Source organism: Mustela lutreola, chromosome 3 (assembly GCF_030435805.1).
Source record: "Mustela lutreola isolate mMusLut2 chromosome 3, mMusLut2.pri, whole genome shotgun sequence".
NCBI classification, from domain to species: Eukaryota; Metazoa; Chordata; class Mammalia; order Carnivora; family Mustelidae; genus Mustela; species Mustela lutreola.
In genome coordinates, this window is record NC_081292.1 from 167,719,901 (window position 1) to 167,791,989 (window position 72,089).

Genomic DNA, 72,089 nt, shown 5'->3' on the forward strand with positions numbered 1-72,089 from the left:
AGATGGCTCTGTCACCCCTTAAAGGGACCCCAGGTCAGTGTTTCAGGCCAAGTGGCTCACTGCCACCTCTCCCATGTTCCCTAACTGCCCTACCACAGTCCCCCTTCTAGAGGCTGTGGCTCTGACTTTGAGGGTGTCTGTTGTCCTCCATGGAGGCTGAGGTAAGAAACACAATGCTTCTCCAGGTGTTTCTCCTCTGTTGGCCAGCCAGAGCCCCAAAGGGTCTGCCCACCAAGCACCACACTGAGCCCTGATGCACTTCCACAAATTGTCCCATGGCCTCACACCCTCGGGGCCCTAGCCCGTGAAGCCTGGGTCTTGGGGTCTCCACCTGCTTCCCCAGAGAGATTTTCCAGTACACAGAAACTCTACCAGAATGTACCTCCTTCAATCCGACCCACTACTCTGTATGTTTCAGAAATTTCCAGACACACCAGGGTATTTTCCTTACTTGTCTGTTTGTTGGATTAGAGTCCAGTCAACACACTATGTTACATTAGTTTCAATTTCCCGAAGTTTCTTGCCTGTATCAGCCTTCCTCATGTTCCAGTGTTGACTCACTTCTCTGGACTATTTTGACATTTGTTCCATCATTTTCCATGGGAATTTTTAAAAAATCTTTTATTTATTTATTTGACAGAGAGAGAGAGAAGAGAAAGTGCGTAACCAGATGGAGAGGGAGAAGAAGACTCCCGGTGAACAGTTAGCCCAACTCGGAGTTCGATCCCAGGATGCTGGGATCATTACCTGAGTTAAGGGCAGATGTGTCACCGACTGAGCCCCCCCAGGGGTCGCTTCCATGGGAATTCTTGAGAGAAATCAGAAGTAGGGGCTTGACATCTAGAACCACAGACTGGAGATTTTCCAGGGTGCAGATATGGGTAGAGTGAGTTGCTGGAGGACAAGGAGGGGGAGAGGGGCTGGGGAGCTGCCTGGTCTTGCTGACCTCACCCGTCCTTACCCCTGGCTGCAGAGCAGTGCTTCCCTCTGGGGGGCTGTGAGGACCTAGAGGTGACGGTCTCCGTGTATGCCCACAGCCGGAACTCCGGGACTTGGGACGATGTTTGCGGGTACACAGATGTAAACTACTGAGTGTTCTCTGTCCTGAAGATGCACTCTGCTCACCCACAACTCAGGGCCACTGGCCAGAAGCAGTTCCCTCCTACCAAGAAGGAGAAGACATGTGGGAACAGGAGTCACTGACTGTGACGTTGGGGAGGGCTATGGCCCCAAGGTTCCAGCAAGGGTCCCTGAGCCCTTCCTCCCATGCAACTGGCTGCATCGGAACCCATGTGTCAGGATACCCACAGGTGAAGCAACATCAGAGGAACAGCAGTCAAGGTTCTTAGGAATGAGTGTGACATCATGGGGAACCGTGGTCTGCTCTGAGAGGTCCCAGTGAAAATGAGACCAGGGTCCCAGTCTCAATGTTTACACCAGCTAACCCACTCTACCCTATGCCCTCAGGCTGCATCCTGACCCACGGCCACACTCCACTGTTCTAAATATCTGCAACCTCTCCCACCCTCGGTTCCTCAGCCACACCAGGAGACCCCACAGTGACTGGGGCTGGCTCAGAGAGGCTGTGGTGTATCTGGTCTCCAGAGCTCTTTGGTTCAATGCACAGTTAGGCTGACCGCAGGTTTTGCTGGGATCATTTTGGTCCAATGGCTGGTCTGTAGTCCATGAAGCTGGTCCTGTGCTCCCTGGCCCTGTTCTCAGAACTTGGAATCCTAGAACCTACACAGGGGATCCGGAAGGCTGGGGTCCCTCTGGCGGGACATTTGTTGGGCACCAGACCCTACACAACAGGCTCCTCCCCAGTCTACTCTGATCAGCTTCCCAGACCTTAGACCTGCTCCAACCTTGTCCTGAAGCCCAGTGCCCAGATCTCTTATGCCCATCCCCCAGTCCAAGGCCTGCTTTTCATGGTGTCCTTGGTCATCCACAATCGGCAATAATTTCACCTTGTGTGTCTGCCTGGCCTCTCAAACTGGATCTCCCCTGCTTTTTGCAAACAGACAGTATTATTTGGGAGAAGGAGGAGGGGAAGCATTTCTCAATGGGAGGTCACAAGGCCCACTTTCTTCAGGGACTAGGTCTCTGGAGGCAGCAAGTGAAGCAGGCCCTGACCTTGAGGCTCTGACCTTGTCCCTGAAGTGGACACTCTCCCTCGTGCCAATTTCCACCACACAGGAATGTTGGCCCAGGGATGCCAGATGCCCAGATTTTTCTCAGGAGAAGTGAGAAATTTGAAATTTTTATGTGAAATCTCTCACTTTTTAGATGTTAATTCATTAGTGTTTTAAAACACTGTGAGAAGCAAGCCTGCTGACCAGAAATGGCTCACAGACAGTGGCTCTGTTACAAATAAAGCTATTTACTTAATAATAATAATAATGATAACAATACTGATGATAAAAGGTACTGAGTGCTCACCACCTGTAAGGTGTTATTCCAAGGGTCATATGTAGGCATTTTCCTTCATCCTCACTACAGTTTTACAAGGCAAGAACTATCATCATCTTCTGGTTTTATTCAGATAACCAGAGACAACCTCAAAAAGATGAAGGAATGCCCCAAAGTCATACACCCAGAGAGTATCAGCCCCAGAGCCCATGCCCAAACCACCTGCCTTCACAAGCAAGGAAGGGCTAGGGAGGGGTTTCTGAGCACTATGTTTTTCTAAAACACAGGTATAAGATACACAAAAATGCAAACTAGCTAGAGATGGAGGATTATAAGTAACTTCTTATTTTTTTTCTGGGTTTCCCAAATATTACTTTATATATTTTTAAACAAATTTAGTGGAGTTATTAGCAAAGACTTGCAGGAGTTCCAGTCTGTATCTGTGTGCCAACCCCACCCCATGCCTAGGGAAGGCCCATTGCCTTCTCAGTGGAGATTTCCCCAATGCCCTGGTGATGCATCTTCATGGTAGAGGAATGAGAACCATGGCTGTTAGTCCCAGTGACTGTGTGCATTTGTGTACGTGTGTGTGTGTGTGTGTGTGTGTGTGTGTGTGTGTGTCTAAGCATATTGGCATAAGAGCTGAACATGCAGACATGTATTTTGGAAAGATTTTTCCAGATGATTCTGCCAGCCACATCCCCTTCTGTTTGAGAATGATTCTTTTTATCATTAGAAATAGTCTTCGGGGCATCTGGGTGGCTCAGTGGGTTAAAGCATCTGTCTTCGGGGCGCCTGGGTGGCTCAGTGGGTTAAGCCGCTGCCTTCGGCTCAGGTCATGATCTCAGGGTCCTGGGATCTAGTCCCGCATCGGGCTCTCTGCTCGGCAGGGAGCCTGCTTCCCTCCCTCTCTCTCTCTGCCTGCCTCTCCATCTACTTGTGATTTCTCTCTGTCAAATAAATAAATAAAATCTTTAAAAAAAAAAAAAAGAAAAAAAAAAGCATCTGCCTTCGGCTCTGGTCTTGATCCCAGGGTCTTGGGATCAAGCCCCGCATCAGGCTCTCTGCTAGAGCCTGCTTTCCTTTCTCTCTCTCTGCCTGCCTCTCTGCCTACCTGTGATCTATGTCTGTCAAATAAATAAATAAAATCTTTTTTTTTAAAAAAGGGGGAAATATAAATAATCTTTGATATCAATAGAACTAAATCTACTAGCTGAGTCTACCCACTTATCCTCACTAGAAATGAAAAACCTTATTTTCTCCGCCCTGTTAAAATAAATTTTGCTGATTCAAGAAGATTTACAAAATACAAAAAAGTAGAGACAAAGAAAAATACACGAAGTACCATAACATAATCACTCTTTGACTCTGGCATATTTCCTCTCGGTCTTTTAAATATACATAAGTAACTGTGTGTGTGTGTGTGTGTGTGCGCGCGCGCGCACGCACCAAAGGTGCAACCAAGCCAATATCTTTCTTTTTAAGCTTAATGTTATGTCATAAGTCTTGTCCATGTTTCTAATATATTTATTGGGAAAGTTGCTCACTATTCCACAAGAGTTTATAAAGTACATTTATAATCATTTTTCACCTTTCTTATGATTGAATATTTCAAGTTTTTTCTCGTTTACTACTGTGAAAGTGCCAAAATGAATCTCTTTTCCTTTTTTCTTTAATATTTATTTATCTTTTCCCCAGAATAGATTCCCAGAGAGGAAATTAAGAAGTAAAAGAATATCAACATATTTCATCTTATAAAATGTATTATTGCAAAATTCATTTTGGAAAATTTTGAAATAATTTATTTCCCCCCAACAGTGTATTAAAGTATCTATTTTCATACATCTCCTCTGACTTTGGGCAATCAAAGCACAGGGGAAAAACAGCAACAACTTGTTATCTTAAAAACAAGTGCAGGGCGCCTGGGTGGCTCAGTGGGTTAAGCTGCTGCCTTCGGCTCAGGTCATGATCTCAGGGTCCTGGGATCGAGTCCCACATTGGGCTCTCTGCTCAGCAGGGGGCCTGCTTCCCTTCCTCTCTATCTGCCTGCCTCTGTCTACTTGTGTTCTCTGTCTGTCAAATAAATAAATAAAATCTTAAAAAAAAAAAAAACCAAGTGCACACCATGGGTAGGAATATCTGACACATATTGCAACAGGAAATCTCTTTCCCAAGCCAGAGGCTTATAGTATTCCAGTCAGGGGAACTGAAGTATATTGAGAATAACAAAACCCCAAAAACTAAGGTTGGACTAGTATTTGAGCAATCCAAAATCCTACTGATGAAAAGTTTTCCCTCAGCATGATACATCCTTTCTCTTGCTGAGAGGTGCGTCTGAGAGATGGTGCTGAGCTACAAAGCACAGGGCTGGACAGATCTGCCAGGCCCTCAGACCCTGAGCCTGACATTGGGGGGAATGCCAGCCAGCCAGCCTCTCCACCAGCCTGGAGGACTGAAGGTGCTCCCCAGCTTGCTTAGGAACTGTATCAGACTCGTTAAACATATTGTGTACTCTGAACATGCAATGCAAGAAGGGAGAACAGAGAAGTAAGGGATATAGAAGTATTGAATTCTGGCTTTCAATGTCTGGCAGTAAAACATAGCTTCAGTAAAGGAAATAGAGACTGTCTTACTCCCCCCTACCCTGCACACAGAATGTGAGGGGAATCCAAAATGGAACATTGAAACAAATGAACCTAAATGACAAATGAAAGAGCCGAGAAGCAGTGACAGCCAGGTAGTGGTGAGCACCCCTCGTGTCCAGATCTTGACTTCTAAGCAACATTCTCTTCTGAAAGGGAGCAGGGCTCCCCAGAGAAACAGATGACATTAGAGCTGGCCCAGGGAATGTACAGGATCAGCCAGGAACATTTTGTGGTGCTGGAAAATAAGACGGTGATCCAAAAATGATGGGATCATGCCAAAACAGGAGCCAACTTGAAGGCTCTCCCAATGACTACATCTGGGACAAGCTGAGCAACGAAATATATAATGCTAGTAATGAATTATAATGCCCAGAATCGGCTACATACCCACAAGTCCATACTAATACTAATCCATAATTGAGTAAATAAATAGGAGAGAGAGCACAGCTCTTACTCAGAGTAAAATTCCAGTTTGTACATATAGAAATGATGGAAATAAAAAGTAATTACTTGGTTAACATATACTAATAATTGTTGTAGGCAAAAATCACCATAGATGGTAAAATTAGTGAATAACAGTCTGATGAGAAATGGGATAGTTACATAGTCTCAAAGTATCTCCCCATTAGATACTTATATTTATTTTTATTTATTTATTTATTTATTTATTTGAGAGAGAGACAGTGAGAGAGAACATGAGCGAGGAGAAGGTCAGAGAGAGAAGCAGACTCCCCATGGAGTTGGGAGCCTGATGCGGGACTCGATCCCGGGACTCCGGGATCATGACCTGAGCCGAAGGCAGTCATCCAACCAACTGAGCCACCCAAGCATCCCCCCATTAGATACTTATTAATTAAGAAGGGAAATATGCTAACTTGACAGTGGAGAAACCTGGCAGATACAACTTTCACCAAATCATCAAAGTGACCATCACTAGTAACCAGATTTCGGGTAGCCCATGCTACGAGGCACGGGAGACTCAGCATTGTTCCTGGGGCATCCCTGGCAAAAATGTGTAACCTCAGTCTCTTCATGAGAGAATATGAAATACAAATTAAGAGACCTGCTGTAAAATAATGGTGGAGGCTTCTCACTCACATCGAAGTCATAAAAGAAAAGAATACAGTCTGTATATTAGTGTTGTGTCAACATTAATCTCCTGGTGTGGATAATCATACTATTGGTTCTATTAAATGGTAACATTTGGGGAAATGAGAGATGAGATAGTAGTATTTTTTTAAACTATTTTTCCAGTTTATTGTAAGCTTGAAATTATTTCAAAATTTAAAAAGCAAAAGAGTGGGGCGCCTGGGTGGCTCAGTGGGCTAAAGCCTCTGCCTTCTGCTCAGGTCATGATCCCAGGGTCCTGGGATCGAGCCCTGCGTCCAGCTCTCTGCTCAGTGGGGAACCTGCTTCCTCCTTTCTCTCTCTCTGCCTGTCTCTCTGCCTACTAGTGATCTCTGTCTGTTAAATAAATAAATAAATAACCTTAAAATTAAAAAAAAAAAAAGCAAAAGAGTGATGGCATGATTTTATAGGGCTTCAAAATTTCTCACTGGGAATTCTATTTATTAACAACATAGAGAAAAGTCTATATTTGAACAATACTGAACAATCCTTTACATCACATGGCTTGATTTCTTCTTTAAAAACAAACTACAACACAGAGTTTATTTAAAAATCTTCAAAGTAAAATTAGCCACAAAAGAGACTGTATTTTATGGTGAGCTGTAGAGCCAACAGTCATTCAAAATCAACAGTGTTGACTAGTAAGAGTTCAAGTGGAACCAGTTATACAAATCTTTGACATGCTGTCTTGATTAAAAAAGAAACTAGCATTTATGGCACTTAACAAAGACGGAGAGTCTCACAAAAGTATATATGTAATCAAGGCATTTGCAGACACACCTTGGAGTCCCTGCTGCTGAATTAAGAAGCAGGTCAATTAGCTCTTCCAGCTGAAGGCCAGCTTAAGTTTCATGGATAATTAAGCCAAGGCTGTTGGATCCTTGAGTAAGATGCAAATTACTGACAATTTCAGGATAAGCTAATAAAGGAGGCCCTCCAACTGCCTAGGGTTTTACTAGAAAACGAAGAAATAGTCAAAAGTCCAAATATCAAGTTGGATTTTAATCACACATGATCCCTAACCTCTGAATTTATTATTTGGAATGCATTTAAAACTACAGATGATTTCCATCGTAGAGCTTCCTTTAAAGGTTCTCATTTGGATGACATGCCAAACTTTTTTTTTTTAAGATTTTATTTATTTATTTATTTGACACAGATCACAAGTAGGCAGAGATGCAGGCAGAGAGAAAGGGGAAAGCAGGCTATCTGCTGAGCAGAGAGCCCAATGTGGGCCTCCATCCCAGGACCTTGGGATCATGACCTGAGCTGAAGGCAGAGGCTTAACCCACTGAGCCACCCAGGCGTCCTGATATGCCAACATTTTGTAGTTTTTATATTCTTTACATTCCCAAATCCCCACTAAAATGACCTAACAATGTAATAGAAGAAATTCTCCATAATCATTGGGAACTAGGAAAAGGCACCATCCAAATTCCTAAATCCCTGATGATTTGCAGTAAGAAATGGTACCAGAAAAAAATGAGGTAAGGGAAGGTGAACCATCCCACCACTTAACGTCTTCCAGAGTGGGCTACAGATCATGGCAGTTCAGTTAGTAGGGAATGGATGCCAGTCCTGCTGCAGGTCCACACTGGGGAAAACCTTGCCCTACAGTGACTGTCTAGAGACCATGGTGGGGAGGGCATAGAATAGGCTATCCTGCTGTGTCAGTTCCCAATGAAGTTGGTCATCTGGTCACAGGAGACAATAGCTCAGTGTCTCCAGCTGGCCAGAGCAGATGGTCCAGGGGAGATGAGGTGTTCTACCACAAGACTTCCCCAAGTCCATGCCACCTCCTGCTAATTGCAGTTCCTACCTTGCACATCAAATTACATTAATCCACCAAAAATGTCAAGAATTCCCAAGTTTTTCCGTTCTTTTTATCTGGGACAGATTTCCTTCTGAAGGCTAAAAAAGCACTGATAACTCACTAGTTTGTGTGGATGAAAAGTTGGAGACCAGTTGGCCCATTCAGGGAACTTGGACCTCCACAAAACAGAGAAAGTATTTTAAGAAGAATGGGGAAAAAAAGAAACAAACTTAAAAGACAAAACCAAACCAAAGTGATGAGATTTGACATATATATTCTAAATGATATTTGAGGAGATATTCTTTCTTCATGATTGTTTCACTGGTTCAATTTGAGAAAAAGAAGAATTCTCAAAGTATCATGTACCTAGCTAAACTACCAATAAAGGATGAAGGTAAAATAAAGTCCTATTAACTGTGAAGAAATGAGAACATTGCTTTCTATATATCCTTCCAGGGATCAGGAAAATGAGCTCAGGAATGAAATTCAGCAAAATAAAAAGGAATCTAAGGAAAAGGAAACATGGGGTACAAAAATCAATGGAAATAAACTAGAAGTACAATGAAAAGGAAGATCAGGATACTAACATTAGGATAGATGGCCTATGGGGAGTGAAAAGAGAACCCACAGAATGGGAGAAGAGATTGGCATGCATCTATCTGACAAAAGGATCATCTTTAGAACATGTGTAGAACTCCTAAAAATCAATCGTGGTAAAATAGTAAAACGAATCCAACAGTAAGATGAGCGAAAGACTTTGCAAAAATGAAATCCAATGACCAATAAACCTATGAACAGCTGCTTGATTTCATGGGTCATTGGAGTACAAATTAAAACCACACACAGTAGAATGACCAAAATAATACATGTTTAAAAACAAACAATACTAAGTGTTGGCAAGGATGCAGAACATCCGTACTTTCACACATGGCTCCAGGGAGCGCAAATCGGTACAGTCACTTTGGAAAACTGTGAGTCGGACAGAAACCCTTGGATCAGGGATTTGGAGTCACAGATCTGGGCTTTTTCTGCTTTTCACTAGCTTGGGGCTCTGTGCTCTTCGTACCACTCTTTACGAAGATTGGGCTCACGCCAGCGGGAAACAGATGGTGCTCTTAGGCAGGGTCTTGTAGGAGGGTTTAATAAAGGGACAGTGAAGAGCACAGGGCCCTGTCACCCAGGCCACCACATGTGGGCTCAGCCTATAGCTGAAATGGGTTCAGGTCCTGAGCAGGACTGCTCATCCTCACCCCCCAGGGAATTTGCAGTGGCCATTACCTAGACCTGCAACTTCAGGCACCTAGCGGTGCTTCCACTAGAGGGCACTGCAAGGGTCAAGGGTCCCTCTGAAGTGGAGGCCACCACCATCCTGGACTCTTCCTGCCACTGCAACAGCAGGCAGAGAATGGTATGTCTCTTAACAACATTTTGAAGTAGGTTATTCTCCGTGGTGGGGGCTGTCCTGCGACTATAAGTAGCTCATCAGTATCTCTGGCCTCCGCACCCTCTACCACCAACCGTGAAGACCATAAAAAATCCAGACATTGCCAAATGAACCTTGAGGGACACAACTGCTCCTGGCTGAGGACCAGAATGATTTAGGGTATCGTCCCAAGGGTTTGAAAAAGTAACCCTAAGTTCCAACAGTTCCAAGATTTCATTGGATTTCCTCTGTCGTGAGGGAGGGCTTTCCTGCTGAGCAGGTGACCCAGCTGAGGGTGGGGTTCCAGGTCAAACATAAGTGTCGCCATTTTCCACGGCTTTCCCAGACAATATCGGGCCCTTCCCCAACCCCGAAGGTGGTTTGTCCCATAAAATACTTGAAGAACATGAAGCCTAAGCTTTCTAATACCTTTACAAATATTTGAGATGCCTTGGTACGGAGAAAACAGAATGGGCTAGAACCAAAGAGGGAAATTAGAGCCCTGGCTGCACCACTCCTCCTCCCCTCACCACTGCGCAGGGTCAGGTTTCCCTGGGGGTGGGGGGCAGCGTCCTCAAACTTGTGAAAAGACACCTGCCCCACGGGGTTAGTGGGTATCAAGGGGTAAATGAGGGATAGCACACTCCTAAAGCAGGCAGTGATGCCCTCACCTAAGGCTCCTGTCCTGTCTGAGGCTGGCTGGGTGTCCAGTGAGCCGCTCTCCTCTTTCTCCGCCTGACCCTAGTGGATAAGGAGCATCAGCAAACGATGGTGAGCTTCCCCTGCTGCTGTGCACAGCCTTGGCTGTCCCCGTGAACCCGGCATCAACAACTGAAAATAGAACTCGGGACTTTTGTAAACATCTCCTGAATTGACACGGCATGACCCCCAAATAAATACATAGGTGTGGTGCTCTGAAAAAGAAGGCTTTGTCCAGTTTCAGGATCCACCCTGCTGGGCCTGGGAGAGGAGGCAGAGGGGGCAGGGGGAGGAGGGTGGAGGTGGGGACAGCTGAACAGGGCAGGGGCTGACCAATCCTGTGGGACCCAGCTACCTGCATCAGGTGTTAATCCAAGCTCTAGTTCCCAGAAAGCATTTTGGGGAGAAGGAAAGGGGAGGAGGGAATAAAGGCAAGCTTGTGTGCGCATGCGCAGATCTAACACGGGCTTACACGCATGCACACACATGTATGCATGCTCAGCTTCTCAAACACTTACACACAAGCTTGCACGCACGCACACAGACTCAAACCGTCCCCGTCTGTCACCCGCCCCCCCCCCCCCCCGGGAACGTGCCAGCTCCTGCATCCCTCTATGACTCAGGGTTCCCAGAAGGAAGACTGCACCACATGATGGGTTTGGCACAGGGTCTCCCCATCTTCCAGCTGCCTCTTTCACGATGAGTCACAGGCCTCTTGTTTATTTGACCACTTCAAGAAGCTGGGTTTCTGCCAGGTGTTTTCTTGGGCAGTGGGGACACGAGGCGGGGCAGGGGTGGGAAAGACGGACAGGGGCATCCTTGCCCAGAGACTCAGGAGGAGGAGGGGTGGGAGGGGGACTTCCTCTAGAAACCAGCCTGTGATGTTTGCCTGTGGCCACCAGGCATCCCTAGCCCCAGGATGCGGAGGCCCTAGAATTGGGCACCCCCAGCCCGCGTAGGGTGCTGCAAAGCCCCCCACCCCCCCGCCTCTCAACTCCCCCAGTCCCAAGCCCAGAACCCAGAGGGCTGCAGAAATGTTCTGTTTTCAGCTCCTGTGGACGTCACCAAAGCCCAGGAAACAGGATACTAGCAAATCAGGAGGCCTCCGGAAACCTCTGGAGGGCCTCTATCTGAGGCAGCGTGGATAAGGGCCAGGGGGACTGGCTCAGTAACAGCATTGCTTTTCATATTCGCTTCTCCGGGTGTTTGTCAGTGTTTCTGAAGGCCAGGAGGAAAGCAGAGTGTGTGAGCTGCTACATGTGTAGGAAACTAGACTTGTTTTAACTGCTTCTCAGAGGGGCTTACAGCCACGGATTTGCACAGGCCCTGATGCCACTCACTCTCTCCCATTTCCTTCCAAGCATGATGCTGCCCCCCCCACTTTGAGGTTTTCTGATTAAATTTGGGAGGCATCCCTTGCCCTCTTGCTGACCTACAGGGAACACAGGTCCAAAGGGACAAGGCCATCCCAAGGAGTGCAGTAACCCACTGCACATCCTTACTCTTCTTCCAGAAGTTACAAACAAATCTTTCAATTGGTCAGAAGTGCAAGTCTATGGTAGGGGGACCCAGCCCCCAGCTCCCCTCACTTGAATGTGACACCGGTTGGTCACTCCTGAGCTCTCATCACTGACCCAAGGACAACAGGCTATCTAAGGAAGCAAGCGGCACGTGTGTGAACACTTCTGCTTCCTTTTTATTAGCAGCTGGAGACAGTGGTTTCAGGGAAAGTGGCTTTTAGACCGAATTCTACAATATTTGGTTTCAGCTCAAGAGCAAAGAAAGAAAGAAAAAGAACAGGAATAGAGAGGAGATATGAGGTTGAAGCTAGAAACTGAGTTTCAAAGAGAGAGAGAGGGGGACACAAAGAGGGGGAGTGGAGGGGCGCCTGGGTGGTTCAGTGGGTTAAAGCCTCTGCCTTTGGCTTAGGTCATGGTCTTGGGGTCCTGGGATCGAGTCATGTGTCAGGTTCTCTGCTCGTCAGGGAGCCTGATTCCTCCTCTCTCTCTCTCTCTCTGCCTGCCTCTCTGCCTACTTGTGATCTCTGTCTGCCAAATAAACAAATAAAATATTTTTTTAAAAAAGGCAGGGAGTGGGGGGGCAGGAGGGGAACCAAGGGGAGGGGGGTTTCCGAGGGATGGTGCTGGCAATGGTGGCCCTCATGGGACCTTGGGCTGAGACTTCATATTGGGGAAGACCTGAAGACCAGGAACAGGTGCAGCCCTATAGTTGGTGGGGTACAGGGAACCCAGGATTTCCTGGGCCAGTCTTGGTCTCCCCCAGTAGAGAGGACTGGGGGGTGGGGGTCCAGACTGGCCTGGGACCACACCTGTGTTCCCTTAAGACATGGAGGGAAGTCTCATGTCCTGCTCCATCATTGCACACAATGGTGTGGCCTTCATAGACCCTGCAGTCCATGTGTAGACCCTGGTTCAAAGTCCAGGTCCACACAGGAACTCTTTATCAGCCCAAAAGTGAAGTTGAGGCCTGGAGCTCTTAGGTGGGGCTAAGAGGGAAACTGAGTGGGTTGGTCTGGGTTGGGACCCTGAGGCCGGGCTTCAGACCCCCGATGCTGATCCAGCACCCCGCCCTCAGATCGGGCAGACAGAAGGAATGCATGGGAAAGGAAGAGAATCTGTTGGGAGAGGAAGACAAGGGAGAGATTTCCATGATTTCCACCATGCATTTGTTCGTAATCTTGTGCGTGTATGGCTGTGCTCATATGTGTGTAAGGGGACCCATGCGTGAATGTGTTCCTCTGGAGTAGGGGCACATCTTGAACTTGGATGACACCAGAGAAGCTCTACGTTCATAGCAAACCTGAGGGAAACAGAATCCTCTTACTGGTAGAAAACTTTAGTCAATTAGACAAAAAATACAAGTTCTATCCTTTTCTTGAAATGCTGAGAAAGCACATTTCTAGGCTTGAGCGTTTTCAATTCTCAACTTTTGAAGGGCTTCAAATTCCTTCACAGGGGCTGACATGAAGGATTTGTAAATGTGTTAGAAGTCAGAGTCTTATTACGATGTTAGAAAACAGACAGAGCATTTAGTGCCCCTCCCAATTTTTGTCTAGACTGAACTAGACACAGAAAATGACAACAAAAGAATTGATTAATTTTTCCAATGCTATTGAAAAATGGAAAGCTTTCAGTTTTTTTGTGCTTTTAATTACACAGTGTGTTTGTAAATGCCAACGTTTCTAAATCTATTTTGAAGTTAACTGAATGACCACTCTCTCTGAGGAAACATTTGTTGTCCCACCAAGAGAGAGGCACAGAGATGGTGAGGAGCTCGGTGGTGACAGTCACTCATGTCCGTGAATGGTCCTTGTCCTCACTATCCCTTGGTTTTGGCTCCTCTAGTAAATGAAGGATCAGCAGGTCACAGAGACAAAGAGAGGGAGGGTGCAGAGTGGGGTGGGGGGGTGGGGAATAAATTAAGGTTGGTTTTAGCCAAGCTCCTCTGGAGGAGGCTCTGTTGGAGAAAGGGAAGCGGGTGTGGGACTCTCTGAAAAATCGGTTCACCGTACCAGCTCTATTTTGCAGTGCTGTGTCTCCAAACAAACATGCATCAGAATCCTCTGACTTAGATGGAAAAGTATCTGCTCTGCTCCAAGCAGGTCCTCCTGTCTCCCCTGTGCTCTGGGACGAGAGCAGGCTTTCCTGTCTCCACTGTGCTCTGGGACAGGAAGCTGTCTGGGCTCAGACAAGGGCATCTGGGCTGCCCCTCACCTGTAGGCCCACCGGGGAAAGATGACAGAGCAGCCCCAAGAAAGCCTTCAACATGTAGAGCAGAAGTTTAGGGGTCTCTCTCAGCAGAAGAGAGGTTGTCCCTAAATGCAATATTTCAGCTGAATGCATTAAAGCAAACCACATGTGCCCTTGAGAGAGAAGGTAGACCGTGTTAAGCTGCCAGCGGCTTCCCAGTGCTTCCCAGCTCTGGGTTTCTGACACACCTCTGGGGGCATTGGGGGAAGGATGGCAAGAATATTCCAGTTTTCTGTGCATGAATTGGCCTGTGAGGGTGCAGGGTCGTCTGAGCGGGGCTGAAGCCTGGCCTGTCAGACATAACAGTGAGAATGTAGAACAGCTTGTGGGGCTGGGCCTGGTGTCCTGGGATGGGCTGCTATTTAAACTCCAGTTTCCCAGATCTTGTGAGGTACACGTAGGCAGCCAAAAGACCTTTCCGGGATTTCAAGAAAATGTCCCTTGCTTCAGCATCAGGCGTGCTCTGCACAGCATTTTTCTGCTGTTCTTCTTGAACTCTTAACAAAATGTTATTAGGATGTGTAGACCGGTCCCTGCTATGCCATGGAGGATCAGGGAGAAGGGGAAAGGGGGAGACCAGGGCCCTCTGCTAAGGTCAGGGTAATGGCAGCAGAAATGTCCCCGAGGGAAGAGAGCTTCCCAACAGAGCACAATTCCAGGGTCGGGAGGCCCGAGCAGTGGGGGTGCATGAGGGTGCCTGGTGAGGCCTCCTGGTCCTGGCTGGAGGGCACCGAGGCAGGCTAACTTGGAGCAGTGATGGTAGTTCTGAACATCTTTTCTTCCCTAACCATCTTTTCTACCACTCCAAGCAGAGCCTTAAGTGCCAAAGAATGAATTCAATTAGAGAAGTACAGCATCAAAGTGTGTTTGCCTCGTTTCAGACGTCTGGAACTTGTTGGGGGATCAAGACTCCAGGGGAGCTGTGAACAGAAAAGCATGAGGAGTCTTCGGGTTCCAAGGCTGTTTTTCTAAAACTGTGAAACCCTGTGTTCCCAAAGCTAGTTTTGGAGTTGGAGTTAAAACTAGCCAATGGCTATTGGAAGTCATGTTTTGGGGACTAGAAAAGGCTGTGAGACTTCTGAATCATCTCCTACATAGGGAAGGAGAATACCAATTTTCAAGTCGGACATGATTGTGCTTGACCACTGAGAGACCTGGGTCCCCACACCTAAAAGCCAGCCCTTCCTGGGTGCAACCAGCACTGGGCAAGAAGGGGAGTTTCTTCCACACCTGGGAGCTCTCCTGCAGCGATGACCGATGAGCACAGAGGTGCCCTTTGGAACTCTGGGGCTATTAGATCCTCTTGGCCTTTGCTCATTGTGCTCACCCCAAGGCCCTGCTCCGAAGGAAGAAGAGCCTACCCCGTCCAGCACCACTCGGCAGAACCTCAGCACAAGTGTGAGGATGGAGATCTTTGCTTGAGCACCACCTACCAACATATTTCGTCCGTTGCCATGTCATTTTCATTTTCTAACTGATACTCTTGTTCCAAAATCTTTAGGCACATCCCAGATGACTTCCTTAGAAAAAATGATGAGGAGAAACACGGCCGGGTCAAGCAGAAAAGAGATTTTTGATGTATTTGCATGTGCTGTTTTATCTGGATGTTTGATACTTAGGATTTCAAGATGTCTCAGTTTTCTCTCAGAACTTCCTGTCTAATCCATCTTCATTATCTGGGGCCCCAGAAGGACTCTAGTAAATTATTTCATCACTTTCCTCTGTGTCAGGCTGGCGTGGCTTGCGGGTCCCTTCAGTCTGCTGAGTGGACTTGGGTGAGCTGAAGCTATAACTTTTACTGTGTACAAAATGGAGACACAGAGGTCAGCCCCCTCGTCTTGTGGGGATGAAATAAGGTATTATTGAAAACACGGTGGTTTGCTAAACTAAAAAACACTAAATACACAGGCAAAAATCAACATGAGTTCTGAGAGTTGGAGTCTGTCTTCCCCTGCTGAAGACAGAAGGATAGTGATCACAAGCACAGTTTTTGCTGGCTCCCAGGAGCGGCTGCCGTGGTGGGCATGACGGCCAAAGGCTGGGTCAAGAAGTCAGGTAAACAGTTCTTTAAAAAAACTCATGAAGGCTTCCCTTATCAGCTGAGGAAACATCACCACCAGAAAAGACTATTAATTTTCATTAATGAAATAAAATTATTAATGCATTTTCCCACTTGTTCTAGAAAAAGATATGGAGGGTATTTACAGAAATTCATTCAGAATAAAGATAATTAGGTTTTAAAAAAGGGTGTGTGGGCAGGAAATAGAGGGGAAGTAAGAGGTGGCAAATTTAAGAAGAGAAACAATGTTGCATGCACAAGGACAGTTGTGGGCTGGCAGCTCTGAGCTCCCTAGGGCCAAGGCAAAATGGCGGAGACCATGGTTAGATGATGTTCAGGATCCATAAGTCACTCTTTGACATGGAGACCTGAGAGGAATTTCTCACAGCTGCAGGTCTCATGTAGGGATGGTGTTTGGTGATTGGGGGTGGGGTGCAGCCTTCTCTATATTTCAGCAGCAAGCATGGGGGTGGGGGGCAGCCTTAAGATGCCTTCTCAGAACGTCTTCTCAGGAGCAGAGCCCAGAACAAGCAAACCGCCCTGGACTGGGACTCCCGGGCAATGCCCACCTGTGGCTCACGGAACACACTTTGAGAATAGGGCTTCAGCAAACTCTCCATGAATATGCTTTTCCATAACTGAGTCTTTGATAAAACCTGGATAGCAGAGCACTCAGAGTTAATTTCCTGATGAGAGCTGGGTGTCTTTCTATTCTGTGTTGCAATCAAAGGCAGGGCCACACACTTTGAATGGGCAAGGCCATGCTGCCTGTCCCTGGTGGTGCTGCCCAGGACAGGAGCCAAGGCTATCATACTTCTCCATGGAGGGGCTATGCCATGAATCAGCCTCCAGCTGGAGTTTCAGGATGCTGACTCTGCAGACTCTCTCATTCTCAGCAAATGGCCAGGAGAATTTGATTAGACTTTTGTCTATTTTATTTTTTTTAATTTAGCATACATTTGGATTTGGTCTTCTAAACTGATGAATTACAAGGGTGTGACAACCCCCCGGCCCCCACCCCCCACCCTGAAAATTACACTTTGGCTTGAACTTTTAATTTCTTTCTCCAACTATTAGGAATTCAGCTCCAAATTCACCACAGATTTTTCTATCTTACAAGTCTTAGTAAACTCATCCATTCCTCTCTTATGACTAAAGGACTGGCATCTCAAGGACCAATAAAAAAAAAATTAAAAATCAAGAAAACAAAGCTTCTCTTGCGAAGTATCTAATAAGCAATGGCACTTTCCCCAGCCTTTACGAAGATGTATTTCTCTGCAGGGACTGTGTCATTAGCCCCAGTGATAATGACATGATATTCAACGAAAGGAGTGGTAAGAATGACCAAACACCAAGTGGGTTATGGTAGCATATTTCAAACAAGTAGAAAAAAAATCAAGTGACAGGGGAGGGTAAGAATCAAACAGATGTCTGGCTAAACCATTTGTTTTAGATAGCTCAAGTAAAGAGGGTTCCAAAACCTAGTGTTAAGCCTGCATGTTTGGTTTTCCTTGTTGGAGCCTCTGCTAGCTTGAGGGAGGGTAGAGCCACCCAGCACAGATTGGCAAATCTAAAGCAGCTTCTCTGATCACACAGAAGACATCAGACACAGCATCAAAACAAATGGTTATAAAATTTACATGGAACCAGAAAAGACCTCAAATAGCTAGAGGAATATTGAAAAAGAAAGCCAAGGTTGGTGGCATCACAATTCCAGACTTTAAGCTCTATTACAAAGCTGTCATCATCAAGAAAGTATGGTACTGGCACAAAAACAGACATATAGACCAATGGAAAAGAATAGAGAGCCCAGAAATAGACCCTCAACTCTATGGCAAAGTAATCTTCCACAAAGCAGGAAAGAATGTTCAATGGAAAAAAGACAGCCTCTTCAACAAATGGTGTTGGGGAAATTGGACAGTCACATGCAGAAAAATAAAACTGGACCATTTCCTTACAGCACACATGAATATAGACTCAAAATGGATGAAGGACCTCAATGTGAGAAAGGAATCCATCAAAATCCTGGAGGAAAACACAGGCAGCAACCTCTTTGACCTCAGCTGCAGCAATTTCTTCCTAGGAACATCGCCAAAGGCAAGGGAAGCAAGGGCAAAATGAACTATTGGGACTTCATCAAGATCAAAAGCTTTTGCACAGCAAAGGAAACAGTTAACAAAACCAAAAGACAACTGACAGAACGAGAGGAGATATTTGCAAACGATATAGCAGATAAAGGGCTAGCATCCAAAATCTATAAAGAGCTTATCAAACTCAACACCCAAAGAACAAATAATCCAATTATGATATGGGCAGAGGACATGAACAGACATTTCTGCAAAGAAGACATCCAGATGGCCAACAGACACATGAAAAAGTGCTCCACATCACTCGGCATCAGGGAAATACAAATCAAAACCACAATGAGATACCACCTCACACCAGTCAGAATGGCTAAAATTAACAAGTCAGGAAATGACAGATGCTGGCAAGGATGTGGAGAAAGGGGAACCCTCCTACACTGTTGGGAATGCAAGCTGGTGCAACCACTCTGGAAAACATCATGGAGATTCCTCAAAAAGTTGAAAATAGAGCTATCCTTCGACCCAGTAATAGCACTACTGGGTATTTATCCTAAAGATACAAATGTAGTGATCTGAAGGGGCACATGCACCCCAATGTTTATAGCAGCAATGTCCACAATAGCCAAACTATGGAAAGAACCTAAATGTCCATCAACAGATGAATGGATAAAGAAGAAGTGGTATATATATACAATGGAATACTATACAGCTATCAAAAGAAATGAAATCTTGCCATTTGCAATGACGTGGATGGAACTAGAGGGTATTATGCTTAGCAAAATAAGTCAGTCGGAGAAAGACAACTATCATATGATCTCCCTGATATGAGGAAGTGAAGATGCAACGTGGGGCGCTTAGGGGGTAGGAAAAGAATAAATGAAAACAAGATGGGATCAGGAGGGAGACAAAACATAACAGAATCTTAATCTCACTAAACAAACTGAGGGTGATGGGGTTATGGACACTGGGGAGGGTATGTGCTATGGTGAGTGCTGTGAAGTGTGTAAACCTGGTGACTCACAGACCTGTACCCCTGGGGCTAATAATACATTATATGTTTATAAAACATTTTTTTAAAATATTAAAAAAAAAACCCAAATGGTTAGCCAAGACAATGTCGATAATGTAAGACAGTGGTTAAAACTTAGAGCCTCCTCATCTTTTGAAATCGGTTCACATTAAAGTGCCTCAGCAAAACTGAAGCAGCTGAAGACACATTCCCATATTTCCATCCACATTCTTTGTGTTTATGGGGAAATGGGCTCAAAACCCTGGGTAGCAGTCTGTTAGAAATCTAGATTTTAAGGGAAGGTATCCAACAGCTTAAGGCTCCCAGATGGAATTGGAATTTCTTGGACCATTCTCCTTTGACATCCTTCAGTGCCAACTTCACAACCAAACTAATCCCATTTTTTAAAATTATGTTACTTAATTCACAGGGGATACCTGCAAATGGGTTTTTATCTCTGTATGAGTTATTATGCACAGATCATTTTGCTGGCTGTCCTGAGTTGCTCTTCTTAGAGACTAGACACAGGCATACAATGAGGAGAATGTTATTAAATCAAAATGGTTTTTTGGCGATTTCCCCCATCATGAGACTCACAAGTGGAAAATGGTCTGGTTCTTCTTTTATTCAGAATGAAATCTTTTCCTACGACTCCACCCAGGAGAAAAATCATGATTCATATCCAAGATGCACAGGCTCTGGTCAGGTGGGTGCACACAGCGTGATCATCAAGTTCATTTGTTTCTTAAAAATCTGTCTGAAGAACTCCTGGTTTCTCACTGTCTCAAATGGCCCAGGAGTCTCTGCCAATCATTGAAATCAAGAAAATTTCCACGTTGGTTTTAGCTTGTCTTTTTATATTTAGATAAAACTGCCCTGTTTTTTCCACCTTGGTGTGAAAGCTTACTTTACTCTGAGAAACAACAAAATCAGAGGAAAGTTATTAACTTTAATAGTTAACAAAAAAAAAAAAAAAAAAGAAAGAAAGAAAGAAAGAAAAAAAAAAAAGGAGGGGGATCAGATTAGCAATAATCATAGTTACTAACTCCATCAAAACCGGAAACTTCATCTTGCTCACACTGTGGTGTTTTCAGTGGTTCTCAAGGAAGAGGAGAGCTAAGCATAGCGCTTGCTAGCAAGGGGCACCTACTCCAACATATAAGCTGCCCAGCCAAGGGCCCAGAGCTGCCTTTGCTCCCCTGCTTCTCCATGCAGTCTAACCGTAGGCTGTTTAAAAATCCCTAAACACACAGAAAGCAAGGAGACTCCAGGAAAACTGCTAATCTCTCCCAGAGGTTCTATCAGCCCTGGCTGCTGTAATCTGGGTGGATGGGGGTGGAAGGGATGTATACTGTCAGGTGGAGATGAGGTAAGGGGGAGGGGAGACCGGGAAACCATCCCCAACATAATCAGTGCATGTACATTCCTCCCCATGTCCCTGATGGGGGTTAATCAGCTTAGTTTCCATCATATCTGACTGGTAGGACTCATCCCTGTCTCTGAGAGGATCCCGACCCCTGCTGTCCAATCAATACTCCCCAGTCACACATGGCCAGTGAGCACTAGAAGGTGCCTAGTTCAAACCGAGTTACACTCTAAGGGTAAAATCCATCTGGGGTTGCAAGACTTAGTTAGCATGGAAGAATGCAAAATATCTCATTTGTATTTTTGATACTGATGACACGTTGAACTGATAATACTTTGGATTGGGCTGAATAAGCTGTGTTGTTAAAATTAATGTCATCTGTTTTCCTTTTTCACTTTTTTTTATTGCAGCTACTGGGAAAATTTAAAGTCACATATATGACTCACCTTCTACTTCTATTGGACAGTGCTGGTCCAGATAGAAAACTCTTCTTTGTGTTGAGTCAAATCTAGCCTTTCCTAACCTTTTTCTGATTTTGTGTTGGGAATGCACAAGCAATACTCATCCATATGACAGTCCAGTATCTGAAGATACCATCCTCACCCCATCTTTTCTCCTCATGCTAGATAGCGTTACTTCCAGGACATGTCAAAGATTACTTAGCCAAAACATGACAAAGAGATTGCTGCTGTGTTGCTGGACAATTTCTCTCATAAGCCCAGGTGACCCTACTGGGCTCTCCAGGGAATACAACTTTGATTTTACAGGGCTGTAAGACCTCTGTCCACTTATCAGTGGTGGGTCATTATTCAGAGTTTAACCTGCAGAAACTAAAGAACGAGTAATGTCCTTTATAATCTTAGGTGAAGTTCCATAAGTACATCTCTTGGAGTTGGAGTAAGGACTTCTGACCATGCTTTGTCCTTAGGCTCCTTCCCTCCAGCTTCTGGAGACACAGCCTCATATTAGCTGTGGTTTGGTTCAGTGAATACTCTGAGTCTTGGAAGGAAACATCCTACTCACCAAGCAGCTGTCATGAAGCTGGCATGTCCCCTGGGCCTTGAACAAGACATTCCACTGTTCCATTGGTTAGATACTTTGGGTAAGGATTTAGAATCAATGAAATAACTTAAATGAATGAATTACATGGTCATGAACCCATTGCCACATCTTCTCCTTTTTTGTAGAATGGGTCCCTTATACTAGACAGGCAATGTTCTGTATGATTCATGGTCAGTAGGTATTTTATATGTTCTTTGAAGGTAGTGCTAGAAAAGACTTCATACAGATGGAAGGCAAACCCACACTTAAGTAGATGTCATTTCCAGGAAGCCTGCAAGGTGGAAAGGGCCAAGGTAATCAGCTTGCTACCAACTGGTAATCTGATTTCTTTCAGGAATGATGCCATTAGTGATGCCTCAATGTCACTTTCTGCCAGTGCCAGGACAGCAAACAGTGGGATCTATGTCGGTGACAGGGAACCCCTGCCACCCAACTCAGGCATGTCCTCCATCCTTGCCACAAAGGTCACTCCATTTATGGGTCCATTGTGCCAGCACTGGGGTGACTGAAGAGAGCCTGGCAGATATCCAAAAGAAAAACGATCTTGTCCACTTGGTATTAGGGATTATCCTCTCTGTTGGGTGCTTTCTGGTGGGCATTAATGTATACATTTGCTATGCATTCCCTCCCTTAAATCCAGCCATGTATCACTTTCTGACTTCATCTCCAGCTTCCCAATTTTGCTCCTTTTGGGCCCCACATCACCAGCCTAGCCACGTGTCACTGTCGTAGTCTTTGCTGCAGGCTTCTTCTTTCCAAGTCAGTGGCCAAATGCAGTGCTCAAAAATTGGCCTGCTGGGAGAATTTCCGCCAATGGCTATCTTTTATGACCACAACTAAGGGGTCAGAAATGTAGCTGTGCAGTTCTGGCATCAACATGGCAGGGTGACCTATTTGTGAGGTAGGCTTGGGTTTTTGCCTCCTCCGGCAGCTGATCAGAAGACACCTCCCATAAAACTATAGACATGAATTGAGGGAGAGGTGTTGGTACAATAGAGATAGGAGATACGTAAGTCTGGGTCACCTGTTTAATTTCCTTGGACCTGTCTGGATAGGATATCAAATTTCCCATTTTCATTGAGTGACAAATTACTGTTGTACCCACAATTCTTCTGATCTGAGGGAAGTGAGTTATAGACCATCCACTAAGATTTGAATTTTAATGACTATACTTTTCTTTTTTGAGAGATTCTTGTTCTTTTTCATATATGCCAGTTATTTTCTTATGTCTCTTCTTCATTCTTCATACTTTTAATACCTTGATTTCCTTAAGTATATTTTAAAAATATATTTGAAATATAAAATAAAATATATTAAAATATATTTAAAATATATTTTATTTAATTTAAATTGTTTAATAAAATAGCCATATCTTAACACACTGAACATAGTTGAACATCTAAAACTTTTAAAATTTTATGACAATTTAGATACCTAATGCCTTTGGGGGTTTAGTACACAGTTTTTAGTTTATGCTGATTCTTGCTCATAATGGCATATTTACGGTGTGTGTTTTAGTTTTTGATTGTGAATTTATCTTTCTTAGAACCTTATCTGTGGCAAGTCATTCAGGTCTTGAGCTGAATTTATTTGCGCCAGTATTTGCTGTTTCTTCTGCACAGTTTCTGGGAGGAACTATTGAATGCCCTTTAGACAGACTTGGGCACTCACACTCCCTATTCTTACCTGCTCCCCAGCAGCAGCTCCTTCTGTAATAGGATTTTTCTGGAGTCTGTCCTTTGAGGGTGCTGTCTTTAAAGCGTCCTACTTTATGTGTGTTTGCTGTGCTTGCTTATCTAATCAAACATTGGTTTTTTTGTCCTGCTTCCTTCACATCAGTGGCACAAAATAACTTGGCTTCCGGGCCATCAAGTTTGGCAGATGCCTCCAGAGCAAATGAAGGCTCCAGAGCAGGAGACTAGTTGTTTCCAGCCTTTGGCCATGTCCCTTCTCCTCCACCAGCTCATCACTGTATATTAAAAAGCAATTGTAATGCTCTACACAGCATTTTATTTGTTCTAGGCTGAGAGGTTTTCCCCGTTTAGTTATGCATGTGGTGGAAATAGATAGTTCACACTAAATTTTAATATGAGCTTTTAACTTAAAGTCTACAATCCATCTGTATCTTTCTTCCTTCTTGAACAACTCAATGATTTAGGATTATCACAGTGGGTGATAATAATTCCTAAGTCTGGAGGCATTTCATTTTTAGATGGCTCTAACTTAAACAATTCCCAATTAGAGAAAGGGCGTATCAGGATCTTCAGGAGACTTTTCAAGAACCACTAATACACAGATAATTAAGTGCACACACAGATACATCTCCTAGTTCCAGCCAAGATAGCATGGATCAAGAATACCCCCACAGCAAAGTGCACAAGCAGCCCCCACCATTGCTTCTAGAAACATTCTCCACTAAAGGATGTAGGGACTTCAACTGTCATGTGCCTGATACAAAACTGAAGACAGCATGTCACTTCTGTGATATTCATGTCAAAATGTATACACTGGGGTGCCTGGGTCACTCAGTCGCTTAAGTGTCTGACTCAGTTTCTGTTCAAGTCACAATCTCAGCATCATGAGTTCAAGGGCCACATTAGGCTCCATCAGTGGGGAGTCTGCTTGAGATTCTCTCCCTCTCCCTCTGCCCCCATATACACATTCTCTAAGATAAGTAAAATGTATATTTAAAAAATGTATATCCTGGGAGCAGCTGGGGGGCTCAGTCGGTTTAGCATCTGCCTTCAGCTCATATCATGAGCTGAAGCCCCGCACTGAGCTCCTTGCCCGGCAGGGTGTCGTCTTCTCTCTCCCCCACTTCCTATGCTTGTGTTCTTCCTGTCACTATCTCTGTCAAATGAATAAAATCTTAAAAACAAAAAGTATATCCTGAATATAAAAATGAAGCAACAGAAGAAACCCAAAAGAGGGACATCTAAAAAAATAATTGGCTTGCTCTCAGGAATACCAAATTCCCAAAAAACAAAGAAACTTGAAAAAGTTATGCAATGAATGCATTCCATATATTAATAGTATGGGGGCAAAAACAATTTTGAGAATCTGGGGTTCTCATTGATGAAATCATCTTATAAAAATAGCTCTAATACTAGTGAAAAGTACATACATATGTAGTGTAAATAATGTTTATACATATTTTCTGTTCTAAATAAGTTTATTTTCTGAAAACAAGGACGTCTTCTTCCATAACTATAACCATTTGATGATTTTTGAAATCAACAAAATCAAAGAAATTAATGTTGAAACAAAGTTATCTAATATAAAAGTTGGCAAATTTTCTATAAAGGGTCAGACAATATTTTACCCTTTGCAGGTCAGTCTCTGTCCCAACTACTCAGTTTTGCTTTGTGGTGTGGAAGCAGCTATAGACAATACATAAATACACGGGCATGGCTGCATTTCCATAAAACTCTCTTTACAAAAAAAGCCAGTAGCCTGGTCTCAGCCAACAGGCTGCAGTTTGCCAACCACTGATGTAATTGATACAGTTTATTCAGATTTCATCAATTCCCAATGGTGTCTTATAATCTACTTTTATTACAGGCACTGCACTGAGCTGTTGTGCCTCTTTAATGTCCTTTGAACTGGGACAATATTTTAAGCTTTTTCTTTCATCAAATTGACAGGGTTGCCCAAACCTTCAATTTGTAAATAAAATAAAATAATAAAAAAATAAAAGCGCCTGGGTGGCTCAGTCAGTTAAGTGTCTGCCTTTGGCTCAGGTCATGCTCTGAGAGTCCTGGGATCAAGCTCCACATCAGGGTCCTTGCTCAGTGCTTCTCCCTCTGCCTGCCACTCCCCCTGATTGTGCTCTGACAAAGAAATAAAATCTTAAAAAAAAAAAAAAAAAAAAAGCAACACCTGGTATGTGTAATAGGATGAGGTGTGCCTGTAGTGGTAGCTCCTTCTCAGACAGTGGAACATATTTACAATATGTTTATCCATTTGTTCAATCCTAGAACGCTCACAAAGTCTTTTCAGAATTGCTAACCTTTATTTTTGCAAAAAAAGAAAACCAGTTGCTGGAGTTCAGTATATGTTTAAAGTTATTTTCGTCTTGAACTTCAGGACAGTCTAAACAGTGTTGTTCAAAACTTACCTTAGTTACATCCCTTACCTTCAGGGAAGTTATGTATTGAAAACAGAGTTTGGTTCATTCCCCCTTCCCACAGTCATCATTTTATTTCTTCTTTGAGTACATGAAGCAGTCACATAATCCCCCAAGTCAGAACTGTACTAAAGGGAAGTGACAGCCCCCAGCCCCAGGATTTGTTCTATCCTCCCCATCTCATTCCCTCCTATACACTGAAAGCAAGTGATTTCATTATTCTGATTTCCCTTCTGGTCCTTTTCCCCCCAGTGATGAGCAAATACATGCATATTTTTTCTCTTACTCAAAAAATAGCATACTCCAGGCATTTTTATGTACCCCCGCCATAGTGTGTCCTGGAAATTGGTCTGTATAAGGACCTGCATTATTCTTTTATAGATGTGTAGGACTCCCTCACATGGATGTACATCATTTATTCACCCATTTCCTTGTGTATAAGCATTTGGGTTATTCCCAGTATTTGCCAATAAAGAATCAGGCTGTAATAAATAACCTTGTATGTGTGCACTTTTTTTGTGTGTGTGTGTGTGGTTGAATCTTCAGAATAAACTCCTAACAGCTGGCTTGTGGGGGAATACAAAGCATACATGTTACGTGGTATATGTCATTCTTAGATGCTGCCAAACTCCTCTCTACAAGGATGTCCCAACTTGCACTCCCACCCACAAAGCACAGCAGAATCAATTTCCTGAGTCTGGCAACAAGAAACATTGTACACTCTTGAGGTCCTGCCACTTCCACGGCTCACAAGAACAAATTCAGTGTTATTTTAAATTCCCACTTCTCTTATTATAACTGAAGTTGAACATCTTTTCATGTTTAAAAGCCACTTTGTAATTTTTGTGAATTATCTGTTCATGTCCTTTGTCATTTTTTTTCTATTTTTTTTAATCCCCTCAATTATTTTTTAAGATACTTTGAGAGAGAGTGACAGTGAGTGAGCGAGTATGAGCACAAGCTGGGGAGAGGAACAGCGGGAGAGGGAGATGCAGATTCCCTGCTGAGCAGAGAGCCTGATGTGGGACTCAATCTCAGGACCCTGAGATCACAACCTGAGCCTAAGGGCAGACACTTAACCACTGAGCCACCCAGGTGGCCCTAGTTCCCTCAGTCTTTAAGAATTCTTTATATATGAATAATATTACCAGCCCTTTGTGTTGTAATTATTTTGTAGCTGTCAGAGGTCTTTTTAAAAAATGTTGATTGAGGTACAGAGGACACGCAGTGCTGTGTTTCAATGTGTACAACACAGTGACCTGACAGTTCCATACACGACATGGTGCTCACCGGGATGAGCATGGCCCCCATCTGTCTCCACACGTCATTACTGCAATATTATTGACTATATTACTACGCTGTACTCATCATCTCCAGGATTTATTTATAACTAGAAGTTTGCATTTTGTTGGGGGGGGGTGAGAAAGAGAAAAACAGAGAGCATGTGCACTGGAGAGTGGTGGTGGTGGGAGAGACGGAGAATCTTAAGTAGGCTCTGTGACCAGCACAGAGCCCGACACAGGGCTTGATCTTACAACCCCAAGATCATGATCTGAGCCAAAATCAAGAGTCAGACACCACCCAGGCTTCTCTGGAAGTTTACACTTCTTAGTTCCCCTCAGCTCTCGCACCCATCCCCTATCCCCATACCCTTTCCTTCTGGCAACCCGTTTGTTCTCTGTATTTACCTTCATTTTCTGTTTCTATTCAGGTGTCTTTATAATTTGCAGCACTTCTAAGTTGTCAAATTGGACACTTCAATAGCCTGAATTCTGAGACACAGAAGCTTTCCTTTGCTGAAGTTCTACTACCAGCCTGGTTTCATTCTTTTACATTAAGATCCCTGATCTACCTGGATGTTATTCTAATGATTTATTTTTCCAAAGGCTAACCAGCTTTCCCAGAGCCATTTGTCTGAAAGTCCACCTTTCTCTCAGTGACCTGAGATGCCATCTTTATCATACGGTAGGTAACGTTTCTGTATGTATTCGAGTCTCTCATCTCTCCAGATTATTCTGCATCCGCTGTTCATGCTCTGGTGTCATGATGTTTTAACAAGAGGCTTTAGATTATGTTTCAACGTCTGATAGGGCTAGTGCCACCTCCTACCATCCCAACGCCCTCACTGTAGGTGACTCTCAGTTGTTAACTTTCATTGCCTTTCATTTACAATTTATAGATTTAGAATTACATACTCCTGTTGCCTCCTGCAGTGGGAAGAGTAATGGTTCCCAAAGATGCAGATGTCTGAATCTCCGGAACCCGTGAATACGTTGTCACATGAACAGGAAAATAAGATCATCAGCATATCTTAAAATAGGGATCCTGGATTCCCAGGTGGGTCCAACATAATCACAGGTGTCTTCCATGTGCAAGGAGGCAGCGGTGAGCCCCGAAGAGGGGACAGTGTGAAAGAACCTGGCACAAAGCTGCTGGTTTTGAAAATGGAGGCAAGGTCAGGAGCCAAAGTGTGCAGGTGGCCTGTGGAAGCTGGATGGGACAAAGACCTAAGCCTCCACAAGGGAAGGCAGCAGTCCTGCTGACATCTGCCAGCCAGACCCAGCTCAGATGCCTCGACTATGAACCGCCAGTGTTGTTGGAAGCCATTATGTTAGTGGTAACTCAGGGCAGCAATAGGAAACCTTGTCCATAAAATGTGCTTCTTGCCTTCAAGTCCACTGTGTGGCATCAACAGAGTGGAACCTGCTTGCTTTTGGATGCTGTTTGCACCTATGTACCTTCTCCAACTTTTCAACTTACCACAGGAAGGCTGAAAGAGTGAGTGTGTCTTATAAATGTCAGTCAGGATTTTTTTTTTTCTTTCAACACTTAAAAAATGCCATTTTGTTATCCTCTGGCTTTACCGTTGCTTCTCTGAAGCCCCCACCCCCCACCCACTACTCCACCCCCCACCACCACCCTCCTTCATGCTTTTAATATGCTCGCTTTCATTTTCAGTAGTTTCCTAGGCAGTGTCAGGGTGTGGGAGGTTTGTTTTGTATTCATCCTGTGGGGAGCTTTCTGAACCTGTGGCTTGATTTCTTCCATCAGTCTTAGAAAGTTCTTGGCCAGTCCTTCCAAGTATTGTTTTCCTGCTTTACTTTCTATTCCTTGGATTTCTACCACACACCTCGTAGACTTCTTTGCTGTTTTGTCTCCAACACTGTTTCCAGTAAGTTCCACTGTTTCCTTTCTGTTTCTGCTAGAACATATTCTGCTGACCTGTCCTCCAGGAGCTTAACTGTTCTACTCAGGTTTCTGCTGACAGGCACCACCACCCCCTCCCACCCTGTGTGTTAACTAGAGCCCAGCACAGCAAGACGGAAGGAAAACTAAGCTGTTTCCCAAAGGTTTTTTCTTTTGACTTGGCCTCATTTCTTCCTACCTAAAGCAGCCTAAAAGTTCACCAGATGCTTTGAAGGCTAAGTAGCTGTGCGGGTCAGTCCTTTCAAATGCTCAAGTGCCCCAGGTGGTTGGCCCACAGCAAGGTACCCAGCCCCAATCAGCAACCACCTCCTGAAGCTGCTGCACAAGGCCCCGCGTTCTTTGCTCACTCAAACACATGGCCCTCTGGCCTCCACTCTTGAGCTCCTTGACGCCTGTAAGCAGATTTCTTCCCACGCGGCCACTTGTTTGTAGTCCTTGGTACAACTGGCATCGGCCTCAGAGTACTTCTGCCCAGGAGCAAAGATCTTCCTGTGCTCACTGCCAACTCTACCGCCCTCAGACTCTTCTCAGCCCATTTATTCTGGAAGGAAACTCACTTTTTTGTCCTGTCAAAATCCCCCACATCCTAGGTCTGACTGACTGCTTGTTGGTGGGGCTTTTAACTTGTTCACCAAATACCCACATTTCATGGAAATGGGCAGTTTAATCTACAACCTTGGTTAAAGTCCCGTTCATTTTGGGGGAGGGGTTTGTTTTGACAAAAATCTTTGAGGTGGAAGCTACATGCTTACCATGCCATCCTGGCAAGCTCACTTGTCCCACTGTGAGTGATGTTAAGGACAGATGGATTCAGGTGCTTTCAGCTTACATGTAGATGGGCCATGTCTCTCAATCCCAGGAACACAGAGTGGCACTGGGAAGAGAGAAACAAGGAAAGAAGAACTAGCAATCCATGCCACTGCAGACTAGTCACAGTGGGCAACCACAGCTCAGTCTCACTGGGATCTTTATTTAGGAGTCAGGAAACCATCTTCCCAAGCCATGGAAGGCAGTGTTAATCCCTGGATCAGGCTACTCTCTGTTGAAGAGCTGCTCGGGGCTGGCTCCCCTTACCCAGGTTTGTGTGGGCAATCCCTGTGGCATGGAAAGCATAAGCACCACAGCAAACACGGCAGACATATTCAGTGCATCTAAAGCAGGGTGCCGTCAGGCTACACCCGTGTGCAACTGGCAGTCTAGGCAGGAGTCAGGGCACAGAGACAGGCTGATTTGATGCTCACTCTTGTTTTCTCAGCCCGTGGTCTCAGCAGTCATTGATTCTTTCCTAGATCCTCGAGGAAATGTACTACAAAGTACAGATTTTCTATTTGTAGTAGGTAGAATCCTTCGAGAAAGAATTTTCTACCATCAGTTGTTTGATTACTTTTCATGTTCAATTTTGTTATTTTGGACATCACTAGGACAGGATTCATTTATTCTGAAGACTGATAAGTAAATATGGAGGAGATGGAATCAAGCACATCCTGAATTTCCTGTACAATGATGAGGTTATCTTAGTATTATAATTATGATCTTGGGGTTAGAAATATAAACACATAGACAGCCTTCTCATAAAATTTGTCTCATGTTTGACCGATGGGCGTTCCTTCAAGTTGGCTTCTATGAACTTCTGAAAGAACCCTATGAGACTGAAACATTCCTGAACCTGGGACATCTTGTACTGGGGATCAACCTGTACAATTATTTCCTCAGACTAGCACCTACTTTGAAAATAAGTTCTGATTCTGCTTAGTGAAGTTGGAGTTCAGAGAACACAGTCTGGGCATTATTCATTCTCACTAGTGCTGGGTTGTAATTATTCTAGGCCTTTTTAGTTGGATAGAACCAGGAACTATTTATACTTTAGAAAGAAAAATAAATCATTTAAGGCTTCTATGTGAAATTTAAGATTACATGGTTCTAGTAAGATTACCTCATTTCTAAACTGTTTTATCCTAAAATATACTTTTAATAATAGTGATGATATCAAAGCATTTTTTTCAAATTAGCCATGAAACCATATTCAGTCAGCTGAGGTCTTTGTGTCCTCAGTATATATCCCAGTGACAATGCAAAATCAAAATACTGCAATCAAGTCTCTTGAAATAATTACTGTTTCACTATGTGAAGTTTACTGACTGCCTCCTCCTTCCCCATAAAGAACGATTTTTGCTAGTTTTTGGTTGATACTTCAACGGTTTTCCTGAAACACTCTCAAGTATGTGTATCCACGGAACCCTTTTTCCCCCTCGAAGCAACAGTCTAAACTGCTTCTGCTTCCTCTGGTTTCCCTGTGGAGATCACTGTCTCCATCCAGAGACCTGTCTCATACTCACACCTCCAGGAGCTGCACGGCACTGCACACTACCCACCATGTCGTCACCTTGTCCCCTATTAATGAACATCTGAATTGATTTCAACCATGGATACAACCTGTACTTAATACCTGGAAGTTCAGTAACTGGCATCATCACTTTCTAGCTACTGATCCTCTTGCTTCTTGAATTTCCATTTCCTCCACTGTAAAACAAGGGAGTTTTAACACTGTGACTTATACAATGGAGTTCAATAAAATGTCAATTTAAAAGATATTTCCACAACTGTTAACAATAACTGAAAAATGTACTTAAAATGAGCGAAAATATGAATCATGTAATCACCATCATATACATCATTTCTATTTAATTAGGTAATTCATAGCTCGAGGGACAATGACAAACTAGAATATATCCACAGAAAGACTAGGAGTGTGAAGAAATGTCTAGAAACTATTGCAGATGAAACAGCTGATGCAATTAAATATTTATTGAACAAATGCAGAATAAATGAAACAAGGGGGGCTTTTAACCTGAAGATATAATGAACACCTCCCAATATTTAGAGGGCATCACACGACAACTGAAAGACTTGTTCAGTATTTCTCCAAAAGGCAGAACTTACACCAAAGGATAAACAGAAGCAATCAGTAGGCCGCAGGATAGTTGAACAAAGTGGATCACTTACTGTAATAGCTTCTTTGCCGGTAGAATGCATTCCACCCTAGGTTTCCCTTCTTCTGAAGGGAACATTATTACATTGAATACATCACCTGAAGGTCTTAAATAGTTGCCTTTTCATGGCAAGCCCTCCACTGTCAGCAATGGATGTACTCCCACTATCAGGAAGAAATCTGCAGTTCACAAACAGGTTTACTGAGAAAATGGTCTTTGGTTCCTCAGCTACGCTTCAGCCTTCTATAGGAGTGATGTGTAGGAGGTGAGGAGAAAGGAGAGCATCTTCTCTGAAGGGGGTGCCTCAGAGTCCCCAGCAGCTCAGAGACTGCCTCTGGGGACTGTCCTTCTCAAACCCCAGTGAACCGCTGTAAGGAGTTATGGGTGCAGAGGGGAGTGTGTGGTGCGCTGGGGCAGAGGGACAAACAGTTGACAACCACTGACTACACGAAGCAGGAGAGCTGTACTTTGTAAGTCACTAGGAAATATAAACTGCATAATACTGACGGGCTCCATCCAAACTGTCCAATATTACAAAAGGAGAATTGCTTCAACAACTATTCCGCATAGTGTTTAAGGACAAAATATATATAATATACTTTATATACTTTATCACATACTCAGTAAGGAATGCTGAGGTGCTTCATCCGTCCAAGAAATTGAAAATAAAAATTTTACATTTCTCTATCTGTCAGTATACAGGATTCCGAAGGTGGATCTTGAACTCAGAATGATGTATCAGTTTTCGAGGAAAGCCACATAATCGGTCAGTCTGGCTAACTGCTGCTCGTTGGGGATCGGGGGCACTGGGGCAGGCTCTGCGTGTGACATGGAGAAAGAGACTAAAGTCAGACCCCTGGGGAATGGTGCATTAGCCCTGCCACCCTCACCCTCCAATGCCTGTTCATTTAACAAAAAGGAAACCTTCTTATTGACTTGGGACATTTTTGAAAAATAAGCAGAGAAGTCTCAACTTTGATGAGTTTTCCTAAAACTGGGAGGAAAGGCATGTCTGGCTTGGCCTAAGTTTCCACATTAACTGCAAAATCTCTCTTGAGAGAGCACAGCTCTTGTTGGCAGGACACCTACCCACCTACCCATGTGACATGGAACTCAGGGAAGAATCACCCAGTACTGACCATGTGCCAGGCACTGCTCTGTTAAACTGTCAGTGAACAAAAGGCCCCACAAAGAACCCCATCACCAAGGAATTTAGTTCTAGCTTTTAAATTAGCATATGTCAGCCCAGGGATGCCTTCTGAGTTACTGCTGGTGGGAAGGCCTATCACAGCTTTGCTACACGACACCAACAAGGCTCTGTGGCTGGGCCAGAAGGTGCCACGGCCTCAAGGGAAGCTCAGAGGGGAACCCACAAGCTCTCCCTTTGTAACCAAAAAGGTTATAAATAGCCAAGTACAGAATTTAACCTCTTCGTTGACAAGGTTAGAGCTAAGAAAAACCAAAATACACGACAAAAAAGAAATAAAGAACAATGAAACACGTCTTGAACGAACATTTAAAAATACATACCTGATAAGGGAATAAACCGGTTAAAAAATGCATCCAGGGCCCCTGCAACTAAGTAAAATTAACAGCACAAGTTATAGGAGTCATACTGAAGAACTTTCACACAGAACACATCATTTTTAACACAGTGGCACTTATGACCTTTTACTACTTCTCAAACAGTTAGCAATTATTCTCTATTATGACTACATGAGTTTTCTTATTACAGCAGTTTTCTCTTAGCAGCTAAACTCACTGGGACCATGTCTAACCACTTCCTGTACCTTCACAGGACAAAGCCCATCGAAATTTAAGTAATTCTTCACTGTGGGGTCAACAATGTCTAAACAACAGGAATTCAGAGCAGAATGAATTGTAGGAGGAGAGCTGACAGGTGTGGGCATTAAGCTCAGCTCAAAAGACCTGGCAAAAAAGGACATTCTTGCCAAGCAGGAGAAGAGACCTCCAAGCAGGAATGAGCATGGCTCACTTCAGGAGGACTGAGGGACTGGGAATTCAGATGGACAGGAGGACAGGTCAAATGATTTAAGTCAAAGAGCTTAATTTTGTGCAAGCTAAAGCCACTTTAGAGATCGTATGTCAGAAAAGAGTGTACACATTTATAGTACAATGAGAAAAGGGGAGTATGTGAATAAAATTTATTTTTTAAAGGTAACAGTTTAGGTATTACAGTAAACATGCTTAGAAATGGCTCCATAAATAAAAGGGTGGGAGACTGAGGCTTAGTAAAAATTAAGTTATAGTAAGGATTATGAAAAACCCACATAAAATAGGTTTTTACATAAGAATAATGAAAAACCCATATAAAGGAAAAAACCACAATAAAGATTATGAAAAACCCATATAAAATAGTTTCCTACACAAGAAATACATTAAAAAAAAATTAAGGTACTACTAGGTGATCTTTAAAATCCTTTCTACTGTGTCTATCATTCCATGTCTATATTTACCCTAAGTAACTCAATTTGCTAGTACAGCAGAACCTTATCAAAGACTCAAAGGCATGCAGAAGAGCCTGAAGCGGGCTTAAGAGGTCAGTGTGCATTCGTGGACGAAGAGCTCCACCTACCTGGCTTTTTGGGCATAACCATTCTTGTGGTGGAGTCGGCTTGCCATCCTTGTTCTAATATACCTAAAAAACATGTAGTTTACACACAAATGAGAAATAACCAAAAAACTCCTATAGTTTTCATTTACAAGAGCCACAATCTGTCAATGACACTATTTGTATGGAAGATCTGACAAGTGCAGGTTATCCTACAATGTATATTTTTTCCTAGAAAAGTAGATTATAGATAGCACTCTCAGGTGAACTTACTTTTGAAACATTTCTGAAACACGTATCAAAGCCATTTTTCTCTCTCAGGCTGAAAGAACCCCTAGCAGATGAGCAGTCTTCTGTAAAGTGTACCTTACGGTATTAATCTAGTTAGTATGACTAAAACAACACCCATGTCCCTAAGGAGGACATACATAACACTGCCTGCACTTGCACTATCAGTATTGACAGAGCTGATCTCACTGACAAGAACCACTCACACATGCAGAGTCCTGGCCAGCAGGCATCGTTCCACGGCGATCATTTCAGGGCACCATCACACTACTCTATAAAGGACACAGGACCATCACCTAACTGATGTGGAAAATGGAGTTTGGAGAATTCCAGTGGCATGTCCTCAATCATGAAGTTAGCGTGTGGGTTGGATAGAGGAGTTCCACCCAGGTAGTCATTTAAGAATATAGCTCAGAGGATGTTATCCATTATGTAATAAACTGTGGATTAATGTCAAGATGATTTAAAACAAATGTCTGTTGAGTAACCAACAGTACTGATTTACTCCAGGAATTTTCATTAACCTGCTTACTATGCATCTAAAATTGTGGTAGGCTTGGGAAACTGAGGAACAAGATGTGGTCTTTACAGGGCTCCTATTTTAGTCAGAGAATAAAAAATGCTAATGATGTTATAACACTGCTACGAGGCACAGATGATGTTCTATAGCAATTAACTGAGGGGAGAAGTTAGTCTGGGCATCACCTGAGGAATGACAATGCAAAAGCATGAGTGGAGACCAATGGGTAAGAAGAATTACTGGTAAGAGAAGTTACTTCTGTTAACAAGAAAACCACAGGTCCCAATATCAAGAATATCAAGGAAAACACACGGGCTGAAAAGGGACAGGGGAGGAGACTGCCTTTACCAAGTATGGGGGAAAGGAGGATTTCCACATGTGAGGCATGAGGTCAATTAAGATTTTCTTAAAAAAATACATTTATCAATATGTTGATTTTCAGAAGAAAAGGTCTAATTTAAAAAAGTTATGAAGTCTAAACTCCCAGCCATGAATATAATGCCACTCACCTGGCATACTTACAAAAGCAACTAATTTGTATATCCTTTACTTCCTGCTGCTTGCATTTCCCACCACTCCTAAGACCGGGTGTAGTCAGAGCTGCATGGGGCTGTCTCAAGGACCTTCCTCTGCCCCCCCAGTGTCCCTGACTTTCAGTAACTCTGTTCCCACCACATCCCTCCCTGCCCCACCCACTCCCAGTCAACAGCAGCTCTGAGTTCCCTTGCAGGGCATCATGCTGGGAAGGCACCCCACCATTTCACAGGCCCACCATTAACTTAAGTCTTCATCAGAGTTCTTAGAAGTAAAAATAGAAAATACTCAGGGATCAGGCCTGGGAACAGGATAAAAAATGACTACAGGAACATCAAAGAGGTTCCAATAAAGAAAGAGCTAGAATGATCACATGCGACAAGGGTACACCTCACAGACCTAGCCAAATGTTAACTTCATAAAAACGGCTAAGTACTCCTTTGCAAAACTCATGTTGTAAGATATCATTAACTGCCTCTGGCAAAAAGCAGTTGTGAGGCCCTGTTAGGTGTGGATCGGATGTCTCCTCATACCATTGGGCGGACACTCATATCGGCTGCTGCAGAGCAACTGCTGGGCCTGAGAACAGCCTGGTTCCCGGCCCAGCCCTGCCGGGGGTATGGTGCCAGGCAGGTTTCATATCCCCTTTCCAGGGAACACTGCCTGAATTCCCAAACCAACCTGTTCCAACAACGTACACTCCCACTTTTGTTGACAGTAAACAGCGAGCCCAAATTACCTTTCACAGCCTCTTCCACAGGGAGCCCGACAAAGGCTGCGAAGTCATCAGCGATGATGGAGGTGTAGGCTTGTGAGACCAGGGCGAAGGCTCTTCTCCTCGTTGCGTCTGTGGTGGGAGTGGAGGGGTGGCAGACAATGAACCAAGAGAGCTGGCATTTTTAACACATAATTAAGTTACATGGTTGTCCTTGTCCAAATTTTGTAAGACTAGGTCGACCCACAGGTTTCTATGCTCACAGATACAGACACACCTGCCTGGCGTGAAAGAGGTGCTCAGATATTGCCGAATAAGCAATCAGTTCCTTGTACTTCCTCTCAGACAGCAAGTCTCTCATGGGGGACAATGAAATATACAAAGAAGGAGAACAAGTTAATTTACGTAAGATCCAAACTCTAAGAAAATTTCATGTACATAAATGTATTTATGTATTTATGCATATAAATACATAAATGTATTTATGCACTTGGTATATAATTTTTTGAATTTCTTTTTTAATCCAACTTACAAACACTGGACTGAACAGAGCAGAAATGATCTACTTCGGTAATCAGTTGTCCTTTCTGAGGAGTGTCTCTAATCTAAGTTCACACCTAGGAACTGCAGAACAAACCTTGTAACTAGAGCACTCTTCTGTTAAAACCACAGGTCCCAAATATCAAGTCAGCAAACTGGGAATTAAACATAACACAGTTTCAACCTCCCCTAGAAAATACAGTCTTAAGAGGTCAGTCAGGAATCTCCTGATCCAGAAGGGGTAATCTGTCACCTGGGCCCTCTTCCATCCCCCCGCAAAAGGAGAAGACTCCCCACTCTACCTTTAAGGGAAGGTGACCTGGCCTGAAACATTTCTTCCTTTTCTTTTGCAATAACAACCCTGCCCCACATTCATTCCTATGATAACCTGACATTATGTACAACTCCTCAGAGCTCCCATCTACTTGCTGGATGCGATGCTGCCCAATTCATGGACTGCTTAATAAAGCTAATTAATTCTCCAAGTTTACTCAGTTGAAGTTTTGTTAACACTAACTTTTGAAGCTGCTCTGACCTCTTGTCTTAATTTGGGTTCAAATCCCAAGGTCAAATCCTGAATGAGCCTAATTGGGCGGAGGGGTGCTGCAAACAATTCCAGCAACAAAACCTCCCTAGAGATGACATGTGGGATTTGCCCAGGCTTACATTCCCACACTGACTATTCCAGAAATGAGGGAGAGATAGTAAGTCAAGGGTAGGAACTGAGGTCCAGCTAGCCTGTCTTCCTGCCCACTACTTTTTCAGGAACATAAGGGCTCCTTCATCTGGCTATCAGCATGCTTAAAAATATTCTGAATTTTACTTTCCACATTCAATACAGCCCCATGCTGAAAACCCTCTCTGCATTCCTGGGACCGCCTGACAACTGCACCCAGCTCCTTAGGCACCCTTTCCTCCCAGTTAGGCCCCTGGCCCTCAGACAAGCCTCACTCACACCTTCTCATCTCTGGGCTTTGCATTTATGCTGTTGTATGGTGTCTGCTCTCTACGACTCCGAGGTCTGTTTACAAACTCCTCCTGCAGAATAGAGGCTCACTGCCATCTCTGGCCTTCTCTAAATTCACAGCACTGTTTACACTACCTGTTGAACAAGCATGCTTCCACCACCTACAGCACACTGCCCCACCCCGCCCCACTCCCCTCACCTCAATGATCCCTAAACTTCTCTACAGGAGAAAGACTGTCCTCTCTATCTTTATAGCCCCACCCCTACAAAGAGCCCAGCCTCTCTAAGGAAGTATGTGCTGAAGACATGCTTGTTGACAATATCACAGGACACAGCCTTTGGCTTTGTTCCCTCATATTTCTTAAAGATCACTAACATTCCACTGCATTTCTCCACTGCTCACAGAGCCTGATGTCCTCGCCACCTTCCGCTCAGCCAGCACTGCTCCTCCTCCGCAGCGCTCAGGCAACTCCTTCCTTCTTCCTAAGGACTGCTCAGCACATGACTTTACATTGGACTTGAAAACATCTTAGCGGTAAGGGAACTTTCCCCTACTGAAAGCCATGGGCACTCAATGAGAAAGAACCAAGAGCAACAACGGAAAAGGGAAATCCAAGTGTGCACCAACAACTATACCCATTTGGAAAACCTATCATATTTTAAAAATATTAACTAGAGTTCAAGCACTTTGGTCCGATTTTCAGAATTGAGAGGAGATGGGGAGTAGCAGAAGAGGATGAAAGCAATGAACGGAAGAGACACACAGATGAGCAGAGAGAGGCAGAGAGGCAGGCCTGGCACACGGAATAGAAGCAAGCACACAGGGAGACAGAAGTGGGTGGGCAGAGGAAGCAAAAACACAGGTCGAGAGTGTTCCAAAGGGTCAGTGAGAGGCCACGAAACTGAGGCTGCTTTTAATCACTCAGGGACATTCTAGTCACTTTGTTACCCGTAAGATCTCTGAAATGTGTCAGTTCATGAGGGCATGCATTAGGATGGCAAGCTGGAAAGGGGAATCAACTGAGCCAGCACTGGTATCTGTGGAAATTCATCACGGGACAAAGTCCTGGGGAGATCCGACAAGAATGCTCACTCTGTTGTGTAAGAAATATCTAACCATGCTTGCTGTCTACCAGGAGCTGCCAGTGCTAGTGCTGCAGACAGAGAGCAGGTGAGCTGGCTGCCACGCACTTTCTAACCCACCTCTGCCCTTCTACTCCAGGGAGTCTGGACCCCACCACCCATGGCACCTGCACCTTCCTGCCTGGTGAGTGGGTCCACCGGTCCTGTGAATGCACTTCCTCTGCGCCCTCCCTGCCTGGCTCTAGATGATCCACAGCTCCTGGGGGCAGTCCCTTATGTGACCGTGTTAGCGTGGGTCCCTCGCCTCCTCCCTTTGGGCCTTGAATGAGAACCGCTACTGTCCAGTCAGCCCCTGAGTGCTGTTGGGCCCTGCCGGCTGCCTTTAGAAGCAGCTCTTTCACTAGCCTCTCTTCACTTAAGCCATTTACAATTTTCTGGTAGGACTGTGACTAATTCAGAAAAGAAAAGGAAAAGATCTAAGAATGTGATTGTTCTTAAGACAGTCTAGAAAACTAAAAACTTGTAATACATCAAAAGGGAAAGTATCAAATTGAGCAGTAATTCAACTCTATTGTAAGACTCCCTTTATCAGGCTTCATCTTATGGAGGGAAATGCAGTACCATTTGTGAATCAGGGATCTGCAACATTCTCAGGATACAGTCACAAATATCACAGGTGAACAGATGAGTGCTTATACATATTAATTAATTAAGCACATCTAAGTGCTTATACATATTAATTCATTTCTAACAACTCAAGGAAAATACTACTTATAATCTCACTTTACAAATGAGAAAAATGAGGTGCAGAAGGGTCACTCAAGTGGCAGAACCAGGACATGAACTCCACAAGTATGGTTTCAGAGTCCAAACTCCCCCATTTTGTGCTCCACGGCCTTCCAGAGGCTGGCTGGACTGCCTTCAAAGACGTACTGAATCTAACAGAGCTGGAGGCAGAGGCAGTCCTGGGAGGAAACAGGCTACGCCCACTAAGGCACACAGGGAATATCTGCTGCATGATCAGGAGATCTGAGCCCTGGTCCTGCCAATGACCCCACTATATGGCGCCGGGAAATGGCCCACGGCCTGTGCCCTCACACCACAATCCTAAGACTGAACCAGATACTACAAAAACCCACCACCACACCCTTTTCTCTTCTGGACTTATGTGAAGAGGTGAAGGCGGTTTCCTGTGGGAATATCTGAAACTGCCCTCTTAGAACTGAGCAAACTTATACCACACTCCCCCCTCCCTTCTCACCCACCAGGGGCCTGCACGCCTGCTCACTTCCTTTGTATTTAAAGTAAGTGCCTCCTGTTGTGTTCCTTACATTGTTCTGTTTTATGCTGCCACAGCTTTTCCATCCCAAGAGAAATTAGGTACATCTGAGAAGCAACCCTCACCTTCACATCTCAAAAGATGATACCCTTGCCAGGATAATGAGCAGTTACTCAACAATTCCTCTCACTGACCCCTCCAGAGCAGGAAGGCAGACAGTCAAGGCAGGAAGGCAGACAGCCAAGGCAGGTATTAGCAGCAACAAGGTAACAGTAAGAAATAAGAAACTGAACAACATAAAAAGACACTGAACAATATAAAAAGAGATCACTGTATGAATTTATAAAAAAGAGCGAATCAGCAAATGTCAGGGGCAGGAGAAACAGAGAGAGAGAAACTGGCAGTGTCCAGTTTCATCGTTCGTGGGATCAGCACTATGTCACACAGGCTTGGGATTCTTCAGAGCAATTAAAAAACATCTGAGCATCTGTATACTGAATTGACTAGTTCCAAATCCAGAAGCTGGAGACAACCCCTGTCAAAGCATTAAGTCGAGACCCCAAAGTACAGTCTCTACTTTCAAATACACGGGGTTTAAAATCTTTACCACCCCATACCTTGAGCTTATTAGAGTATTATAAGATTTCATTTTAGTAGCAAAAAATCCTTTTACTGTCAAGAGCAATTTCACTCTAGAACTAGAGACAATGAAGCCCTTAGCTGGCGAAACAACCTCAAGCAAGACGAAATGAAGAGGTATGGTCACAGCAAATCCTCACAGGTGAAAAGAAGAAGTATGATTATAGCAAACCCTTATAAGAGTTTTGAAAGCTGCCCAATTCACATTTTCAGGAGAAAATATCTATTTTTTTTAAACACATCACTGACTTACTTAAACATCGCAGCACTCAGAGAACAGGTCTAATTTTACTCTTAACTACGAAGAAACACTACCTCTAAGTGCTTCCATGATTGGCTGGACCGTCTCAGACCACTGGTGTGCGTTGATGGTCGTATAGATCCCAGGGAAATCTCTCTGCCAGATTCTTTGTCCTACTGACCAAATTCCCCCAAGTTCAGAATTTGCCTGCAATAAACATCACTGCCTTTGAGGATAGTCACTGCACAGATTTACCAACAACCATATCTTAAAACATAAATTCAACATTTCTCTTAAGAGGTATAATTACTTTTTCAGCCCAATCACTATCAAAAAGGTTTTTAAATGCTGTGGACAGTAATGTAAAATTTGTTTATATGGCTTATATAAATTTTTATTATAACAAAAATTAAAGCATAAGTGTTCAAAAATATTTCAGAATTTAGTATGAAAATTAATATACTTAAAACAGTCTTTCAGAATATTGTATTTGTATTTTATGTATACACATATGTGACAAACGTTACGTAGACTATTCATATATATGTGCACGTAAAATATATAGACATGTTTTGGGGGCAAAAATAATAACAAAATGACTAAAATAAAGACTGTCAATCTAAGATGTCACACACTGTAGCCTTTCCCAGGAGAGAATTCCCACTAACATCACTGAAACTATGAGAGTAATTCATCGTTCTTTATTTTAAATCAACGAAGCTGGAGGAACATTCCAATATTATTTAATAAGATATCTGAAGAAGAAAAGAGAATAAAAATACTAAAATACTAAATGCTAAATATCAATAAAGAACAGAAGAATGTAAGTGAATTCTTGGTAATATTCAGTGAATGTTTAAAAAATTCACTTTGCATTTATGCTAGAAACAGAGAATCCCATGAAATTAAAAATGTATTTCATTATACTTTGGAAGAAACTTTTAAGACATTATTTTATCTAATCTCCTATCCAAACTAAGAAATCTAAAATCGTAATTAGTAAAAATAATCTTAAAGCTGTGAAAATCATTTTTCGGATATTCTTGGGAATAATACCAATTTCAAAGTAAATACCATTACTGCATAAATCAGTTAAAAAAGCAAAACAAAACACAAACCAAATCTTTATTAAAAGGTCTCAGCTGTTTGCTGGGCAAAGTGACACAAGAAGTGTCTTAATAAATGTCACCAGCAGAAGCTACACACAGATTTCTTTACCATCCAAGGGAAATTATATTTCTGATTACAGGAATTTGTAGATCTGCTCTTAAACTCTAATACCAGTTTAGTATCTATTTCTGTGAACCATGGGGGAAAAAAAACAGAAACTTTAAAAACTTTAGAAGGTTGCCATTTAAATGAATGCTGTTACTACATTCAAGTAGTGCTATATATTGATGAATACTTACAGATTTTATAGCAGGTGGTATCCGTTTCCAAAGATATCTTGCATTATTCCTAATTTACATCCCCCCAAGAAAAAATAGGTAATTAAAAAAAATTACCTCAGTAAATGTTTAACATTCTAGATCTTACTGCAAACACACAGAAGTATATTTTAAAATACTCACTATTTTATAGAGTGAAATTTAGTTTTATACTAATTTGTCCAGGGGAAGTAAGAGTAACTTTCCAGATAAAAAAACATAAAATACTTTCACCAAAGTAATATTTTGCCATCTTCAGTGAATTTTTAATTAATGACCTAGATCTTAAGATAATGGTACACTAAAAACACAAACACTTAAATAATTTCTTCATATATAAAAATAAACAAATTTCTGTTCAAGGCTCTGGAATTCCCTGACAATGTATGTGATACACAGTGCTTTTCTCCTTATCATGCGCCCTTCTCTGACCAATGAATGCAGAGCCACCAAAACTTCAACTTTTTAAGAGTCTGAAAACTTGGAACTACAACAAACATACAATGATCAGGATTACAAAAACGAAACCAGCTCATATGATGTATGTCTCACAGGAACTGCAGGTTAGTTTTTTAAAAGATAGGAAACAAAAAGGTTGAAGAGAATCTGCCAACAACATTTAACAGTAATCACTGATGGTTTGTAGCACAAGGGACTCCTGAATGTTTATGCTTTCTGACCTTTCTTCAATGAACATTAATTAGGAATAAGTAAAAAAACACCATTTTTCAAAAAAAAATCTCATATGTCTTGTTAATTAAATTTCTCTTAGTTTTCTCAATTGCTCTTGATCTACTGCATACATAAGAAATTAAGTCAACAGAGGCCATATGAAAGTTTTATAAAGACAAAAAAGGTCAACAGAATTAAAGGAATTTATTGACACTGTAGTTTCTCATAACAAATTAAAATGTGTGGACACCTGGGTGGCTCAGTCAGTTAAGAGACTGCCTTCAGCTCAGGTCATGACCCTAGGGTCCTGGGATCAAGCCCCATTTCAGGCTCCCTGCTTAGTGGGATGCCTGCTTCTCCCTCTGACCTTCCCCCTTATGAAATGCTCTCACTCTCATTCTCTCGCTCAAATAAATCAATAAATAAAATCTTAAAAAAATGTATTAGAATGTGTTTTTAGAGAATATATATAAAACAAGTGTATCTTAAAAACACTTGGCCTAACCATAGTTTAGGTCACAATTCAATAATTGAAATAAGTATATTAAGTATTACAATAGGAGATACAGCTCCTTGCGGATTATGTTTTAATGATGTCTTTCCAACGCCAAGAGTTATTTCTGTACAATCGTGACGAAGTTGTTGCTCTTGGCTTCAGGTAGAAGATACTTACATGTCATTGTGGAGCAGATACAAAGCTAACAGCTGACCATACACTGGGGGAGTAGCAATTCCTCCAGGAGCCTATAAGGCCAAAACCAAAAAAAAAAACCTTACTTATATCTACACTTAAAAAAAAAAAAAAAAAAAAAAAAAAAGGATTTTACTAACATTAATCTAAAAAATAAGCCTATTTTACAACACTTAGTACTACAGATGTAGAGAGAGCTTAGAGAAGTACAAAACACTAAAAACCAGTGTTAAGTTTAGATCTGCCATCAGCTGTGACTTTTCTCTCCTTTCTAAGTTCTGTCTTTATATGCACAAGAATATTTAAGTGGGATTCCTTTCCCAGTTCTCAAATTCTTTTTTTTAATATAATTTTTTATTTTTTATAAACATATATTTTTATCCCCAGGGGTACAGGTCTGTGAATCACCAGGTTTACACACTTTACAGCACTCACCAAAGCACATACCCTCCCCAATGTCCATAATCCCACCCCCTTCTCCCAAACCCCCTCCCCCCAGCAACCCTCAGTTTGTTTTGTGAGATTAAAAGTCACTTATGGTTTGTCTCCCTCCCAATCCCATCTTGTTTCATTGATTCTTCTCCTACCCACTTAAGCCCCCATGTTGCATCACCACTTCCTCATATCAGGGAGATCATATCCAGTTCTCAAATTCTTAAATGGGCTTACTATTAAAAGAAACAAACATTTCCAACAAATACTTAAAGTACTATGATTCTGCCCATTGTATCAAGTATGCTGACTAGCTAAGTAATGAGTGATGAACAGAAAAAAAAAAAATCACAGCCAGTGTTACAAAGACATTTCTCTCTTCATTCAAATTTGATTCATTCAGAAAAGAGCTATTGTCTATTAGTGAGCTGCTGCTTTTGACTGTTGTCTCCTTCAGCTAACCAATTTTTTATACTAATGTTATACATGCTTTTCCAGTGCCTTTCTAAGGAAAAAACCTCAACTAACTTTTAACAGCTGCATGATACAACTTTCCCCAGTCTTACACAAGAGGGAACGGTAAGCTTAGGAGGTGACATTATGAGACTAAGGACTTTCTGAGTTGATAAAAGGTTACTCCTTCTTTGGTCTGTGTGTATGCTCGCACAAATGTCTTTAATGAAATCCACATTCCCCTGCCTCCCACCACATGGGGAGGAAAGATGCCCAGTCTAATTAACACAAGAAACACACTGGAGGACATCAGGAGCAAAGATGCCCAAGGTTTTCGGACTCACTAGCTGAGAACAAACAACAAAAGGTTCCCAGCGAGCTCGGGGAGACGAGGCCCAGACCCGCAGCCCTCGGAGCGGACCCCGGCGTCCCGGGATCCCCACGCCCAGCTCCCACGCCCGTCGCAAGCCCCGCGGGCCCTGTTACCCTGGAGACTGGCACCGCCCCGGGGCCGCGGAGAACCCCGTGGTTCTCCCTGCGGGACGCGAACGGATACCTCGAGCTCCTGGTTCTCACACTGATCCAGCAACTTTTTGAAGCTAAAGGCACTTTCCGCCATCACCGCCACTGGCATCTTCCCGGCCGGTCCCGCCGCGGCACCCTCACAGAAGTAGACCCCACACTGTCCCTCGGGCCGTCGCGCCCGCAATGACGTACGAGGCCGCCGTCGCCGTCAAGCGCCCCAGCGCAGCTGCGCCGTCGCGCGTCGTCGGACGCCACCCCGCACAGGAAGGGTCGTTGCCGCTCTGGCCCGCACTCTCTGTGCTTTGGAAGACCCGCCTGTCCTCGCGGGAAGCGGCTTCCGGAGCGCGAGGCCAGAACAGGAAGGGAGGGGTGTGCACAGGTTCCCGGAGAGCTCGGCGTCTCCGCGTCGGGGCCTGACACGCATGCGCACTGCGAGGAGCAAGGCTCGCTTGGGGTCCTGGGGACGCTCGGGTCCTGGCTCGCGCGCGTTCTGCACCACCAGACTTTCGTGCTCTGAAACCGGTCAGGTGTGGGCTTCAGCCCTGGAGCGAGCGGGTCTGGACGGCTCCCGGGCTTGGAGTTCGGGCCCCAGGTCGTCCCGGCCGTTCCCGCCGCCTGGCCACCGTGGGTGCTTTTCGCCCGCAGATGCTCTACTGTGCACTTAGTTGCGTTGACTTATTGTCGTGTTGCCCTTCTCGAGACCGCCAGCGAAGAAGCTTCTGTTTGTGTCCTGCTGCAGGGTCAGCTGCACAACCTGTGGGCCCAGAGCAAACTGGAAATGCAGGAGCCCCGTTCAAAAAATGGGGAGGGTGGCATTGAGGGTAATATAATGTAAAGCTTTCTCCTTTGCAGTGTACCTGTTTTTCATAGTGCTTTCATAGTACTTTTTGCTATTTAATATGACTCTAAGTAAAGAAAAATTAAAACTTTATTAGCATGAAAAAAAACTTTATTAGCATTAATCTTAATATCCATGTTTATATGGTGCAGTGCCAGTTTAAAATTCAAATATAAGTGCGTTTAACGCCTATGTGGCAAAACAGAAATCCCGCAATTCCTATTTCATAGGAATTTCTCATAGATGCACACGTACGTTGTTTTTATTAAAACCATGAAAATGTTGCACAAACTATTTTCATGCCCTTCATTTCAGGCACATACTCTCCCAGCACTTTCTACCTTCGGCATACTGACGGGTAAGGAAGGGCTGAGAGGACTAGGACCATTCCCTTTGCTGCTGTGTTACCATTTTCAGCACAAAGGAGTATTTCAGCAGAGTTCCAAGAAGTAATGTAAGAAAGAACAGAAGAGGATTCCTTGGATGTTCATGTTCTTTAGGACACCACTGCCTTCATCGTGCCTTTGAAGAAAGTTCAGGTTCCAAGGGAAAATGTGGCTTCTCAGGGCTATCTGCTAACAGCTAACCCAGTTGTGGGCACAGTGCCCTTACCTCGTGAACACACTTGAGGCTCTCTGAACTCCCACCTTTGGGGGTCTGCTGGGAATTCGTGTGGTATGTAGAACACTGTGGAAGGGCAGGGAACACGTATATTGCTCATACATCTTGGCTCACATGCAAATGCTCCATTGTCCCTATGGGCTTCACTCGCCAAACATACTCAAAGGTAAAATTATGAAGAATTTCAAGACAAGAACAGCATCACTGATTGTTTTTGCAGAATCAACACGGTTTCCATCTGGAAATGACTGTGTGTGATAATGTTTCAGATGGAATATAAAGATAAACCAGGATAAAACTCAAAGAACTGGCAACAGTAAAAAGAAAGGTACACAAGGGGACCTGGGTGGCTCGGTTGGTTAAGCGTCTGACCCTTGATTTTGGCTCAGAACAAGTATCTCAGGGTCGTGAGATCCAGTCCTGAGTTGGTTTCTGGGGCTCTGTGTTCTGGGGGAGTCTGCTTGAGTTTCTTTCTCTTCCTCTGCCCCCCTCCCATGCTGTCTCTCTTAAAAAGGGGAGACAGAAAGAGCTGGTTTAAGTGCAGATAATTTAGAGGAATAAAGCAACAACGTTTCATCAATCACATGAAGAAGAGGAGGAGGAGAGGCAAAATCATTCTATGACCATTTGACGCAAATTTGACAGGCAAGATTTAAAATTTTTAATGGGAAATAACGGCTGCCAACATATTTGGGGGCAAAGTAAGATTCAGTGGGATCAACTGCCCAATGATTTGATCATTTAAGAGGAAAACTATGATTGAAAGCTTTGGCAGGTACTCTGGGACTGCCAAAAGGCAAAGATGTAATAGATGGTTCTTTGCTGAACAGAAAATCCCAGTGAACCTTTGGAAATATGAGCACAGGATGCTCATATGTACAACTTGGGGTGTCATTTGGGGGACCACACTGTTCTCTAAAGACAGGTTCAGGCATTTGGGGATTGGAGGCTGGGAATTGGGAGAAGAAGAGAGTCTTGAGAAAGGGAAGGAGGGCTAGGGGTGGGGTGGGGGGAAGAGCAGTCGGGGCCCAAGGGGAGATGCTGGCCTGGAAACAGAACTCTGAGTACAGGGAAGGGCTGATAGGTTTCCAGGGCTGTGATGCTGGCATTCAGTTTTAGGTTGTTACCGTGCATACTGCACCTGTCTTTACTTCCAAACTTTCAATAGTAGGCAGGGGGAAGGAGGATGGAGGGATAGGAGAGAGGGGAAGCTGGTGTAAAAGGCAGTCACTTCAGGAGGTAGGACTCAAAAGAGAGTTCAGGACTTGGCAGAAGTAGGCACAAGAAGAGGCCGTGGGAAAGAAGGTCTGGATTCTGGAGATGCTGACTTGAGGGTGGCAAGGTTTGCATTTCTCCCTACGCATGGGGTGAGTAGTGGATCATCATGCCAAAGGAAGCTCCATCTCATACCAAATATGATAACTAACTCAGACTAGATCAAAGCCCTCAATACAAGAGTCAAAATGGTTAAAAGAAAACACAGAGTAAGTCTTCCTGACCCGGGATTAGGCACCGACTTCATAAATATGACTGAACACATAAACAACAGAAAAAAGAATAGATAAAGTGGATGTTATCATAACTGAAGACATAAACAACAGAAAAAGGAATAGATAAAGTAGACCTTATCAAATTAAACATTTTTGTGCTTTAAAGGACGCCATCAAGAAAAGGAAGGACAACCATAGAATGGAAGAACATTTTGCAAATCATATACTTGATAAGAGACTTGGACTTGTCAATAACTCTTACAACTCAAAAATAGAAAGGCAAATAACCAAATTTTAAAGTGGGCAAAGGATTTATTCAGTCAAGTCTCCAAAGAAGTCACGCAAATTGGCCAAACAAAACAAAACAAAACAAAAAAACACATAAAAAGATCTCAAGAACATGACTCATTAGGGAAAGGCAGATCAAGTCCCAAATTCCATCCACTAGGAAGGTATTACAAACAAGATAGATAATACTAAGTGTCGGTGAGAATGTGGAGAAATTAGAGTCTTTTTATGCTATGGGTGGAAAAGCAGTGTGCTGAGGCTGCCCTTGGAAAGCAGGCTAGCAGTTCCTCCCACGTGTCAACCGTCAGCATGTGACCCAGCAATTCTACTCCTAGGCCTATAGCCAAGAGAAATGAAAACAAGTCCATGGAAAACTTCATGCACGATGTTTGCAGCAGCATTCTTCATGATAGGCCAAGAAGTGGAAATAATCCAAACATCTAGATAACAAATATGTATTAAAACATGATATATCCAATATTGTGGAATATTATTTAGCAGTAAGAACCAAGGACATCCTGACACCTGCTACAACATGGATGAATCTTACAAATGTTTTGTCAAGTGATATAGGCTAGTTGCAAGTGACCAAGTATCATATGATTCCATTGACATGAAATATCCAGAATAGGCAATTCCACCGAGGCAGACAGTAATCTACAGGTGATAGCAGGACCTGGGGCAAGAGGATGGGCCACAGAGGACCAGGGCTGTGGCTGGAGTTTATGGACAGCTCTGCCTAGACTTGAAGGTAATGGGCCACTCATCCTGGAGCCAGCCATCCTCTGTGGCGAGAGCCTGGACTTCACACCTGGGATGGAAGCTAACATTAGAGCAGGACCAGCTGCCTCTGTCAGATGGATAAGAAGAACAGATAGGGATGAAAGGGGAGATATTTTTAATTCCTGAGACATCAGACTCTCAGCAAAATAGAAGAACATATTGGTTCTGGCAGATGGTCCTCTAGAAGAAGTGGGATTTGGGGTGTGCTGATGTGGCTGAGAACGGTTGTCATGGACTGTCATTGGACCATTGACTTAGAGGGACATTTGGGACTGTGCTTTGTAAAATCTCAGTTGGAGTTCTTAGTAAAGTCATCCCCTGTAGATGGCACTATCAGTGCCATTTTGGAAATGTCACCATTTTGGAAAGCAAGCTAACAACACAGAGTGGGAGTTGTGACACAGTCTTCGAGTTCAACGTAGAGTCCTGCCCCTGGAAATTATCCCAAGGAAGTCATTGCAAAAGAGGAAATCAACTAGGGTGAGACATGGTTCAGCAACATAAAATACAAAAGCTTAAGTCCTTAAAATGACCTATGTGTCTAATAGGTGGAAGGTCAACCATGGTATGGTCAGGCAAGGGGATGTTTCGAAGTCATTAAACTCATAAAGTCTATGTAAAAGGAAACTTTCTGAAATAATGTTAAGGAAAAACACAAATATTACAGTCTGTATTACTATGTTCCAGATTAGATTTATGAGGACATGTTGGAAGGCACATAAAACAGCAAGCTCTTATAAGACTAAGGTGCTAGATTCTAGGTGAGAAATATTTTCTTTTAAGATGCCTTTTAATATTATACAATTATTTTACTGATGATATTTTTGCCCCAAGTCTTACACAACTTTAACAATCCAAATTAAAAAAAAAAATAGGACACATCTTTCTCCCCTCACCCCCTTCCTCCTGATGCTTGTGTTCACAGGTGAATAATAGAAGAGAACATTTTTGCAAAACTTCAGAAAGGCCCAGGAGCTAAGGGCAGGTACACATTAGGGGATGTTCAGCAGGATAAAGAAAAGATGCAAGGAAGGATGTCAGTGGTGGAAGCAAAGGGATTATAAATAAAGAAGGGAAGAAGGGAGACCGGTGGTGGGCGGGGATGGGGGCTGTCCTACAGAAGGGTCACGTGGAAGCTCTTCTCATGCTCATTTATGTCCTCTGCATGGATGTGACTCTTGGCCAACGACATGAGAGGGGATGCAGAGATGTTCATCATCCTTGCACTGCTACCTTTATTGAATGCTGTGAGTTCCACGGGGCAGCGTCTCACACTCGTATCATGAGCTCGTGCCAGCAGGTGCTCAGTTAATGTCTGCGGAATGAATGTGAGCTAAATGTACCCATTTTCTTTCTCTACTCCCTGAGAACAGGACCTTGCCTTCTCTTCTCCTCTGTCCATCAATCCTTGCTTCATTTCCTTGCCCCCCAACAACCCTGTTGGATCTGACAGAAGGGTGCTTCTCCCCACTCTGCCCTGAGGGGGATGTGGCTCACTGGGTGCTCAGTATGGATGTGGCCAGAACTGCTCTGTCTTCTGAGAGCCTAGGATGGAGGGCCATACTGGTCCCCCTCCCAAATCACCTTCATCACCAGGACCCAGTCCCTCTGCTTGTGACATCTGACTTCTGACTTGCAGCGCTTCCTGGTTGCTTGTGCTGGTTACTTCAGTCCTCTTGATGCCTCCGGGACTGTAGGGCCACCCAGAGCCCCCTCCACCCCCACTGGCTTGGAACTCCAGGATCCTGTATAATCCTCTCCAATTTTCTCCCTTTGCCTTAGGTCACCTCCTCCATACTCACCCTTTCGTCAGCGAGTTCCTGTGTACAGACAGCTTTCCCGGAATCAAAAGAGGCAAAGTCATGGGGCGCCTGGGTGGCTCAGTGGGTTGAGCCTCTGCCTTCGGCTCAGGTCATGATCTCAGGGTCCTGGGATCGAGCCCCGCATCGGGCTCTCTGCTCAGCAGGGAGCCTGCAAAAATAAAATTAAAAAAAAAAAAAAAAAGAGGCAAAGTCATAGCATGAGGTGGGGGGCAGGGTGCAGCTGCCCCAGCAGGTGACCATGGCCGACATAACTAATCAATGACAGCCCTCTTTCTCATGGAGCCCGGCCATGGTCTCAGAATCCTGCTGTACAGGGGGCGTCAGCCAGGCCCCACCGATGGGACAGTGACACTTGTCAGCATCTCTGTGCCAAGATGGAGGGGCATCGCCAATCTATGTATCTGGTTTTGTGCAGCTGCCATGTCCCACGTGCTTGACCAGGGCCCCAATCTTGAGCATCTCCAGAGGTGGGATCCAGGTTGTCATCCTCCTCAGACAGTTCTTCTCTTCTGCCTTCTGCGTGCTCAGGGCTCCCCAAGTCCCAGCAAACTGGACTTGTGCCCGTCTGAGTCATTGTGACCACAAAGCCCAACTCAGGCCTGAGAGCAGCAGCGTGTACTTGGTAATGAGAGGTGGGTGTTATTTGGTCTCTTAACCTACTGTCTCAGCATAGCCTCGCTCTGGGGTCACAGTCAGTCACCCTGGGCCATCCTATATCCACTGGACCATGAGAACTACCAGCCCCGACTGTGAGCCTCTAGCGGGCTGACTTGCCCCACAGGGCCTCCCCAGCTCTCCTGCAAACAAGCCTGTGGTCAATAAACTTTCTCAAAGGGATGATTTATATTTACCTAGACATAGACGGGGATCTGGAGTTGCTTAATAGAAAGTCAGTCTTCGGTGGGGAAAGAAGTGTAGGAACTCTAAAAACCCAACCAGAATGCGTCCTGTGTTTTGGGGAAACCAAAGCAGGAAGCATCACGTGTTTGCCCCTCCCTTTATCACAGAATGCTTGAGAGCCCAGCCTTCGAGCCCTGGCACTGACCTCGTGGCCTCGAGCCCTCCGCCCCTTCAAGTCTACTTCTGCACCTGTGGAACTGAGGAAACAGCTGGGCTGCCTGCAAGGACGCTTTGATGATTGAATTAGACTAGTGTTAGTCCAGTGCCCGGGCTCCTATATAGAGATTATCATCAACTATGTGAGAGCAACGAGACCACCTCCAAATTGTGACGTTGTAAGACACATCCATTTTAACCTTTCACAATAGAAAGCAAGCATTGTACTTAAGTGTTTGGAGGGAATGCAGTTCTGGGGAAGTAAGATCAGTTTTCTCCCCTGAAAGAAGGGTCAGCTAAGAGAGCGGGGTCTGGAGGCCTCGTGGGTGCGATCTCAGTCTTACCCACCAGGGGCCGCTGTCGCATCGCGGAGGATCTTTGCTCTTTCGCCGGACTGGCGCACCTGAGCCTGGCCTGGGCAGGCGCAGCAGGTGGATACTGGCTTTATTTCACGGGCTACTCTTTCGGCTTAGGGCAGTTAATTACTCTTCCTCAAAAGGAGAAGGGGCACTGTGATTGGAGGCGTCCACTTCCACGTGCCACATGTCTGTCTTAATTTTGGGGGGCTTCCTCAGGCTCGGCTCCATCCTGAGCTGCAAGGTCCAAGAAAATGATCAGGCATGCGCGGCGCGGGGTGAAAGTCACCATTAGCCTGCAGGATTCAGATGCAAGCCTTTTCACCCATCCCGTCCTGGGGAGCTGACAGGCTGGTGGGGGTGGGGGGGGTGTGTGAAGAGCTGCAGGCTGCTCAGGAGGTCTTGGACCGAGTCTGATGGAATTGAGGATGACTTAAACTGGATTTAAGCAGATTTGAGTGACCATTCATGAAGCTACCTTATCTGCACTGTCCTGCAAACTTCACACCATCAAATGAAGAAGCAGAGCTCAGAGAGGTTAGGGAACTGTCCCAAAGTCACACAGGTGGCAAGCAACAGAGACCTGAATTTGGGCTGCCTCCCTGCAAGGCCCGTTTTCAGCAGCAGCGCACAGAGATTGAGCAGACCCCACACACCAGTGAGTGCTCACTCCCGCTACATCCAGTCTCCTACGTGACTCCTGGGGATCAGTGAGGCCTGGAAATAAGTTTGGGCCCAGGTTACCACTGAATTGCCTAGGCTGCTTTATGAATCCATACCCTTCCTGATACTCCTTTCAGTTCCAGACTTCCTCACATCTAGATCTTCTCTGCCTACTGCCCATTCCCATGATCTACTCAACTGCCCCACTTCAGCTCTTACCCTTCCTAGAATGGTTCTGCTGAGCACCTACTGTGTGCCCTGCACTCTTCCAGGAGCTGGGGCTCAGTGGCCAAGAAATTCGGCCTTTGCCCTCAAGCTACTCACTCCTTGAGGAATTCCTCTAGTTCTCTTGGATCTCTGCTTCCTAGAACCTACCAGACCATTTCTGTGTTGTCTCCGATTGCATATCAAATGGTCCTGAAGCTCAGCAGGTTGCTATGATAGACATGCACTGTCTCACACTCTTCCTGGTGCAGGACTCTGGGGGGAGCCTCGCCTTCTCACAGGGTCTCGTGGGCTGGGCCGCCTTAGCGAGGTTGACCAAGGCTGTGGGCTCTTCTCGAGGCTGATGTGGGAAGGAGCCCCATCCATACTGCCTCATGTGGAGGCTGGCAGGAGGTGGGTCCTGGGGCTGTTGGCTGGAGGCTCCCCCTACCCCTTGCCAGGCGGGCCTCTGCATAGATCAGCTCACAGCAGGCCAGCTGGCATCATCCACAGCCAGCGAGCAAGAGCAAGAGCAAGAGACGGTGCCTAGGAGGAGAGCCAGAGTCTTTTGATAACCAGATACTGGAAGTGACATCCCATCACTTTGGCTGTTCTGTATTCTTCAGAAATAAGCCATTAGGTCCAGCCCACTCCTAATAGAAGTGCTGGGAAGGCCAGAGGATGGGCGTAGCAGGGGGTCACATTAGATAGAGCCTGACTCCTACAGTTTGCCCTCTAGCTCTCCAACAGTCACATCCCTCTCCCAAGCAAAATACACTCATCCTCTTCCCAAGATGCCACCCTAGGCTTCACGTGACTAATGCATCAGCTAGAAGTCCGGAGTCTTACCATGTGAATCAGGTCTGGGTGGGCTTCTTGACATACAGTTCCTCTTCATATGCAGGTCTCTTAAACGAGAGACACGAGCGTCCCATCCCATAGGTCCTAATAGGCATATGATCACTACTATAGACACCCCTGCTCTGGAGAAGGGAATGAGGGGCATAAGGGAGTCCCCAGTCCATAGCAATTCTGAAATTCAGCCAGGGAGATGTTGAAAGTTCCTGGATTCAGTTTCAAGCCCTGGGAACAGTTTTCCATGTCTCTGGGCTCTGCCTCTGGCCTGACCCTGTCATCTTTCCTCTACTCAAGAAAGGTAGAAAATGTTTGCAACTAAGTAGTTGCCTTGGTCTGTCTCCTTCTTGATGGTGACCAGTTGTTTCTTCAGCTAGGTGATAAGGACACAGGTGATCATTGTAACTGCTCATCAAGTTTTTTGATGTGTCTTTGATATGACATAATAAATGTTATAAAAAGAAAATTTCTTTGGTACATGAATAGACAGACAGATCAATGGAAGAGAATTAAAGTCCAGAAATAACTGAAGTACATATGAAAATTTAGTGCATGATAAAGGTGACATTTCAAAGGCTGGAAAAGTGATTGGCTTTTTAATGAATGATGTGGAGACAGATAACCATACCTCACACCATACACACCACTGCTCTCCAAGTGAATTAGAAATATACATGTAAAAAATGAAATTATACAAGCTCTAGAAGACAACATCAATGAATTTTTCAGTGGGGAAAGGCTTTTTCATTATGACTCCAAATCCGGTTGGCATGAGACACAAGATGAACAAAGCTGAACTCATAAAAATTGAAAAACAGAAACCTCTTTGTACACCAAAAAGTACCATATGCATTCTTAAAAAGAAAAAGCAGGGGTTCCTGGGTGGCTCAGTCATTAAGTGTCTGCCTTTGGCTCTGGTCATGATCCCAGGGTTCTGGGATCGAGCCCACATCAGTGAGAAGCCTGCTTCTCCCTCTCCCACTCCCCCTGCTTGTGTTCCTTCTCTCACTGCCTCTTTCTCTCTGCCAAATAAATAAATAAAAATCTTAAAAAGAAAAGAAAAGAAAAATCACACAACCTGGTAGAAAAATCTTTGCATATCTATTGAAGACACAGGGCCAATTTCTGTATTGTATTAAGACTTCTTTTTCCCCCAAGATTTTATTTAGTTATTTGAAAGATAGAGACACAGGGGCAGGGAGTGTGGAGGCAAAGAAAGAGGGAGAGAGAGAGAGAGAAGTGGATGCCCCACTGAGCCGGGAGCCCAATGCAGGGCTCCATCCCAGGACCCAGAGATCATGACTTGAGCCGAAGGCAGATAGTTAACCAAATGAACAACCCAGGCACCCCTGTATGAAGAATTCTTTAAGATCGAACCAAGGCAGGTGGGGATGGTTATATTGGTTGTACTCTCTACTCTAGTTTTTCAGTCTCTCAGAATTCCCCCATAAGAGTATCCAGAACAACTAGATAGAGAAACAGAGGGTGACAGGTAACATTTATAATAATCACACGTCATAAGTTGTTCTCGGAACTTCAGAATACAGGCAGATGGGACTAAACCATTAATAGTGCTAAGACTTGTGTGAGGAAAAGCAGTGGAAGTGAGGAGGCTTCTGATGGACCGAAGAAGAGGAAATGTGAAATATAGCCCTGGGTTTTCACTGTTGAGTACAGAGCATGATTTGAACTCAGTAGGTGGAGCTGGGGGTAGGGGGTGCCCAACTCAGCAGTGGCCGACTGCAGGCATCCCTGCTGACTGCAGAAGGCGTGGAGACTTCTAGACCCTGTTGACTTGCAAAATGGATCCCCCAGTGTTTTCTCCCAGGGTAGGCTGTTGAGAGTGGAAAAACCATTTTACAGAAAAAGGACAACTGAGCAAAAGAAAGAGTGTCTAGAGGCCCCTGGGGAAGGGCTGCACAGCCAGGACGTCTCAGCTGAGCTGCTGTGTTTTTGAAACACTTCCCAGAAGTAACAGCCAAGAGGGTTCTGTGGATGAGGAAAGCATGTGAGCTGCGATTCCTCTTGAATGGCCACGAGAGCCGCATCACACAGAAATGGACAACATAAAAGGGCTGAGGAAAATCCTAGTGGAGTTCTCTCTGGAAAATGGAGGGACTAAGATCACAACCCATTGGAAAAAGTGGGCAAAGATTTGAGCAGACAAGAAAATGTACAGGTAGACACCTAAGAAAACACACTCACTTTGTCCCTGTGAAAAATAGGACACTGCGGCTCTGTCTGTCAAGTACCAGGCTGACAGAAACCCCAAAGACCAAGGACAGGCTGTGTGTGGGGTGCAGTGGACGCTTCCTCACACTTCTGGGGCGAGGAACAAGGGACAGCGCCGTGGAATGCCATGCCACTCAACAGAGCCAAACTATGTCTACACTTGCAGAACTGGATTGAATGGTGCCTCCCCCAGTTGATGTCCACCTGGAACCTGGGAATGTGGCTTCATTTAAAAATGGGTCCTAGCAGATGTAATCAAGGTGAGGTCACACTGGAGTTGGGTCGGCCCTAAATCCAATATGGCTGATGTCCTAGTAAGAAGTGGAGAAGACACACAGGCTTGGGGACAAGTTCATGTGACAAAGGAGGCAGAGACTGGGTGAGGTTTCTGTAAACCCAGGAAAGTCAGGGTGGCTGGCAACACCGGCAGCTGTAAGAGGGCAAGGAAAGATCTTTCCCCAGGATCTTCCTAGAGAGTGCGGTCTTGCCAACATCTTAATTTTGGAATTTGAGTCTCCAGAACTGTGAGAAAATACATTTTCTGTTGTTTAAAACCACAGGGGCAGTAGTGATTTCTTAGGGGAGCCCTAGGCGGTGAGTACATGAATTCTCCAGCCAAACAAAACCTCTTGCAGGAATTTATCCTGAAGACCTGTATCCAGTGATACAAAAATTACTGTGCACAATCTTATTCACCAGGGGCTTTTCTGTAATTGAAAACAGTCTAAATGGTGAGATGGAGAAGATTGGTGGAAAACCATGCCACGTTCTGTCACGGCTATGCAGCTCTAGGACGGAGTGAGTACTGTTAGGAGCCCTAGGGGACTGACTCCAGAGATGGCCCATGGATTCCATCACTTCTGCTATGCACATGTGGCTAACCACATCAAGACCGGGGGCTGACCTTGTGTCTTGCTTTGCCCCATAGAACGCAGAAGAAGAGAATTGTGCCAGTTCTTGAAGGGGACTAACACCTTCTTCCTCCTTTCTTGAATATCCTGCCAAAGATCGGGGGCAGATGTGGAATAAGGACAGTGCACCCAACCATGTCTGGGGGTGTCAGGATCAAGGACATAGAAATCATGGTCTCTTTGGCAACTTGAACCCCTAGGGAAGGCAGGAAGCTCCCTTACTCTCTTGGTTAGGGACAGGGGTTATGGTGAGGGGCTTTTAAATTCAACCATGCCCTTCATTCCCATTGTCTACCACCTTCAGTGACTTCTGATGGGAAGTTTGTCCCCAGGAAGCCATCCACAGGCGGGGAGAAGTCTGGTTCCTCTAAGAATGGACATTTCATTATGGGGTTTTCATGTGAACATTTTCAAGGACAGTTCCACATTTGAAGGGCTTTGGTTAGGATGGGTGACTCTGCTGCTCTTATCATTTTGGGGTTCTCACAGGATGGTTTCTCGGACTTGTTCAGCTGGGGCCTGTGTCTTCTGCTGTCACCGTTCTGCCTGGTTCTTGCTGCCTGGAGACTGCGTTGGGCATCCTTGCTTGCAGCTCTCCAATCTGCAAGGTCCGGATGCGACGTTTGGGTCTCCATCCCCAGAGTCCTGGAAAATTTCCAGAGGATCTGAATTCTCTGAAGAGTTCGGTCGCTGGTGGTACAATGTGGGGCCGATAGCAGACTGTTGCCCCATTTGCCCAAAGGAAAAGGAAACTGTTCGTATTTTTACAAACGTCATCACCTCCTTTTGAGATACTGTGTTTTGTGCTCACCAACGTTAGCTCAAAAATGCTGAAAATCGCCAGAAGACCTTGGTGGTAAATGACTTCCTTGATTTTCCTAGCAATTCTTGTAGCTGCCCAGAGGATGTGCCGGGTCCCACCTACTGCCCATATACCGTTCAACAGACTGGGGTACAGATGTTAATTATGGAATTAGACCAAAATACAGTTATTCACAGAAAATGGCAGCATGCATACAATTATAGGATTATGATTTTGCTGTTTGGCCAAATGCGTATTTAGTTGAGGAATTTAAAGGTGGGTGCTCCTGCCCCAGTGTCCTATACTCCAAGGGATGTCTGTAGCAGGTTGTATAAGAAGAAATTTGGTTGGCCTTTTTCATCAGTTCCTGGCAGTAGCCTCCAGACATTTGGAATTTCTGGAAGGATGGGAGTATCTTTGTAATTCCTGGTGGGTCCTTGGACCACACCTGCTAATCTGTGTCAGGGAGGTGACTCATGGAGGGGGGTACATATTTTATGCTGATGTGCAGTATAAAGGTCTGATGGTTGGTTGGGTTTCTTTGTAATACAAGTGCCTGACCTGAGCATTAATTGCCCCCAGAGTCCACGTCTAGAGGGCTACCCCACAGTGAACACACTGCCAGCCACACCCATGGATCAGAAATTAGCCACGTCCTCAAACCGAGGTTCTTTTGTTTTAGAAATCTTGCTTGAATTCAGTAACTGACCATTTGGGTCACTTGCCTTTTCTCTTCTTGTGCTTTAAATGCCTGTTCTTACATTTTAAATTTACCAGTACTGAAACCTAGGTCCCCAACCTTAACCCCAGGAAAAATAGAACCCCCTCTTCCTCTACCTGTGACCTTGCTGTGTCACCCCAGGTATGCTATGTAATTTCCAGGCCTTGGAAGTGATGAGCCGCAGGTAGATGCTCAGCCGAGTGAGGCACCCAGGCACCCCCAGGTCAGCACGTTTCCAGGGATAGCAGGACAAGGTAGGCGAAGCCGAGATGATTCAGGTTGCCAGCTGGCCGGCTGCAAAGACTGACCATGTGATTAGAGAGCTGGGGCCTTGGGCCACCTGTCACTCCCACATCTGGGGAGACAGTCCAGAGCTGGATGTGGCGATGAGTCCCACAGGTGACGATTCAGTCGATTCTATCTCTGCAAAGAAACCTCAATAATAAACCCTGGAAACTGAAGCTCCTGTGGGTTTCCAGGATTGCTAATACTCCAGACACCGAGTCACGCATCAATGACAGGAGGGCCCTGCCTCCCTCAGGACATGGAAGCTTCCAGATGGAGCCGTCCTTGACCCCAGATCTTCTCCCTGGGTCTCTTTGACTGGTTCTGATGTGTTTCCTTTTGCTGTCATAAAACTGTCACTGTAAGTATAGCACTTTCCTGAGTCCTGTGAGTCATTCTAGTGAGTTCCTGTACTTGAGGGGGTCTGTGAGACCCCTGCATTTGTAGCCAGCTGGTCTGAGTGAGGGTGATCCTATGAACTCTAACCTTGCTGCTAGGGGCTGAGTCTTCCCAGTCTGGGCAGTTGGGAAAGGCAGGATGCAGGGCCTGGAGGACCACGGGGGTGGAGAGGAGGCTGGGCCCATGGGACAAGCTCACATGTCCTACTCCAGCCTCCACATCGCACTGGGTACTGGGAGAGGCCTGTGCTTTGGGCAGGGGTCTGTGTGGCTGCCCCAGGAGCCTGGCCCCTCCCCTGCCCTGGTAGTTGCCCCAGTGACCTCATGGATTGGTGCAGGAGAGAAAGCATCATTGGGCAGTCCAGGCCCATGGAACCAGCAGGCTGTAGAAGGCATCTTTGCAGGGTCTCTGCTCCCAGACCCGATGCCATCCAACCACGGTCGAGGCTAATTTCCAGACACAACAAGAGAGGGGCCCTGACTCTCCCCAGGTGTGTGCAGGCTGCTGCTCTGTGTGGTGGTTGCCCCGGCCCTGCTGGCGGGCCCAGTCACCTGGTGTTCAAGTTGGATCTGCCTGTGTTTGTGGGCATCAAGCAGGCCAACGATGCTAAATTCCTGCACCAGCAGCCATCAGGACAGAACAAAACCAGGGTTAGGCTGTAGACCACCATAGAAAAGCCAAATCCATGGGGAGAGCTGGTGGAGGAAGCGGGGAGTAAATAGTATGGACCATCGGGGGCTGGTCGTCAGAAAGCTGGGCAGGTATGAACGGAGGACCGAGTGCCGGGGAAATCGCTGATGGAGACAGCCTGGAGTTCACCAGTGGGGGACAGAGATGGCTGAGCACCCCAGTGTGGGTGAGGAGGCCCAACTAGGGGCTGACTGGGGGCTGCTCCAGTGTGTCCTGCTGAAGGACATGTTCCTAACCACCCGCTCAGCTCTGCGCCCATTGTTCGCAGTGAAGTGCTCTAGGCCATGGGTCCTATTGTTTCCATTTAAGAAGGACATCAAGGCTTAGATGGGTTGTACCACTTTTCCAGAGCCTCGCAGCCTGTTCTCAGTAGAGGTGGGGTGTTTTCCCAGTAGAGCTGGTTTTTTTTTTTTTATTGTTTTAATCTTTAAAATATTTCTTTTATTATAGTAAATTATATATGTATATTTGTGTGCACACATATAAAATTTGCCATTTTAAAATATACGATTCAGTGGCATTAAGCACATCCCCAGTGTCATGGACCCATAACCATGAACTATTTCTACTTTCCCACCACCCCGAACAGAAACTCTGTACCTATTAAGTGGTAGCTCCCACTCCCCTGTCCCCCCAGCCCCAGGCAACCTCTGATCTGCTATCAGGGTAGCTGGAGGAGCCACCAGACGTGGGTCTGCGTGCACACAGAAAGCTCACCCCCGCTAGGGTGAGGAGCAGAGGGTGAAGGACGGGTGTTTGGGCTGATCGGTCCTCCTCAACACTTTCCCAAGAAGCCCCCACATTATGGTCTCAGAGGGGAACTTGGGAAGAAAAAGACAAGGGTTCATTTTCCCAGATACATTTTATAATCATGTTTCTCGCGAAATTTCTGTATCATTTGGGACCCTATGTTACGTATACCGGAAATGAACTAAGAGGAGTCAAAGGACACAGGTCATGGAGACGTCTAGAGAAGGGCCAGTGCCAGGCAGGCATTCTGGGCGGGGTCACAGGATGTCATCGGAGTCCAGCTGTTCCATTTCCTGTGGGTGGGTCCCCTTGGAGGCAGTCCCCTCCCCACGCACCTTTGGGACTGTCACTGTTTTCTCAGGTTCAAATGCAATGGGATGGAGACCTCCAGGACCAGTGCCCACCAACAGACCAGCCACTGTGCAAGTGACATGCAGGCTGAGATACTGATTGGCTTAGGCCGGGGTCCCCAAATCCCCCTGCCAGAGCCCAAGGGCTTGGAGGCAGGGTGGGGTGGTTTCCCGACTGCGCAGAGTCACCAGAAGCAGGATGAGTGGTGCCAGGTGTCAAAGCCAATAGATAAGCCAGCAGATAAAGGTCCACATCCACTGAGCCCAGCCTCTTGGAAAGTTATTGCATGTAAAGTACTTAAGACAATGCCTGGCAGCCGTTGTGTTCTCAGTAAATGTTCACTGCCATTGTTGCTTTTTGCCAAACACTATTCCCAGCAACTACCTTGCACAATATCATTTAATCCTCACAAAGCCCCATCAAGTGGGTGTTAGATTTTTTTCATTTTATAGATAAGAACACCAAGGCTCAGAGAGGTTATGCAACTTGTCGAAGGTCACACAGCTGGTGAGAGATGGAGCCAAGACACAACCCCTGGTAGTCCTAGCCCAGAGGAGCATGTGTGGGGGACCACCCTCCAGTGTGGCCTGATGGGGGCTGGTTCCATACACAGGGGCCATGAGGTAACCGCAGAAAGTGAGTGTTTTAAAAACATCCCCTAATAGTATAAATCAGATTGTCCCAGGAGCCAATTTTTACTCTGGTTTTAATCTGGAAACCCTAAGCTATGTTAATGTTTTAAGATAAAATTCTGAAACCCCAAGAGCAATCGACAATGCCTCCTTGGTGCCCTAGCAGCCAGAAAGAGTTAATGTAGCTTCTAGAGCTTTGCAACTTATGGTGAGGAAGAAATTTACACACCGGGAAAGTATAATTCACGGAATAATGGGAATCTGGATTAATTCCCAAATAAAGCTGTTATCATAAGAATTTATGAACAGAGGAATAAAAGACATTTAGCAGAACCTCCAGAGACAGATATTAGACATGAAAATCAAACTTTGCAGGGCTTTAAATGTTATTTATCACGTCTTTCTCCCTTTTGTGGTTCGGCGCCTGGAGCCCCAGGCCTGTGACCATTTTGTTGTAAGTGGACGGGAACAAGTGGCTGCTCTCAAGGGGAAGTAAGAAGGACAGGGAAAGATGGATGGGGGGCGGGGTGAGAGGCAAACGTGCTCCCTGCCTGTGAACACTAAACATAGGAGGTAGACTGTATGTGCGGCTCCAGTTCAGTGCCTAAAGCCTTTTCTGGAAAGTTACTTTCAGGACTTTCTCATTGGATCAGTCCAGGGGCTATTGGGAAATCAAATGAGGGTCTCCCTTTTGCTCTTCCTTTTCCTAGGAAGAGCTCAGGACTCATGGGGATTTCCTGGTATGAAGCAGGAGATGAGAGGCCAGCTTTGCTTCTTTCCCCCAGTGGTCCTGCTTAGCTTCTAGAAGTCTCCTTGGAAGAGGGGAGCTGCACCCTGTCTGCATGGAAACCAAAAAGACCAGCTCTCTGGGCTGCTCTGTGGGGGTTAGCCTGTGCCTTGTGCCTTTGCATGACATTTCTGAGAGGCCAGTGAAAATGGAGAATTTAAGTCCCCAGATTTGGGGTTATTGGCTCTTTTGTGGTGGGTGTACCTCCATTAGAAGCAATTCAAAGTTCTTGATCCAGGATGGGTCCTCATACAGACTCAGCAGCTTTCCTCCCTGATGTGAGCCAGGCTAGCTGGAGCTGACGGCGCCCTTCAAGGGAGCTCAGCCTTGAACAGCACCTAAGGGTCTCACACTGTCCTCCAACTGCTGTTCATGATCTACAGATCATTCATATGGTCACCATCCACACTGATTTTTCTGGCAAGTCTCCTACATCGTGCAGAGCCTTTTAAAAATCATAACCGGGGATCTGCTAAGCTCACTGTTTAGCCCCGATCTTTACTCTAGCACCTATTGCATGAAAACAAGACCCTCTACCTCTGTGGCCCAGAGTCTACTGTTTTGCAGGATGGGAGGGTGGGCTGATGGGAGCAGACCTCATGTTGGGTGGGAACTACTGGGGATGAACAGGAACATGATGGAGCTTTGGGACGATGGCCGGAGAGACACGGAGTGAAAGATTGAGAAAGAGCACATCTGCCTTCTATAGAGTGGTGACCAGGTGGGACGGGCTGGATCATTGATTCCAGAGAGCTGAGCTGGAGTGATAATTCTCACGACCAAGAACCAGAAGGCTTGGGGTCCATGTGAACCCCAGCCAGAATGCCCAGCTCTCCAGAAGGACCACCTGCTCTCTAGACACAGTGACCTGTTCTCAGATGACAACCAGCAAGAGAACGGGGCACTCCTACCAGGGGTGCCATGGTGGTTTAGTCTGTTAAGATCCACCTCTTGATCTTGGCTCAGGTCTTGATCTCAGGGTCATGGGCAGGAGCCCCGTGCATTCTGGATGTGGAGCCGACTTAAAAAAATGAATAAATAAGGCCTGTGGTGCAGCAGGGCCAGTGGGCACTGTGGAGGGCAGTGTTCTTGGGTGTGGAGTGTCCTAGCACACAGCAAACCCTGGCGGGACTTCTGGGCTCCAGACCAGCCAGCTAATTGACGGTCGGTCTTAATTCTAGAAGTGGGATGAGCCTTCTGGTTGGGTCTGAGGTGCTTCTGAGCCGTCAGTACAGGGAAGGTTAGGGGCAACTGTGCCAGCAGGGCGGGGAGGGCCAGTGTGGGGCCCCAGGAGTGGTACCTGGGGATAGCAGGTACTTTGCGTTCTTGGGGGTAATGCAGAGATAGACCACAAGGTGGCGATCACCACAAAAGGATTCTAGGCCCGTGTACCTCTTCACGGGGGATTTCATCTTTTCATTAACTTGTGATTTTCAACAACAACATGAACAAAAGAAAGCTGAGACCTTCCTGGGCATTCCTTCCTTCTTCTTTTCCAGTATTTCCTGCTGGATTGGACAGCCTAATCCTGCGTGATCCCACAGTCTAGTCCAGAACAGCAGGAGCGGACCCTTGAACACCCCAGCAAGAAAATCTCCGTCCTCACTGCTAACCCTAGGGAGGCCGCCAGCGCCCAGCCAAGGGCGAGCTCCCAGAGGCCTAAACTGTTTTCCCCCCAGAGCACCGAGAGAGGGGCAATGGTGGGGAATCTGGCAAGGCCGCCTTTGGGATGCAATCTTACGGTTTCAGCCTAACCCAGAAATTCCAGGAGTTCGGTTTTATGCAAAATTTTTTCTGTTTCTACAAACGTGGATATTTTGCTTTTTTGTCCCACCCCAGCCTCCCTGTTTCTCATGCTCCCCATGCACTACATCATGCTCTTTCCTTCAGTTCCCAGAACCTATGCTCTTCCGAGCACCGAGCATTGCCCTGGGATGCGGGAGGAGGCTGAGGAGGGACAGGGCACTGGGAAGGAGCCCAGGCTTTGGAAGTCAGGAAACAAGCGTTTTTGTATCCTCCTGGAAAGTCACAGGAAGAGCAAATTATTACAAAATGTTTTCCTCTCATTGAAACTTTCGATGTATTGGTGTGTGAGTGTGTATAAACATAAATGTCCATTTCCAGTGCTGCCTGAAATATCCGCATGGAATTCTGCCTGCCTCTTACCGCCGCATGGAGCTTGCCTGGCATCCTGTGTAAGGTCCAGACTGCTTGTCCCGATGAGCCATTGTGAAGCTGCTTTCTGGGAGCTTCAGTCCCAGGGCTGCAGTCAGAATGTGGGGTTGACCAGAGGACTCAGCCCCATGTCTTCCCAGGATGCACTTGACTTGCTTTCTCACTGGAGGATGACTAGCCACGGGGAATGTGGCCTTGGAGCAAATGTTTAATAGACAAGAGGCCAGAGTTGAAGAAATCCATAGTTAGAAAAGTGTCTTGAAGTTCAGCTGCAACGGTGGAAAAAAAAAAAAAAAAAAAAAAAAGGAACTTCTATAAAAAGAATTCTTTTAGCAGTGATCTGCTGAAGTGAACATAGTGTGCATCTTGGTGGATAGATATATAATTGTCTGCAGATAGATATATAACTGATAAGTTTGCAAGAATGAGCTTGCTGCCTCTGCTACACAGAAAACATTGACAAATACCCAATGGCACGGAATAATGTTCTGAGATGAAAACTGCTGGTGGAAATCAGTACAGTCAAACCATAATGACATGTTTATGAAAGTTTCACCACCGCTGGTTATCTCTGTGTGGTGAGAATACAGGTAATTTATGATTTTATTCTTCTTTTTTTAAAAAATAAGTTTCTTGGGGCACCTGGATGGCTCAGTGGGTTAAAGCCTCTGCCTTCGGCTCAGGTCATGATCCCAGGGTCCTGGGATCAAGCCCCGCATCGGGCTCTCTGCTCAGCAGGGAGCCTGCTTCCTCCACTCTCTCTGCCTGCCTCTCTGCCTACTTGTGATCTCTGTCTGTCAAATAAATAAATAAATAAAATCTTTTGAATAAAAAGGGATTGCTTTAAAAAATAAATTTCCTTTATTCTGTATTTTTAAAGTATTTTTCTTTTCTTTGTTGTCTGATTTCATCTGAAATCCATTTGTTAACGTATACCGTATCATTAGTTTCAGAGGTAGACTTCAGTAATTTGTCAGTTGCATATAACACCCAGTGCTCATTACATCACATGTCCTCCTTAATGTCCATCACCTGGTTACCCCACCCCCCGACCCCTGTCCCCTCCAGCAGCCCTTAGTTTATTTCCTAGAACTAAGAGACTTTTATGGTTTGTCTCCCTCTCTGGTTTCATCTTATTCTATTTTTCCTCCCTTCCCCTATGCTCCTCTGTTTTGCTTCTTACATTCCATATATGAGTGAAACCATATGATAATTGTCTCTCTCTGACTGACTTATTTTACTCAGCATAGTCCCCTCAGGTTCCATCCACGTCATTGCAAATGAGTTCATCCTTTTTGATGGCTGAGTAATATTCCGTCATATGTATGAACCACACCTTCTTTATCCATTCATCTGTCAATGGACACCCCGGCTCCTTCCATAGTTTGGCTATTGTGGATGTTGTTGCTGCTATAACATTGGGGTACACGTACCCCAACTATTTTTTAAAAGCACCAGCTAGGGGTGAGTCTCTCAGAATGTGTCAAGGTAACTGTTTCTCATCGTGGTATAGCAGGGTCAGCGCTGCTGGGCGGAGGGCCCTCTCTTCACGTACTGCAGCTTTGATTATGTGCACACAGACAAGGGGACCTCACCATTCCCACCTTGAACTGGGGACTGCATCTGCCCCTCTGTCCCTGCTCTAGGCCATGGGCATGGGCAGAGCTCTGAGCATCTCCCTGAGTGGAACTAAAAAGTGGCAGGAACCCAGAGGCCTACCTCCCTTCCTGAGCTGACAGCTCACCAGGCTGCTCTCCACAGGGACTGGACATGGCTTCCTATGATCTCCCTCAGGGTTTGTTGGGCTGCACCTCCAGGCAGGCTTGCCATAACCCCTTCTGTGCCCCCCATGTCTAGTAGTCCCTTCCCTCTGTGGGCTAGCAGCATGGAAGGCATGCGGTTCTTCCCAGTTCTACTCCATGGTCCGGCACAGGTGCATTTGGCCTCCCTGCGGGTGCTGCTAAGGAGGCCATGTCCTCGAACCCATAACACGTATGTGCTACGTAGACCCCTCGGAATGCAACTCCAAGGACCACTTCCCTCTCCTGTCATGTGACACAATGAGCTTCTATAAGGAATGACCCCTGATCTGTTGGTTCCTCTTTCTGGTTCTAATAAGATCTCCTTGCCAATTATCTGGATTTTTAGAAAATAAATTATTTCATCTTTAAGGTTTTAGGCCCCTTTCTCTCCTGACCGTAGTGGGGCAAACTGGGCAGGAAGCCAGCCCCAGTGGCCACATTCATGTCATCCCACGCCACAGCAGCCAGCAACACGCACCCAGGCTCAGATGAGAGTGGCCAGTGTCTCCCCCGTGACTGTGCTGCTTAATGAGATGGACACAGTATGGCTCTGTTAGAGGCCTTGCCTCACTCTGACCGGCTTTTGAGCTCTATCTGGGCACAAACGTAACATATGGCGGCACTATCCCTGAGAGCTGGGATCAGTGGTGATAAGCTCGCCCTCCCCAACAGCCACGGGGAGCAAGCTATCCAAACCTGGTGAGGAGAGGGTCTCGCCGCATTTATTCTGAAACATTACCTAATGTCGGCCAGCAGCTGTCTTCTGGCTAAGTCCCAGGGGAAACTTCCATAACTTACTATTTCAGGGGCTGGAGTTACGTGTTAAGGACATTTCTCGGCTATATTTGCCGTATCCATTACCAGAAGGAAAACAGTGTGGTTTGCAGACGTGCACAACGGCAGACTCACATGGTCTGCAGGACAGGGCATGACACAGACACAGTCCTAGCTGCTGCTGAAGAGAATCAACCTTGGTGACCGTGGCAAGGGTGTTGGGGGCCCTCCTTACCTCAAGATGCTGGTTACTGAAGACTGGGCGAGGCCTGGGAATTTGGGGGCTTCAATCAAGTTGCTCCATAATGAGGGAGGTGCCTTCCCTGTCTGCAGTGTGTGTGTGTGTCTGTGTGTGTGAGTGTGCGCACACACACTTGGGAACAAGGGCCAGGGCAGCCCAACCAGCTGGTAGACCTATTGTTAATCAGCTTTGTCCACACTTGTTCCGCTGCAGGAACATATGAGAGAACTTGCACTCCTCCAAAATCCTGAGGGATCCAGAGGGCAATGGTGTCCTTCTCCCATTCCTTCCTGGTCTCTTTGCTGGTTCCCACCCCAGTAAGGTGGAGAAGGGGTCTGTCTAAGTTCGCTCTCCCTCATCCTTCAAAATGATGCTTTGCACCGTTAGTTCTGATTGAATTTTGAGGCTGAGCATATTTTTGTATCTAATTGGTTTCAGACTTAAATCAGGGACATGACTCATTATCAGGAATTCTTGAGTGCAGACCCACAGTCCCCTCCCCCTGTCTTGGGTTTCCTTTTCCAACATCTGCGGGCATCCCTTTGCCTTGATCTTGCCTATGAAGTATTTTGAAGGTTCTGATGTATTAAATCTTTAATTCCCTCCCTCTCAAATCCCCATTCCCTCTTGTAGCGAACCCTCAGTCTTTTGCAAAATTCGCTTTCCTTCATGGGTGTTACCCCATGGGCCAAGGGCACTGCCAGAGCCTGTGTTAGCATTCATCATGACATGGGCCAGTGACTTCCCTGTTTGCTCTTAGATGGGCTGCCAGACTTACAAGTAAACATGCAGGAGGCCTAGGTAAATTTGAATTTCAGATAAGCAATGCGTACATTTTTGTGTAACTATGTACCAAATATTGTATGAGGTATGGCTGTACTAAAAAAAATTATTCGTTGTTCATCTGAAATTCAAATTGGACTGGGCATCTGTATTTAATTCAGCAACCGCCCGTAGATCCATTCCCTTCCCTTCCCTTGCTCTGCTCCACCTCACCGGCCCCACAGCTCCCTGGCCTCCAAAGTCTGTGTAGGTTGGGTGAACAGGAGGACAGAAAGAACCAAACTCCAGGTCCCCTGTCTTCTTCTGGTTGAGTTTCTGGCCATAGCTGCGCCTTCCCATGGCCCCATCTCTGGGCAGAAACGCCTGCCGCGGTCCTCCCCAAGGGGCAGGGTCCTGGGCTGCTGCGAGTCCTCTCTTCCTTGTGACCTTCTGGCCCCGAGGAAGGCAGCAGCTGCCCTCTCTGCTAATCTCCACATTGTCTGCCACCCCTGCTTAGATAATCTGCTTTCCCAGTCACTGTTTAAACAATTTCCGGGCACTATACTTCCTCCGTTTGAAAGATCTGGAGTGTTTTCTGTTTTCCTGATGAGACCTTGATGGAGAAGCGTCTCTGCTGTTCATTCTTGGAGTTTGTCCTAAGCCCCCGCCCCTCTTCCTTCTGTCTTCACAATTTCCTTCTTCCCTTGTCTCTTCTCCCCTGCCTTTTCCAGTACAGACGGTCCGTTGTAAGCCATAGCACCTGTGATACCACGAGGATTAAAGTGCCCCACTTACTTTGGTGTAAAGATGGAACTAGCACCCGGGCTATCTGTAAGATAACATCCTTGTCACTCACCCGCACTCTGGTCTGTTATCAGAAGAACACAGCCGCAGTTCTCAAGGAGGGAAGAGGCCAGAATGAGAACTAGCCCACTAAAGCCTGTTCGCACTGAGGGATGAGCACCTGCTAAGTCTGCCATGAAAGAGAAGAAAGGCTGAGATTTCCTGCTGCAGAGCAATGAAAGGGAACTTCCTCACTTCCCAACTTAGGTTTCTATTTCGTTCCCCGATAGCTGTGCCCGGAGGTCTGGCCTCACTCATCCATCACTACAAAACAAAATCACGTTTTCAACAGATAATGAGGTGTCAGCATCATGAGCAATCCTGAAGAGTTTAATCACTGTGAATTAGTCTCTTCAAATGATTTCCAGGTTACATCGACAGGTGTCGAAGAGAGCTGACACTTGTGCTCGGGATTGGGCCTCATGATGGGCAGTGTGGTCTCCTAGTCTTGCGCCATTCAGCTGCCTGGTGTCCCCAGAGACCACCACCCCTTGGCCCCAGCTGGGCTCTGCTGTGAATGTGGACACAGCCTCCTCCATGGTCTGCTGCAGCTGGGCAGCAAAATTGTCCTTCATCTTCCAAAGCAAAACAGAGACCAAGTGGTGACTTTTAATAAGGACTTGTGGAAATTTGGGGGATAATGGCAAAGAAAAATATTACAAGAGATGCTTAGAGTAGTTCCCAACGTTACCACATGCAGAGCCCACCAGCAGGGCTCCCTCTGCTTTCAAGGTCAAGCCAGCCTGACCGAAGCTTCCACAGAGAATGATGCACTCCTCTGCTAGCCCCACCTCTGCCTCTTCACGGCTGGCAGTGGGCAAAGCCACTTTGGGGCAAATATCGCTTAGCTTGGTTATAGTCTAGCCCTGCCCTTCACCATTATGTAATGGACGTCAAGCAAATCCTATTCCCTTTCATAGTCCTGAGGATGAGCCTACACATTTTCCTAAGTCTTTGAGCTTCTGGATTCCTGGCATCTCTGAATGGGAGAAGTGTGCCCTTGCACACACATAGCCATGCACACACACCGAAGCACACACATGTGCATACACATGCACATATAATCATCTCCCAAAAAGCATAAGACTGATAATTTATGTGCATGCTTCATTCTACATGAATACTGACAAAAACCTTTTTTTCCATAAGAAAACATTTTGCAGTGTACTCTTAGAACTGCTTATACTTTTGAAAATCTCGCTGATACTCAGCCAGAACAACGATATCTTCAGAGCTCTATTATCTTAGATATTTCCTTCTTAGAAAAAGGCTTTCTTTTTCCCCCAGGAAACTACCTCTGTGAGCTTTTTAATTATGCAAATGTGAGCAAAAAATAGTGAGCCCCAAAGGCAAATTCAAATATCTATTCTTGAGAGCAGAAACAACGAATAACCTCAATGATAGGTGTACTAAATTATGGAATAATTTGATGCTATAGAAAAAATAGTTAATTGATAAATTAGCTAACCCTTAGATTTAAGGAATGCTGGTGCACTAACATTTTTACATGTTTGTTTCATATTTCCTATTTTTTTAAAGAAAAATTTTGTTTATTTGAGAAAGAGAGAGTGAGTGAGAGAGAAAGCACATGCAGAGGGAGAGGGGGAAGCAGTATCCCCAGTGAGCAGGAAGCCCTATGTGGGACTTGATCCCAGGGCCTGGAGTCATGGCCTGAGCTGAAGAAGATGCTTAACCAACTGAGCCACCCAGGTGCCCCCATGTCTTTAAAAAAAAATAAGACATGATGGATGAAGTTCGACCCCCCATTTTACTTCCTCCTGGTCCTGTCCCCTAAGTCTCTCCCTACTCAGGCACCACCAGCCTCACACTGATTTGGGTTTTTCCTGTTCATAACTTCACGCCTTCAGTATATAAAATCAATATATAGCAGATTCTCTCCCTCTCCCTCTGCTCCTCCCCCAGCTCTCACTCTTTCTCATTAAAAAAAAAAAAAACAAAAAAACATATATAGATATATATACTTGACAACTCTGTGTATGTTCCAACTATGCAAATGTTTCAGGCAGACTATATTATTCTCCAAATTTAATTTTTTTGATCAAGATTGTTTCAAGAATGACTGTAATGTGTAAAGTCTAATTAGTAGTCTAGTTAATTTCTTAACATGGAGCTATTGCATTTCATCCAAGGAGAACTTGCTCTGTCAAGGTAGCATAATAGGGAATCAGATTTGCCTTTCTGCCGGAAACAAACAAAAAGTAGACCCAGTATATGGAATGGTCATTTGCAAGACACTGATGTCAGGCAGTGGAGGATAGTGATCCTGTAGGATAGTAAATCAGTACCCGCCCATCATCCTGCCTTGGGAGCGTTTCCAGGCAGGCTATGGTATGGGGTGATGGGGTAGAGACTCTTGACTCCCTGAGTAAAGAAGACAGAGCTGAGAGTCCTGGAAGATCACAGGGGCTGGAGCTTGCAGGACAGAAGATCAGAGGGGAGAAAAGTCTGGAGATATGCCAGCATCCCTTCTAAGGATTCAGTGCATGCACTCAGGAAGCCTCCCAGTTCATGGAAAGAAACCACCAAAGGATGAGAGGTATCAGTGCTTTTTGTCCACATGAGAATT

General features: G+C 45.2%; 1 protein-coding gene across 3 annotated transcripts; it reads right to left on the reverse strand.

Moving 5' to 3' along the window:
- Positions 1-31,590: 31,590 nt before the first annotated feature.
- On the reverse strand, positions 31,591-45,650 carry COPS8 (COP9 signalosome subunit 8). Of its 3 annotated transcripts, none has more exons than XM_059167628.1 (8): positions 45,400-45,650; positions 43,941-44,011; positions 42,578-42,626; positions 41,243-41,375; positions 36,444-36,551; positions 34,387-34,449; positions 33,321-33,362; positions 31,591-32,608 (listed from the first exon to the last, which is right to left on the reverse strand). In XM_059167628.1, the coding sequence occupies exons 1-8, from the start codon at positions 45,475-45,477 to the stop codon at positions 32,529-32,531; spliced, it is 624 nt and encodes a 207-aa protein (XP_059023611.1). In that variant the 5' UTR covers positions 45,478-45,650; the 3' UTR covers positions 31,591-32,528. The 3 variants fall into 3 exon arrangements, with proteins under 3 accessions (XP_059023611.1, XP_059023610.1, XP_059023612.1); XM_059167627.1 differs by having other exon boundaries at positions 33,321-33,368; XM_059167629.1 differs by lacking the exon at positions 33,321-33,362 and having other exon boundaries at positions 45,400-45,649.
- Positions 45,651-72,089: the final 26,439 nt, after the last annotated feature.

Coding starts and splice junctions, on each gene's coding strand:
- COPS8 (XM_059167627.1), bottom strand. CDS start 45,477: ATGCCAGTGGCGGTGATGGCGGAAAGTGCCTTTAGCTTCAAAAAGTTG. Junction 41,376..42,577: donor TACCACCTGCTATAAAATCT/GTAAGTATTCAT, acceptor TGTTTATTGCAG/GCAAATTCTGAACTTGGGGG. Junction 36,552..41,242: donor AATCATGGAAGCACTTAGAG/GTAGTGTTTCTT, acceptor CTCCCACCACAG/ACGCAACGAGGAGAAGAGCC.